The following is a 72,089-nucleotide window of genomic DNA, read 5'->3' on the forward strand; positions in this document are numbered from 1 at the left end:
TCAGGATGATATTTTCCAGTTCCAACCATTTGCCTACGAATTTCATAAACTCGTTGTTTTTGATAGCTGAGTAATATTCCATTGTGTAGATGTACCACATTTTCTGTATCCATTCCCCTGTTGAAGGGCATCTGGGTTCTTTCCATTTTCTGGCTATTATAAATAAGGCTGCGATGAACATAGTGGAGCACGTGTCTCTTTTATATGTTGAGGCATCTTTTGGGTATATGCCCAAGAGAGGTATAGCTGGATCCTCAGGCAGTTCAATGTCCAATTTTCTGAGGAACCTCCAGACTGATTTCCAGAATGGTTTTACCAGTCTGCAATCCCACCAACAATGGAGGAGTGTTCCTCTTTCTCCACATCCTCGCCAGCATCTACTGTCACCTGAGTTTTTGATCTTAGCCAATCGCACTGGTGTGTGGTGAAATCTCAGGGTTGTTTTGATTTGCATTTCCCTTATGACTAAAGATGTTGAACATTTCTTTAGGTGTTTCTCAGCCATTCGGCATTCCTCAGCTGTGAATTCTTTGTTTAGCTCTGAACCCCATTTTTTAATAGGGTTATTTGTTTCCCTGCGGTCTAACTTCTTGAGTTCTTTGTATATTTTGGATATAAGGCCTCTATCTGTTGTAGGATTGGTAAAGATCTTTTCCCAATCTGTTGGTTGCCGTTTTGTCCTAACCACAGTGTCCTTTGCCTTACAGAAGCTTTGCAGTTTTATGAGATCCCATTTGTTGATTCTTGATCTTAGAGCATAAGCCATTGGTGTTTTGTTCAGGAAATTTTTTCCAGTGCCCATGTGTTCCAGATGCTTCCCTAGTTTTTCTTCTATTAGTTTGAGTGTGTCTGGTTTGATGTGGAGGTCCTTGATCCACTTGGACTTAAGCTTTGTACAGGGTGATAAGCATGGATCGATCTGCATTCTTCTACATGTTGCCCTCCAGTTGAACCAGCACCATTTGCTGAAAATGCTATCTTTTTTCCATTTGATGGTTTTGGCTCCTTTGTCAAAAATCAAGTGACCATAGGTGTGTGGGTTCATTTCTGGGTCTTCAATTCTATTCCATTGGTCTATCTGTCTGTCTCTGTACCAATACCATGCAGTTTTTATCAGTATTGCTCTGTAATACTGCTTGAGTTCAGGGATAGTGATTCCCCCTGAAGTCCTTTTATTGTTGAGGATAGCTTTAGCTATCCTGGGTTTTTTGTTATTCCAGATGAATTTGCAAATTGTTCTGTCTAACTCTTTGAAGAATTGGATTGGTATTTTGATGGGGATTGCATTGAATCTGTAGATTGCTTTTGGTAAAATGGCCATTTTTACTATATTAATCCTGCCAATCCATGAGCATGGGAGATCTTTCCATCTTCTGAGGTCTTCTTCAATTTCTTTCCTCAGTGTCTTGAAGTTCTTATTGTACAGATCTTTTACTTGCTTGGTTAAAGTCACACCGAGGTACTTTATATTATTTGGGTCTATTATGAAGGGTGTCGTTTCCCTAATTTCTTTCTCGGCTTGTTTCTCTTTTGTATAGAGGAAGGCAACTGATTTATTTGAGTTAATTTTATACCCAGCCACTTTGCTGAAGTTGTTTATCAGCTTTAGTAGTTCTCTGGTGGAACTTTTGGGATCACTTAAATATACTATCATGTCATCTGCAAATAGTGATATTTTGACCTCTTCTTTTCCGATCTGTATCCCTTTGATCTCTTTTTGTTGTCTGATTGCTCTGGCTAGAACTTCAAGAACTATATTGAATAAGTAGGGAGAGAGTGGGCAGCCTTGTCTAGTCCCTGATTTTAGTGGGATTGCTTCAAGTTTCTCTCCATTTAGTTTAATGTTAGCAACTGGTTTGCTGTATATGGCTTTTACTATGTTTAGGTATGGGCCTTGAATTCCTATTCTTTCCAGGACTTTTATCATGAAGGGGTGTTGAATTTTGTCAAATGCTTTCTCAGCATCTAATGAAATGATCATGTGGTTTTCTTCATTCAGTTTGTTTATATAATGGATCACGTTGATGGTTTTCCGTATATTAAACCATCCCTGCATGCCTGGGATGAAGCCTACTTGATCATGGTGGATGATTGTTTTGATGTGCTCTTGAATTCGGTTTGCCAGAATTTTATTGAGTATTTTTGCGTCGATATTCATAAGGGAAATTGGTCTGAAGTTCTCTTTCTTTGTTGTGTCTTTGTGTGGTTTAGGTATAAGAGTAATTGTGGCTTCGTAGAAGGAATTCGGTAGGGCTCCATCTGTTTCAATTTTGTGGAATAGTTTGGATAATATTGGTATGAGGTCTTCTATGAAGGTTTGATAGAATTCTGCACTAAACCCGTCTGGACCTGGGCTCTTTTTGGTTGGGAGACCTTTAATGACTGCTTCTATTTCCTTAGGAGTTATGGGGTTGTTTAACTGGTTTATCTGTTCCTGATTTAACTTCGATACCTGGTATCTGTCTAGGAAATTGTCCATTTCCTGAAGATTTTCAAATTTTGTTGAATATAGGTTTTTATAGTAAGATCTGATGATTTTTGAATTTCCTCCGAATCTGTAGTTATGTCTCCCTTTTCATTTCTGATTTTGTTAATTTGGACACACTCTCTGTGTCCTCTCGTTAGTCTGGCTAAGGGTTTATCTATCTTGTTGATTTTCTCAAAGAACCAACTTTTGGTTCTGTTGATTCTTTCTATGGTCCTTTTTGTTTCTACTTGGTTGATTTCAGCTCTGAGTTTGATTATTTCCTGCCTTCTACTCCTCTTGGGTGTATTTGCTTCTTTTTGTTCTAGAGCTTTTAGGTGTGCTGTCAAGCTGCTGACATATGCTCTTTCCTGTTTCTTTCTGCAGGCACTCAGCGCTATGAGTTTTCCTCTTAACACAGCTTTCATTGTGTCCCATAAGTTTGAGTATGTTGTATCTTCATTTTCATTAAATTCTAAAAAGTTTTTAATTTCTTTCTTTATTTCTTCCTTGACCAGGTTATCATTGAGTAGAGCATTGTTCAATTTCCACGTATATGTGGGCATTCTTCCCTTATTGTTATTGAAGACCAGTTTTAGGCCGTGGTGATCCGATAGCACGCATGGGATTATTTCTATCTTTCTGTACCTGTTGAGGCCCGTTTTTTCACCAATTATATGGTCAATTTTGGAGAAAGTACCATGAGGAGCTGAGAAGAAGGTATATCCTTTTGCTTTAGGATAGAATGTTCTATAAATATCCGTTAAGTCCATTTGGCTCATGACTTCTCTTAGTCTGTCTACATCACTGTTTAATTTCTGTTTCCATGATCTGTCCATTGATGAGAGTGGGGTGTTGAAATCTCCCACTATTATTGTGTGAGGTGCAATGTGTGTTTTGAGCTTTAGTAAGGTTTCTTTTACGTATGTAGGTGCCCTTGTATTTGGGGCATAGATATTTAGGATTGAGAGTTCATTTTGGTGGATTTTTCCTTTGATGAATATGAAGTGTCCTTCCTTATCTTTTTTGAAGACTTTTAGTTGGAAATTGATTTTATTTGATATTAGAATGGCTACTCCAGCTTGCTTCTTCTGACCATTTGCTTGGAAAGTTGTTTTCCAGCCTTTCACTCTGAGGTAGTGTCTGTCTTTGTCTCTGAGGTGTGTTTCCTGTAGGCAGCAGAATGCAGGGTCCTCGTTGCGTATCCAGTTTGTTAATCTATGTCTTTTTATTGGGGAGTTGAGGCCATTGATATTGAGAGATATTAAGGAATAGTGATTATTGTTTCCCTTTATATTCATATTTGGATGTGAGGTTATGTTTGTGTGCTTTCATTCTCTTTGTTTTGTTGCCAAGACGATTAGTTTCTTGCTTCTTCTAGGGTATAGCTTGCCTCCTTATGTTGGGCTTTACCATTTATTATCCTTTGTAGTGCTGGATTTGTAGAAAGATATTGTGTAAATTTGTTTTTGTCATGGAATATCTTGGTTTCTCCATCAATGTTAATTGAGAGTTTTGCTGGATACAGTAACCTGGGCTGGCATTTGTGTTCTCTTAGTGTCTGTATGACATCAGTCCAGGATCTTCTGGCCTTCATAGTTTCTGGCGAGAAGTCTGGTGTGATTCTGATAGGTCTGCCTTTATATGTTACTTGACCTTTTTCCCTTACTGCTTTTAATATTCTTTCTTTATTTTGTGCGTTTGGTGTTTTGACAATTATGTGACGGGAGGTGTTTCTTTTCTGGTCCAATCTATTTGGAGTTCTGTAGGCTTCTTGTATGTCTATGGGTATCTCTTTTTTTAGGTTAGGGAAGTTTTCTTCTATGATTTTGTTGAAGATATTTACTGGTCCTTTGAGCTGGGAGTCTTCACTCTCTTCTATACCTATTATCCTTATGTTTGATCTTCTCATTGAGTCCTGGATTTCCTGTATGTTTTGGACCAGTAGCTTTTTCCGCTTTACATTATCTTTGACAGTTGAGTCAATGATTTCTATGGAATCTTCTGCTCCTGAGATTCTCTCTTCCATCTCTTGTATTCTGTTGGTGAAGCTTGTATCTACAGCTCCTTGTCTCTTCTTTTGGTTTTCTATATCCAGGGTTGTTTCCATGTGTTCTTTCTTGATTGCTTCTATTTCCATTTTTAATTCCTTCAACTGTTTGATTGTGTTTTCCTCGAATTCTTTCAGGGATTTTTGCGATTCCTCTCTGTAGGCTTTTACTTGTTTATTAATGTTTTCCTGTGCTTCCCTAAGTGTGTTCATGTCTTTCTTGAAGTCCTCCAGCATCATGATCAAATATGATTTTGAAACTAGATCTTGCTTTTCTGGTGTGTTTGGATATTCCATGTTTGTTTTGGTGGGAGAATTGGGCTCCGATGATGGCATGTAGTCTTGGTTTCTGTTGCTTGGGTTCCTGCGCTTGCCTCTCGCCATCAGATTATCTCTAGTGTTACTTTGTTCCGCTGTTTCTGACAGTGGCTAGACTGTCCTATAAGCCTGTGTGTCAGGAGTGCTGTAGACCTGTTTTCCTCTCTTTCAGTCAGTTATGGGGACAGAGTGTTCTGCTTTCGGGCGTGTGGTTTTTCCTCTCTACAGGTCTTCAGCTGTTCCTGTGGGCCTGTGTCTTGAGTTCACCAGGCAGCTTTCTTGCAGCAGAAAAGTTGGTCTTACCTGTGGTCCCGAGGCTCAAGTTAGCTCGTGGGGTGCTGCCCAGGGGCTCTCTGCAGCGGCAGCAACCAGGAAGACCTGTGCCGCCCCTTCCGGGAGCTTCAGTGCACCAGGGTTCCAGATGGTCTTTGGCTTTTTCCTCTGGCGTCCGAGATGTGTGTGCAGGGAGCAGTCTCTTCTGGTTTCCCAGGCTTGTCCGCCTCTCTGAAGGTTTAGCTCTCCCTCCCACGGGATTTGGGTGCAGAGAACTGTTTATCCGGTCTGTTTCCTTCAGGGTCCGGCGGTGTCCTGCCGCTCCTGGGCCCTCCCCCACGGGAGCCCAGAGGCCTTATACAGTTTCCTCTTGGGCCAGGGATGTGGGCAGGGGTGAGCAGTGTTGGTGGTCTCTTCTGCTCTGCAGCCTCAGGAGTGCCCACCTGACCAGGTGGTTGGGTTTCTCTCTCACCGGGTCTGGGAGCAGAGAGCTGCTGCGGGCCGGGATCCGCTGGTGGGGGACTTCCGGTAAACACAGAACGTGCTGGGTCCTAGAGAAATTCTGCTTCCGTGTGTCCCAAGCTCACCAGGCAGCTTTCTTGCAGCAGAAAATTTGGTCTTACCTGTAGTCCCGAGGCTCAGGTTTGCTCGTGGGGTGCTGCCCAGGGGCTCTCTGTTAGCGGCAGCAACCAGGAAGACCTGTGCCGCCCCTTCCGGGAGCTTCAGTGCACCAGGGTTCCAGATGGTCTTTGGCTTTTTCCTCTGGCGTCCGAGATGTGTGTGCAGGGAGCAGTCTCTTCTGGTTTCCCAGGCTTGTCCGCCTCTCTGAAGGTTTAGCTCTCCCTCCCACGGGATTTGGGTGCAGAGAACTGTTTATCCGGTCTGTTTCCTTCAGGGTCCGGCGGGGTCCTGCCGCTCCTGGGCCCTCCCCCACGGGAGCCCAGAGGCCTTATACAGTTTCCTCTTGGGCCAGGGATGTGGGCAGGGGTGAGCAGTGTTGGTGGTCTCTTCCGCTCTGCAGCCTCAGGAGTGCCCACCTGACCAGGTGGTTGGGTTTCTCTCTCACCGGGTCTGGGAGCAGAGAGCTGCTGCGGGCCGGGATCCGCGGGTCGTCTCTGTATTATCTTTATGCTGATTCTGTCCCATTTCCCGCTGAAAATTATAGAAGATGCCGTAATTCTTAATAATCTTGTATGGCATAAGGCGTAGCTTATGGTAGATATCCTGATATCAAACATTCCTAATTCTTTATTTTCTGATCTCCTGTCCTGCTTCTCAGGAACCTGTCACTGGAAGAATCATGAAACACCCACTGCTCCAGGACACTTAGTGATTTTTCCCCATCGTTTGCTGCTTCAGGTCATTTAGTGACTTTTCCCCTTCTACATTTTTGATTTTGTTTCTACTTCTTTGTATTTATTGCACCTTTCCTTTTTAATGGTACAAATAACAGTTAAATTCTTTAATAGTTCCTCTGTTTTGATTTATTAATGTGTACATATGTGTGCTTCTGAGTCTTCCTCATGAATGTATGCCACCTGAAGATGCTAGAAGAAAGTGTCAGACACCATGAACTGCTGGCTATGTTCTGTGAACCAAACTGTGGTCCTCTGGAAAAGTGCTAGTCACTTGTAACAATTAAAATATCTCTCAGGCCCCTAAGACTTACTCTTGGATGTTCAATTGCAAGCATTAACTGAATTGTAGTTTGTTCAGTTTTCATGTCTAATCTGTACAGAACAATCATCTTGCAGAAAATTACTTTTAAGCACCTGGATATTTCTTATTCTCTTTGTTACTTTTTCGCAAAAGTTTAATTTTTTATTAATCTTAACATATAAGCCATAGAGTAGCAGAACATCTAATTTTAGAATATCATTAGCTAAATTTAATGAGCTTTTAAAATAGATTTTTATGCTTTTCTTTGTTTATCTTGTTTTAATCCTATTTATTCATGGATTTGTAATAATCCTCATTTCTTCACAATGAAAGGACATGCTATTATTCATGTATCACTGTTTACTATAGCATTTAAATGTGTATTTATAGTTGTATTTATAAATATATTTAAATACTAATTTATAAACCTAAGCAAAATGGAATCTAAGCAAAAATAATTCATAAACACAAACAAGTTTTTCCAAGGACAATTTTGATAACAAATATTTAATTTAAAGGTTTAGGTAACCTGTGTATGTATGACTAGTTTCTAAAATACAGTTTACATTTTCAAAATACATAGTTCACATGCTATACTGTTTTATATATTTATAAATTTGTTTTAATTGTTAGAGACAAAAAGGTAGCGAATAGTCCTAACTGGGACTCTAGAAAATTAAGTATTCTTGTGATCAGTACTGTATGTAAAGCTTCCTTAGGCCTTATTCCCAGTTAAACATATTATCAAGCTTGTACATAAGCGATCTCAGTTTTAAAAACTCAGTTCTGGGTGAAAAGAAAAAAATATTGAAAAGGAGTTGTATTTTCAGAGTTAATTCAACTCCTTACTGAGTCAGATAAGCAATTTTCTTTTATGTTCTCACACAGCAAGGCTTATATTGCTTTCATCCTTCTTTAAAATAGCAGACAAGGTTTTCATAGATTTTTATTGAGTTTTGTTTATGCCAAAACAAGATAGGAAGCCATCAACCCACTTAGACATAGTGTCTTTATGTTTTATTCAAAATCCCAATTTGTATTTAGATGCATCATCAGTTGTTTCCAATTACATTTAGTGACTATTTGACTATTTTATATAAAGAGCATTGAAGAATATTGACTGGGTTTTTTTAATTTATTTTAATTTATTTTATGTATATGATTATTCTTCCTTAATGTATGTTCATTGTGTGGATGTCTAATGTTTGTAGAGGTCAGAAGAAGGTATCAGACTTCCTGGTATTAGAGTTCTAAACCACCAGGTTTTAAGCCAAAGAGCAGGTGTTCTTAAGCACTAAGCCATCTCTCTAGACATTTCTTGGGCTATAGTGTACAACACTATGGTCAAACAATTTTTGATATATTTTCAGATCCTCACAAAAACATAGTACAATCTTATTCTGGTTTTAATTATCATATACAAGGTAAATCTTGACCATGAAAATGTTTGTGAATATAAGCATGTAAGAAAGTAGGAGGTGATTTAGATTCTGAAAGCTGAAAATCAAATTTCCATAATTGTTTTCAAATTGGAAATTGAGCCTACTTTCTAGCAAAGTGATAGTTTATGCTACTCAGCTACTCAGAAATAAAATGCAACGACTTCTTGTGCAATTGTTCACAACATAATGGCTCTTGTATCTTCTTGATAGACAATATGGTAAACAGATGGTGCTCCGTGAAGACAGATTGGTTTTTTCCAAATGTCAATAGACCCTTAAGGGTCCATATTTTCCCAAACATGAAGCCAAACCTGACATACCACAGAGTGTAAAAGTCTAAAAATGCCTGCTGAACAGTAAATACACAGGTTTTCAAACATTTTAGGATGATTATGGATAAGTCTGAATTAAGAATCTTAAGGTTTATGTATGTTTTCTATATGCACATAGCAATTACAATATCCCATCATTCGTTGGCTTGTCTTTCAGTTTGCTTAGAGATCCCATTTTTGTTTTGTCAAATCACAGTGTAGAATAGTACCATTGACATAATGTATTTTTCACATCAGTATGGAAAACTAGAGGCAGTTTAAAGATTTGGATTGGCAATCAGATTTTGTTGAGTAATATTTTATAGTTTGTGCCATAGTACTGAAAATGGAATAGAATATAAATCTTAGCTTTTCATTTATAGTTATAGAAAACTTTTCTACATATCAATTAAAAGTCAGGATACTACAAACTCTGTCTAACAGATGACAATTTTATTTCTCAATAACGGCAATATTTACTTTTACCAGATATTTTGTCCCATGATAATTAAATTATTAGTGTTTATTCATTTTATTAGTTTTTGAGGTCAGAGCAGAGGAGGCATCATATTGTGCTGCAAGTGCACAATAAGAAGTTGGAGGATAAGTTTACAGATGTCAGTTCTTTTTGTTGATAATGTGGACTCTGGAGAATTGAACTTATGATGTGACCAGGCCTGGGAGCAAAACCTTTGCCTATTGGCACATTGACACTCTCAATACCATTTTCAAAAAATCATATAGTTTCTTTTTGCATGTAATATACACAGACATTTCAAAAACAGTGTATACTCATCCTGAGTAGTAAACTTGATACACACACCCACACACACACACATACACACACACACACACACACACATCACATGACACACACATAACACTGAAAATAATTCTAAAGTATTCATTCCTGTACAGTATAACCTACTGTACAGAGAAACACTGGATATATTTGATATATTCAATCATATTAGTCCAACATCCTTTTAATCATTAACTCCTAAAATTTAGTGCCATAACAAAAGATTAAATTTTCGCCTGTTTTTATAATAGTTCAATGTGAGTTGGTTGGAGGCTTCACTTCATCATTCTACCAACTCCTGGAGACTCCTTGATTCCATTCAATCCTTGGCATTTAACATGAAACCTGGAGAGCATGTGAGGGGGTGGGCATGAAAGACGATTATCTTTTGACAACATTGTCTCAGAACTGACTTAATGTTCTGATCAAATTTCAGGATATCTAAATTCTTTGGAAAACAAAGAATTTATAATCTGGAAAAAAACTAGAATGGGACAAAAACCAGAGTTGAGGAGACTATGTAAGGAAATTCTTCAATTCCATGACTTTCTCAGCATACATTTCTGTTAATATTTTAAAGTAATTATATTTGTAGTCTATAAACACGGTAATTTAAAAACTATAGCATAGGCATTATATGTATTAGTATATAAGTATTTATTATCTACTTATTTATTTATAGACATCAGAGGATAGTAATGAAAGCAAAAGTAAAATTTCCAAACTGTTAAACAGTTGCTTGCATTCAAGATCAAGGCAGGTGTCTTTGAGTCGAGGAAACAGCAGTTATAACTGAAGAAGTACGTGAATGCATCAAAAATTATATGCCCTCTAAATAATGGAAATTTTGAGTAAGGACTCAGTTACAGACTCCTTTATCTCAAAGGGTTTGAGCAATACAATGTGAATTAGCCTTCCGTGAACCCATGTCCTCTTACTGATATTAGATTTAGTAGTTAGAAAATACTTAGAAACCCATGAAACAGACATGCTCACACACATAGCATTGAATTAGTTGTTAATTAGGAACAAACACAACCACATGAGATCTCTATTCTTGCTTTCCATCTGTTCTCAACAGTGGAGGTGGCAGACACAGTGGCACTATCTGAAATCATTCACTTAATTATTTATCTGCTCTGAGATTTGGAAAACAACTTTTACTCAAGGAACAACTGTTAAAAGAGGAAAGAATATTTTTCCCAATGATCCCAGTCTGATATATCAAAGGTGGCTTGTAATCATTTGCCAGGTTCCCACTTAAATATTTTAGAATCTCCAGGTAATTCAAAGAAATTCTCTATGTCTTCAATACTGAAAGATTAGTAAAGTCCTGTATGGGGAATGTATATGAATCTCATATCTGTCCATTCATCTGACCTTAGTCACTGCCCCAGCTGTCTAAAGGAATCTCCTAACTTGTTTTCTAAGTCTTGTAGCAGTGTCTCCCATTGGAACATTGTAGTCCAAAGTAAAATAGGAAAGGTGATGCTGAGAAATGCAACTCTGGTTTATTTTCTAAAGCAGGAAAAGATCATTGAAAGAGGCATTGTTAGTATCAGATTGGAAAGAGGCTACTGTGGTGGTTTGAATGGAAATGGCCCCTATAGATCTATAAGCATTATTGGAGATATGGTCTTGTTGGAATAGGTGTGGTTTTGTTGGAAGAAATGAGCTTTCTTCTTTCAAGGGGTTTTGTCTGGCTTGTGTTTGTGCAGTTCTCATGAATGCTGTCAGAATCTCTGTGAGTTCCTATTTGCATCAGCTCTGTTATGTTTGGAAGATGCTATTTCCTTGGAGTCATCTACCATCTCCAGCCATTAAAATCTTTTAGTTTCCTTGTCCACATAGATCTCTGAGCCATGAAGTTGAGTGAGATAAAATAACCCATATAGGATTGAGTTCTTCAAAGTCTCCTACTTTCTGCACCTTGTCTACTTGTGAGTCCTTGTTAAATATCGCTTACTACAAGAAAAACTTTCTCTGGTTAGGGTTGAGAAATATACTAGACAAAGAAATATGTCATTACAAGTTGTTATACCACTGGTGATTTAGCAGAACATTAGCAGGACATTTTTCTGTAAGGAACATGATCAATCAGTCCCAGGTATTTGACCTCATTAATAGTGTCAGATGTGGATTCCACCTCATGGAGTCGGCCTTAAATCCAATCAGAAAGTGGTTGATTACATTCATAATATTTGTGCCACTATTGTACTGGTATATATTGCAGGCACGTCATTGTGGTAAGTCACAGAGTTCATAGACTAGAGATAATGATAATTACTTTTCTTCTCTTGTCACTTCTGTAATACTATCACTGTGAATGCTGGTCAATAGGACTGAAGCTTCTAGTTGAACACCAGCTAGAATTTTTCATAATAAATAACAGAAAGTAAGTTTTGCTATTAGAAATAGCTCCTTATCATTAGGTTGTGAAGTATAATCAATTCTACTGGCAAAACCTTCATGTTTGGGGTGGAGGGTAATATAGAACCCTTCTTAGAAAACAAATTGTAACCTACTTATGGTACAGGGCATTATAATTGGTAGCATATCATATAGATAATTATAGCATTGTCTACCCTAATATATGATAACTAGATTTAAATGCCTTTTCCACATTTTAGGAATATTGTAAAGTAGTGGCTATCTATATAGCTTTTCAAAAGGCCTTTAAATGTGTGAGCTATCCTTCTCCATATTCCCTTTTACCTTACTCTCCCATTCATCATTTCATTTATTCTTACTATTCTCTATCCTTTAATTACACGGTGATACCTTTACCTTGTATTAGAAGATCCCCTCATAATGTCCTGATCTTTTATGATCTTTCCAACCTGTGTGAATATTTTAGATAAAAGACACAACCCTGAGATTCCACCTCACACCAATCAGAATGGATAAGACCAAAACCTTACGTGACAGTAGATGCTGGAGAGTTTGTGGAGAAAGAGGAACACTCCTCCATTGCTGGTGGAATTGCAAGCTGGTATAACTACTCTGGAAATTAGTCTGGAGGTTTCTCAGAAAAATGGACATAGTGCTATCTGAGGACCCAGCTATAGCACTCCTGGGCATATACCCAAAAGATGCTCCAACATATAGCAAGGAAACATGTTCCATTATGTTCATAGCAGCTTTATTTATAATAGCCAGAAGCTAGAAAAAAACATAGATGGCCCTCAATAGAGGAATGGATACAAAAAAATGTGGTATATTTACACAAAGGAATACTACTCAGCTCGTAAAAACAATGACTTCATCAAATTCTTTTTTTTTTCACAAGAATAAAATATACTTTATTTCATGCCTTTTGTCTGTTCCTTTTCTTTTGTTGGATATTTTCTTTATTTGCATTTCGAATGTTATCCCCTTTTCCAGTTTCCCCTCTGAAACCCTCCCCTCCCAATTCCATCCCCATCCCCTGCCAACCACCTACCCACTCCCTCCTGCCTCCCTGCCCTGGCATTTTCCTAAACTGAGCAACACAGTCACAAAAGAACACACATGGTATGTATTCACTGATAAGTGGGTAATATGGAAAAATCTCAAAAGAACCAAGATACAACTCACAGACCATATGAAGCCCAAGAAGAAGGAAGACTAATTGAAATACACATGGAGGGACCCATGGCTCCAGCTGTAAATATACTGGAGGGTGGCCTTATTTGGCATCAATAGAAGGGTAGACCCTTGGTACTGTGAAGGCTTGTGATGTCTCAAAATAGGGAATGCTAGGAAAGCGAAGCAGGCCTGGGTAGGTGGGTGAGGGAGGGGGATGGGATAGGAAGTTTGTGAGGAGGAAACTGGGAAGGGCGATAAAATTTGAAATGTAAATAAATAAAAAAGAAAGACACACTCCTAAAGCTTAACATCTAACATTCATATTTAAGAGGAAACAGAGGGGCTGGGGATTTAGCTCAGTGGTAGAGCGCTTACCTAGGAAACGCAAGGCCCTGGGTTTGGTCCCCAGCTCCAAAAAAAAAAAAAAAAAAAAAAAAGAGGAAACAGAGTCCTTGTCCTTCTGAGTCTTGGTTATGTCTCTTAGGTTGACTGTTTCTAGCCCTGTCTATTTATCTGAAAATTTCATCTGTTCTAACAACTGACTAATATTCCATTGTATAGATTAAACATAATTTCATTATCCACTCATTGATTGACATCTTGGCTATTTCCAATTTCTAGCTTTTATCAATAACAGGGACAGCAGTAGCATGAATGAAAATGTGTGAGTGTAGTAAGATATATAGTTGTCCAAGCATGTGCCTAAGAGTGGTATATTCAGATCTGGTAGATTTATTTTTGCCTTTGGAGAAACCTCCACATTCATTTCTATAGTGACTGCACTTGTTTATACACTTACTGGCAATGAATAACTTTTCATATCTCCACTAGCATTTACTCTTATTGTTTTGTAGATTTGGACCACTATAACTGATATAAGATGAAAATTTAAATTACTTTTAATTTGTATTTCCCCATTGGCCGAACAGTTTTTAAAGGTTTGTTGCAGAAATTAGTATCCCATCTTTTGAGAATTTTCTACCTTTACGTACGTATCACACTTTAAAATTGGGTTCTTTTCTTGATATACTATAATTTTACTTTGTATATTCTAAATACTAAAGTTCTGTCAGATGTATAATTTATCTGTATTCTTTCCCTTCCATACACTACTCCCTTGCTTGGATTATGGTGCTCTTTGCCATACAGAATATTTCTTATCTTCATAAGTCCTATTTATTACTAGTTAGTTTTTGTTACTTCATCAGTTAATCTTTTAATATTTATGATCTGCAACATTACTCAATGACTATTTACAGTTTTTCAAAAGTATAAATTTCTATTCTTTTTTTCTTTTTTTTTATTAGATAGTTTTCTATCCACATTCCAAATGCCATCCCACTTTGGTTCCTGTCTACAAACAAACCCATTGCAGACCCCTTCTCCCCTCCCCCATGAGGGTGTTTCCCCATACAACCACGCATCCCTTCCCAGTTCCTTGCCCCTACACTCTCCCACACTGAGGGTCCATCCTTGGCAGGAACAGGGCTTCTCCTCCCACTGGTGACCAACAAGGCCATCCTCACTACACATGTAAATGGAGGATGGATCTGTCCATGTGTACTCCCTGGAGGGCTGTCTAGTCCCTGGCAGCTCTGGTTGGTTGGCATTGTTGCTCACCTGGAGTTGCAAACACCCTCAGCTCCTTCAATCCCCCCTTCAACTCCTCCAATGGAGACCCCGTTCTCAGTTTTATGGTTGGCTATGAGCATTCACCTCTGTATTTGCCATGCTCTGGCAGAACCTCTCAGGATACAGCTATATCAGGCTCTTGTTAGCCTGCACTTCTTGACATCTGCAATGTTGACTGCGTTTGGTGGCTGTATGTGTATGGGCTAGATCCCCAGGTGGGCTGGGGACTACGGACTGAATGACCATTCATTCAGTCTTTGCACCAAATATTGTCTCCATATGTCCTTCTATGAATATTTTTGTTCCCCTTTTTAAGCAGGACTGAAGCAACTGCACTTTGGTCATCCTTCTTGAACTTCCTGTGGTATGTGGATTGTGTCAGGTACTTCGAGATTTGGGGCTAATATCCACTTATCAGTGAGCACATACCATGCATATTCTTTTGTGATTGGGTTACTGTACTCAAGATCATAGTTTCTAGTTCCATCTATTTGCCTATGAATTTTAAGAAGTCATTTTTAATAGCTGAGTATTATTCCATTGTGTAGATGTACCACAGTTTCTGTATCCATTCCTCTGTTGAAGGACATCTAGGTTTATTATAAGTAAGGTTCCTGTGACCATAGAGGAGCATGTGTACTTGTTATATGTTGGAGCATCTTTTGGGTATATGCCCAGGAATACTATAGCTGGGTTCTCAGTTAGTACTATGTCCAGTTATCTGGGGGAACTGCCAGACTGATTTCCAAAGTGGTTGTACAAGCTTGCATCTCACCAACAATGGAGGAGTGTTCCTCTTTCTCCACATCCTTGCCAGCATCTGTTGTCACCTGAGTTTTTTTATCTTAGCCATTCTGACTGGTGTGAGGTGGAATCTCTGGGTTGTTTGGTTTTGCATTTCTCTGATGACTCAGAATTTTGAACATTTCTTTAGGTACTTCTCAGTCATTTGAAATTCCTTAGCTGAGAATTCTTTGTTTAGCTATGTACCCCATTTTTTAAAAGGGTTATTTGATTCTCTGGAGTCTAACTTCTTCAGTTCTTTGTATGTATTGGATCTTAGCCCTTTATCGAATGTAGGATTGGTAAAGATCTTTTCCCAATCTGTTGGTTGCTGTTTTGTCCTAATGACTGTGTTCTTTACCAACATCATTTGTTGAAAATGATGTCTTTTATCCACTGGATGGTTTTAACTTCTTTGTCAAAGATCAAGTGACCATAGGTGTGTGGGTTTATTTCTGGGTTTTAAATTCTATTCCATTGATCTACCTGCCTGTCTCTGTACCAATACCATACAGATTGATCATGATTGCTCTGTGATACAGCTTGAGGTTAAGGATGGTGATTACCCCAGAAATTCTTTTATTTTTGACGATAGTTTTTGCAATCCTTGGATTTTTGTTATTCCAAATGAATTTGCAAATTGCTTCTTCTAAATCTATGAAGAATTGAGTCAGAATTTTGATGGGGATTGCATTAAATCTTTAGATTGCTTTTGGCAAAATGGTCATTTTTACTATATTAATCTTGCCAACCCATAAACATGGGAGATCCTTTCATCTTCTCACAGCATCAATTTCATTTTGTAGAGATTGAAGTTCTTGTTGTACAGATCCTTCACTTGCTTGGTTAAAGTTACACTGACATATTTTATAATGTTTGTGACTATTTTGAAGGGTATGGATTCCCTAATTTCTTTCTCAGCCTATTTATCCTTTGAGTAGAGGAAGTCTACTGATTTGTTTGAATTAATTTTATATCCAGCCACTTTGCTGAAGTTGTTTAGCAGGCTTAGTAGTTCTCTGGTGGAACTTTTGGGGTCACTTAAATATACTGTCATATCATATCTGTAAATAGTGATATTTTGACTTCTTCCTTTCCAATTTGTATCCCTTTGAACTCTTTTTGTTCTTTAATTTCTCTGATTAGGACTTTGAGTACTATATTGAATAAATAGAGAGAGAGAGTAGGCAGCCTTGTCTAGTACCCGATTTTAGTGGGATTGCTTCAAGTTTCTTTCGATTTAGTTTAATATTGGCTACTGGATTCCTCTATATTGCTTTTATTCTGGTTAGGTATGGGCCTGGAATTTCTGACCTTTCCAGGACTTTTATCATGAAGGGGTGTTGAATTTTGTCAAATGCTTTCTCAGCATCTAGTGAGATGTTCATGTGGTATTTTTCTTTGACTTTATTTATATAGTAGATTATGTTGATGGATTTCCATATATCAAACCATCCCTGCACCCCTGGGATGAAGCCTACTTGATCATGATGTATGATTGTTTTGATGTGTTATTGAATTTGGATTGCAAGAATCTTATCATGTATTTTTGCATCGATATTCAAAAGGGAAATTGGTCTGAAGTTCTCTTTCTTTATTGGGTCATTGTGTGGTTTAGGCATAAGCATAATTGTGGCTTCATGGAAGAAATTGGTTAGTGTTCCTTTGTTTCTATTCTGTGTAAAAGTTTGGAGAGAATTAGTATTAGATCTTTTATGAAGATCTCATAGATTCTGCAGTAAAGCCATCTGGTTCTGGGATTTTTTTTTTTTTTGGTTGGGAGACTTTTAATAACTGCTTCTATTTCTTTAGGAGTACTGTTTAAATGATTTCTGTGATCCTGATTTAACTTTGGTACCTGGTATTATCTAGAAAATTGTCCATTTCATCCAGATTTTCTAGTTTGTTGAATATAGGCTTTTGTAGTTTGATTTGATGACTTTTTGAATTTCCTCAGATTCTGTTGTTATGTCTACCTTTTCATTCCTGATTTTGTTAGTTTGGATACTCTCTCTGTGTCCTCTGATTAGTCTGGCTAGGGGTTTATCTATCTTGTTGATTTTCTCAAGGAGCCAGCTCCTGGTTTTCTTAATTCTTTGTATAGTTCTTTTTGTTTCTATTTGGTTGACTTTCACCCTGAGTCTCATTATTGCCTACTGTCTACTTCTTTTGAGTGTATTTCCTTCTTTTTGTTCTAGAACTTTTAGGTGTGCTGTCAAGCTGCTAATATATGAATGTATGCTCTCTCCAATTACTTTTTAGAAGCACTGAGAGCTATGTGTTTTCCTCTTAGCACTGCTTTCATTTTGTCCCATATGTTTTGGTATGTTATGCTTTCATTTTCACTAAATTCTAAAAAACCTTTGATTTCTTTCTTTATTTCTTCCTTGGCCAAGTTATTATTGAGTAGAGCGTTGTTTACTTTCTATGTGTATGTGAACTTTCTGTCATTTTGTTGTTATTGAAGACAAGCCTTAGTGCATGGTGATCTGATAGAATGCATGGGATTATTTTAAACTTCTTGTATCTATCTGTTGAGGCCAGTGACTGATTTTGGAGAAGGTCAGTTTTGGAGAAGGTACTATGAGGTGCTCTGAAGAAGGTATATTCTTTTGTTTTAGGATGAAATCTATTATGGATACCTGTCAAATGCATTTGGTTCCTAAATTCTGTTAGTTTCTCTATGTCTCTGTTTATTTTCTGTTTCTGTTCATGATCTGTCCATCGATGAAAGCAGAATGTTGAAGTTCCCCACTATTATTGTTTGAGGTGCAATGTGTGTTTTGAACTTTAGTAAGGTTTCTTTTATGAATATATGTGCCCTTGCACTTGTAGAATAGATATTTAGGACTGAGAGCTCATCTTGGTGGATTTTTCATTTTATCAATATGAATTGTCCTTCTTTACCTTTTTTTGGTAACTTTTGTTGGAAAGTTGATATTATTCGACATTAGAATGGCTACTCTAGCTTGTTTCTTGGGACCATTTTTGAAAATTGTTTTCTAGCCTATTACTCTGAACTAATATTCGTCTTTGTCACTGAGGTATGTTTCCTGCATGCAGCAAAATATTGGGTCCTCCTTTAATATCCAGTCTGTTAGTCTAGTCTTTTTATTCAGGAATTGAATCCATTGATGTTAAGAGATATTAAGGAATAGTGATTGTAGTTTCCTGTTATTTTGGTTGTTAGAGGTAGAATTATGTTTGTGTGGCTCTCTTCTTTTGGGTTTGTTGCAAGAAGATTATGTTCCTGCTTTTTCTACAGTGTAATTTCCCTCCTTGAATAGGAATTTTCCATCTATTATTCTTTGTAGGGCTGGATTTGTGAAAGATACTGCATAAATTTTGCTTTGTTGTCAAATATTTTGGACTGAAGGAGGTGAAGGGGTTTTCAGGCACATTAGGAAAAACAACAATTTCAACCAACAAGACCCTCCAGAGCTCCCAGAGACTAAACCACCAACCAAAGAGTATACTTGGAGCCACCCAGGGCTCTACCCACATATGTAGCAGAGGATGACTTTGTCCAGAATGAATGGGAGAAGAGGTCCTTGGTGAAGGCCTGGATGCCTCATTGTAGTGGAATGGTAGGGCCCAGAGGCATAGGTAATGTGTCTGTTTGTGGGGTAGCACCCTCACAGAAACTGGTGGAGGGGGATGTGTTAGGAGATTTCTGGAGGGGAAACTGGGAAAGGCAATGACATTTTAAATGTAAATAGAAAAGATTTTCAACAAAAGAAAGGACAAGAAGTAAATGCAATCTCTAATAAATAAAAGACGATTTCTTTTATATTTATTGTTATAAGATTAGATGCAGGTCCTTGGCAAATTCCAAGATTCTTTACTGAACTGACTGGGCATATGAGGGGCATATCACAACATAATAAGGCAATGTATAGTAATCTAAACCCAACATCATTCTAAATGTTATGAAACTTAAACATTTCCACTACAGTCAGAAATCATACAAAGATGTTCATTTTCTCCATACTTAATGTTGTACTTGAAGTTTTAGAAAAAAATACAAATTAGAGCAATGTGATACAAATGGGAAGTAAGTCACATCATCTTTATCTGAAGACAATATAATTTTATGCATAAAGACTGATGATTTTACTGGAAAGCTTTTGTAGATTCAGCCAAGTAGCAGAATCAAAATTAACATACATATCTTTAGCATATATATATATATATATATATATATATATATTGAACATTATGAGAAAGAAAACAGTGAAATAGTACCTCTCACAATCACCTCAAAAATTGCATTAGAATAATTCTAGCCAAACAATTGAAACCATTATGCAATAAGTAATTAAAGATGTTGAAGAAAATAATTGAAAAGTCGTAGTAACATGGGAAGACCCTTCCAGATCCCGGTTCATGAACCAGGAGGATTAACATTGTGAAAAATGATCACCCTACTAAAGCAATTTAGAGATTCATTGCAATTCCCACCAAAATTCCAACATAATTCCTTATAGAAATTGAAGAAAAAACCTGTAAGTTTGCAATGGAGACATGAAACAGGATAGTTAAAACAGATTGAATAATAAAAGAACTGCTGGGAGATATCATCAACCAAGGTTTCCCATTCAATTACAAAGCTATCCTAATAATAACAGCATGATGTTTGGCATAAAAACAGACGTGTTGGTCAATGAATGGAATGTAATTAAAGACCCCGATGTAACTCCACATACCTACCAAACTACAGTTACCCAATTGTACATGTACCATGTATGTACACTGTATTTTCTACAATAAAGAAAGATAATCTGCACACTGGAGAAAGGACACCATCAGCAACAAATTGTGCTGGTCCAATTGGATGGCTATATGTATAAAAATGAACATAGATCCATATATATTCCCTCCAAAATCTCAACTCCAAATGGATCAAGGACCTCAGCATATGACCCTTACTAGTTTAATCAATATCATGTGACTCCTGTCTTCCTTCCCCACAAATGTCACTGAGCAATTAGAAATAGACAATGGAGTCTATTGGTATAGTTCCTGAATTGTGAAGTTTGTCGCCTCATCAGACAGACAAAATGGTAATTGAAATGAGATAAACAAGAATATATTATGTAGAACTTACTTTTATTTCTTGCTTAATGTAATTTGAACTTATTTAAAATAAGAGCATTAGGTGCCTGTGTGCATTATTCAGGAAACAATACATTTTTATTCACAGTGATAGTTTAAACTGTGATAACCAGTTTTCCTTCTTTATTAGCTACACCAATCACCCTCATTACTATTATTTTGTTTTCAGATCATGTTTTCAACCCATAGTTTTCTAAAGATTTTTCCCTTTTTTAATGGCTTCTTAATAAATTATTTCCCATCTGGTTTTATTAACTTCATTCAAAGTGTGTAGTGTTTTGCCTTTTTATAAGTCTAATGGGCCCCATTTGTTAATTTATTAGAATGATACTTTATTTCCATTTCCCACAACTTTAAAGCTGTTATTTATTATTTTTGCCCCCACATCCAGGATACTAAGGCCATTTGTATTTTATATGGTTATATTTATGGCTCACATTATTTGTTCTCGAGTCAGTTGATGTTATTGTGTACTTCAGTAGAACTTTTCCCCCAGAAGCCACACTAGAATAATTCTAAGGAAACAAGATGAATAAAGATAAGAATGAGAGATGAGCAAATAATTAGAATTTTCTCTGAAGGTCATGTCAGTAGTCTACTCTTTGGTTATTTTGTTATAAGCAAAAATAACGCATACTTAATCACTCATAGAAAATACTTCTTTGTAATTGGTAAAAAAATTATTAACTGATAATTTCTGTAAATATTGCTTCTCTTCACTTGAATTTTTCCTCTGAAGATAAATTAATATTCAATTCTCAGTATTATGATGATTTATAATGCATATGTTTAATTTTATTGATATGTTTGAATACAATACTCTGATTTCAGAATATTTTATTATGTAGAAAATATTTCTAATTGTTATAGGAGTAACTCTGCTTCATTATTTCTATATTATTTTTCTCATTTCAAATTGTTTTATTGCTTCTCTGTACACTTTATGTGTCTCACATGTTCTTCTTAATTGCTAATTTGATTTTATATAATATCCAATTTGTTAGAGGTAAACTTCAGAGACCATAGTTTAGAAAATAGATATATTTATTAATTATTTATTTTAATTTGCCACTTTACTGATGATTTATTCATATTTATATGTGTAGTGAGTCTATAAAAAAGACAAAATTTAAAGCATATTTTTCTATTTACTCTATTTCAAAAAGGAACATCTGACAATTCTTACCAAAATGAAGATTATCTTCCCTGGGATCAGAATGTCTATTTGGCCTGTAGTTCCATTTTTGCTGAATTTTTTTTCTGATTTGTCATAGTTTATTACAATTAGTATACACACAAAATCATGTATACTCTATAATGTATATGGTTTAACCTCCAGTATAACCAGCAGATACTCTGCCACGAGCTTTCAGCATCCTATTTTAACATATAATTCATAGAAAATGACAGTCACACAAATAGGATTATAATACAATTTGTAAGGAAAGGAATTTTTTGGTTTTGGTCCATGATTTCTTTTAATAACAAGACACAAACATTTTCTTCTTTGGCAAAAAGAGATTATATCCCACTCAGTTCATTCACAAAGTAAACTCAGGAAGAAACAATTTGAATCATGAGGTAGAGCTGAGATTGGGGCTCCTCAGGGTTAAACTGCTCTTTAAATCACCAGGGCAGTTACTAGCTCTCTACTTAAAAAACTCTGCTTCGACAGGGGCCAGAACACATTTCTAAGAGCACTTGTTTTCCAGGGACAATGAAAGTCACTGACATGCATTACTATTGGAGAAAGTTGTAGGAAGTAGGGCTTCTGGACTCAGCTCTATTCATAATCTGAGGTGTAGAAATACTTGATATTCCTACCTTGAGCTACAAGTCCTGCACCTCCTTCATTACATGATGTTGATGGACAGTGTGGTTGATTGCCTTGAGTCTCAGCACCCTGAAAAGGCAGATTTGCTAAAGAACATTGTGCAGTAGGCTAGGTCCTATCCTTAGACAATGTGGTCCCTTGGGGTGCAACTTGTACCCACACAGTCCCCCATGACACTAGGCTGCCCTACTCCTCTCAAGGGAAATCTAAGAAAGCAGGCTGCAGCTGCAGAAGTGGTATTCTTGTTTGCATACATGGGCTGCCATTGCTGGCCATCACCCACCCCCAGTGTGCTTTACATGCTTCAAGTAATTTCACTTCTTCCAGGAAAAATAATGGTAAAAATGCTTTCACTTTATCAAAAAGAAAATGAGCCACCACAACCCACGAGGATTTTAAACAGACCTGCTGCTTACAGTGTCGATAATCAAACACACTGAGAAATATGAACACAGGCTATACATCTCTGTGAATCCTGTGTTTCCTCCTTAAGTCCTGTGTAGAAAACAAGCACCACAAACCTTGTTGCATTAATTCGTGTTAAATGTAACTGTACACATTGCACATTTTATAGCACAGCATCACAGTTAGACAAATAAGACTCCTTGTTCTAGCACAGCAGAAACCAATCTGCTCTGCTGCAAAGGTCGGAACAAAACCAGCTGCGTAGTTCTGTAAACAGGAAGTGAGATTGTTCCTAGGATCCTGGTGAGTCACACATGCATGTCTGCACACTTTTTCCAGTGACTCTCAGTAACAGGTTTCTTTCACATTGGGTTCACGAAGAGCAGTCACGGCCATCTGGTTGAGGGGCGCAAGACCATTTCTGGGTGCTGAATAACCATTATTCCCCCTGGAAGTCATCTATGATTGAGAGGATGGGTCTCTGATGTACAAGATCCTGACAGCAGGCCTCTCAGAGCCACTACCCATAGGCTTGGGGCTTGTTGGCCTCTGATAGCTTTCAATCTGTGTGACTCCTGCAGCTGGAGGAAAGCCTCCCGAGGAAAGGGAGTGTTTGTGAGTGGGCCTGTATTTGGGGACTTGGTAGCTTCTCTGTGTGGAGAAGGTGTGAGTTTGCAGCAGGTGCCGCTCCACAAAGGTGTGGCATTCTCAGATTCCAAGTGCATCAAGTGCAGTGCGTACTCATGGCACCCCGGCAGTGAGGACAGTTATAGTGGCCGCTGGCCTCAGTGTTCACTCTGGCCTCCTCACGGTCTGTGTCCATGGACTGGAGGGTAGAACTCTTTCTCGTGACTGTCCCTGTGCCAATCATGAAAGGCTGCTGATAATCTGCCATATCACTAATGATGAAAGCCAACTTTTGTGTCATCTCTTTTTCATTGTCATAGCTGATGGTAAATTCTGTCTACGGATGCCTGGCAAAGGGATCTTTAATCGGATTCCAACAGCCTGTTCTCTGAGCCTCAACTGATACACGTGGATTCCCTTTCTTTTTCCTCTTTCTACAGATTGCAAAGATCCCCATTCCAGTAAGAAGGAGGGACTGTTGTTATAGTCATTCCTGGGGATGTAAACAGAAATCACTTTCTGACAGAGAACCATGTTGGGAGAGCACACCATTGGCCAGGATTCCCTCAGAGTGACTTAACCCTTTGCACTGAAGCTCTGAAGCAGGTTGTCGTAGCCACCTAGTTCATTTGAGATGATCCCTGCATGGATGTCAGCTTTGCACAATAAAGCGCTATCTCAGTAGCCATCTTTTGTATTCCCAGAAATGTCCCTTGCTATGTCTCTACAACCAACTGGGCAGAACTGGCTGTATTTTTCCTTGGAATAATGACTGCCTCATTCCAAACAGGTTATTAAATCTGGATGATCATTGCTAGAATAGGCTAGCAGAAAGCCCCGGCCAGGAATGTGAGATCCACTCTGGAAGCCAACAGTCGCTTCCTTTGAGTTCAGCCAGAGTTCTCTGGAAACAGCCCAACTCCCACAGTAGGGTCATACTGATCCGTTGCACTGCTGAAGAGGAGATAGTCGGAAGCACAGGTCTTGGAATCAGTGTTCAAATCTCAACCTCAGAATAAGTCTCTTCCCTTTCGGGACTGTGATGACCTTTCCCACACACAGTGTAATTGGGGCAAGTTCCTGGATAATTCTTAGATGTCATTGTGCCAATGTCCTGAGAGGTCACTATGCCATAGCCATCGCAGTGGGCAAGAGTTTGAGGAGTGCTGAGAACGGGAATCTAGAAGAAACACCTCCGGGTTCACATAGCCACACAGGGAAGACAGGAGGAGACAAAACAGTGGAGGTCATGAATCCAAGTGACATGAAGGCTGAGGCAGCCAGGACCACAACGTATCAGTTTGGTGGTCAGCTTTGGAGTGATGGCTAAATTATCTGGGCTCTTGAGTAGCCCATTGCATTACAGGTTTCATGAACTTGAATATGAAATTTGTGCTGGATATAGTTTTATATCTATTTGACACAAGCTGAAGTCATCTGAGAGGAGGGAACCTTAATTAAGAAAAGTACTTAATTAAGAAAAGTAAGGGTTTTAGGCAAAAAAGGGTACTTAATTAAGAAAAGTAAGGGTTTTAGGCAAGTCTGTAAGGCAATTTCTTAGTGATCAGTGGGGGAGAACCTAGCCCATTGTGGGTGGGTCTATCACAGGGCTGGTGGTCTTCTTTCTTCTTTCTTCTGGGTTCCATAGAAAGCAGGCTGAGCAAGTCATGAGGCGTAAGGCAGCAAATAGCAGCCGTCCATGGCATCTGCATCAGCTCCTGTCTTCAGTTTCCAGATCTATGTGAGTATCTGTCCTGATTTCCTTCAATGATGAACAGTGATATGAAAGAATAAACCCAATATACCCCTTCCTCCTTAATTTGCTTTTTGGTTATGGTGTATATCACAGCAATAGAAACCTTGACTAAGACAAAATTCTATCGTACTCCTACCTCTTCAGTGTTTCCAACCCCCCTGAAAACCGGAAGCTTAAATAGGTCCCTACCTTTTCTGTTCAGGACTGTGTGTGTGTGTGTGTGTGTGTGTGTGTGTGTGTGTGGGTGTGTTAACCGACTTGTTCTTTTTCCTGAGTCAATGTGAAAATATCCAATAAGTTTGATCCACAAAATTATTTACATGGGTGCATCTTTACAAATTTTAATGCAATATTAAAATTAAAAATGATCAATTCATTATTATGCAATCAGTAATATCTCAAAGATTCTGAAATCGCTAGTTTAGACTAAAGCATGGCATTAATTTTAAACTACTGACAGGGGTGAGGAGGTTGAATCAACGGGGATGACCTTAGCTGTGACTCCCAACATAGGGGATATGGAACCTGAAGAGCCACCTCCTGTACTCAGGCAGGAACTCTAGTGGAGCGATAAAGAAAAAAACACACCCACGAAACTTTCAATGAAATTTTATCCTGCCTACAAGAAATGCAGGCATGGGGATGAAGCAGAGACTGATGGAAATGGCCAACCAATACTGGTCCAATTAGAGACCCATCCCAAGGGCAAGTACCAATCCCTGACATTATTAATGACACTGTTAAACTTGCAGACAGGAGTTCTAGCATGGCTGTTCTCTGAGAGGCTCCAATAAGGAGCTGACTCAGACAGATGCAGAGACCCACAGCCAAACAATGGATGGCTCTTGGGGACTCTTATTGAAGAATAGGAGGAAGGATTGCAGGGTCTGTGAGTTGGGTAGGAACTCCACAGGAAGACCAACAGAGTCAACTAACCTGTATCCTGGGGCCTCTTAGAGTCTGAACCACCAACTAAAGAAAATATATACTAAAGAAAATAAAGGCCTCCCTGCATATATGTAGCAGGTGTGTAGCTTGGTCTTCATGTGGGTAAGAAATTGGTGCACAGGCTATCCCAAAAGCTGTTGCCTGTATTTAGAATATGTTCTTTTAGTTAGGTTGTTTTGTCTGGCCTCATTGGGAGAGGAAGCGCCGAGCCTCACAAACACTTGAAGTGTCAGAGTGGGGGAATAGCTAGGGGCCCTCTATTCATTCTGAGCTCTGAAGGAAGCAAAACATTAGTTTCTAGATTTTTCCAATAATCGAGTTCAATAATAAAAAGAGCATATACTTCAACACTAAGTAGTTGTTAAAACTTTAAATTCTAGAGAGAAATTATCCTTTTCTCGGTAAGTATGTACATTTTTAAAAGATATAATGCATTATATTTTAGCCTTATAAATTAGTTTTAGAAGAAAACAACACACATTATACTATTACAACAAGGAAATTTATTGAAAATCTGTAAGTTCATAGTTCCTAGATCAAACCCCCTTAGTTAATTATCTCTATATGTTTTACTATTTTTTTCTGAGGTGACACTCATCAAAATCACATTGAAATCAATGTGACTCATTGAATGTCAGTTTCATGCCATCGTCTTTTGAAAAATTTTTTTATCATGATTATTTTGTAGCATTTATCATTACACTGGTATATATTTCATATATACCTTTTATAGGCTGTGAATAGAAGGCAGTCTATCATCAAACAACAGGATATAAATACTAGAAGAGGTGAAATTTTAGAGGTATGAGTATATACAGCATTTACTCAACAACACAACTGGGTTCACATTTTTTCTTTATCTGCCTATCAACATCGTGGCTTAACATAAAAACCTGTGACTGGCATGCAGAAGGGAAAATCCTTATATTATAATTAAAACAAAAGTAAAACTATGCTCCATTTCCCATTTACCCAATGGGAAAACCTGAAATGTGATAATGAGGTGAGGAAAAGTATAATTCAACGTTCTTGACAGAGCTGAACATGAGTTCTATTTGTAATGTTATATGACCATGTATTCAGAACAAATGACACAGACCCTTTGGAGCAGCTCTTCTGTGTCTGGGGCTCGGTCTTTTACAGACAAAAAGAAAGTTGCTTTAAGACTGAATCATGCTTTCAGTGAGAAAAACTAGACATAAAAATATTCCCATGGGCTAAACTGGATAATGGTTAATAAATCTCAACATATCATTTGAATTTATTTAGTTATTAAAGAGTTCAGTTACATTTGGTTTGAAAAAGTTAGAATAGTATATAAAACAAAGCCTGCCTAGGGTCACAGACAGAAGCAGGCTTTTCCACATTAAAAAAAATTCCCCAGAGCACCTCATCCCTCTGAACTATCACCTCTTCTAGCATTTATATCCTTTGTAATTGATGATAGACTGCCTTCTATTTGTAGCAAGCTAGGTTCATGTGGTTAACTTGTCCTCTTAGCCCCTTCTTCACAATTTTGTTTTATTCTTTGTGAAGAAGATTCAGACTGGACAATCTTTCTGATTATTTTCATTCCTCTTTTCTTTCTAGACAGGATCTCATGTAGGAGATCATGCTGAGTTTTAATCTTGAGTCAACTTGGTTAATAGGCAGAAACCTCTCCGTAAGTCTGTTCTGTCCGTATGAACTTACACTATAACATTTTATTCAGTTTTTCAACCATTTCACTGAAAACTTACAGTTTTTTGTTACAGAACATAATGAAAATGTAAAGTGACTGTCATTAATAAATGAAAAAAACAATGCTTTGTTTTCCAGCAGCAAGCCAAGTGTGAGTGTTTGTGTTGTTCAAGATGAGCTAAATCGTTCCCGACAAGGAAAATTATGCTGCAGCTTATGTGATTAGATCAAAACAACAGTTCTTTTTCCCACCAATGACTCCCATTAAATGAATTGTATGCTAAATGCTTCCAATAATGAGTTAGGTTTAATAAATTATGTACTCTTCACAACTTTTTTATATGTATTCTCTCAAGACTTGCCTGTCCCCATAAGGGAATTCATCAAACAGGCTCTGCATATCAGAAACAAAAGCAAAATGAATGATATTGGAGTGACTGAAGCATAACTACTGGTAATGGGATTGGTTTTGCTTCACTCTCTCTCTCTCTCTCTCACTCATCAGACATGAGAAATCTTCCCTTAGTGGCTCACTGTTGTCTTATTCAGTTTTTGTTTCTCCCATAAGTATTATATATTGACTACTGAGACCTGCATCATGTTTGTGACTGATCTCTGATTTGTTCTGATGCATTGCAAAGTTTATTTCCAAAATATACTAAGCAAAATGAACACACAGACACAGACACAGACACACACGCGCGCATGCACACACACACACACACACACACAGAGAAAGAGAGAGAGAGAGAGAGAGAGAGAGAGAGAGAGAGAGAGAGAGAGAGAGAGAGAGAGGTGGGGGAGGAGACAGAGAGAGAAACATAATATATTCAACAATTTTCATAATGTTAATACTTGCAAATACGAAACAGAGGGACAGATACAGTGATATTATGGGAGTTGTGGTTCAGCACTGAGGCAGCTCCCACTCAACCCACTTTGGTGGATCATGCATAGGGCCATGCTAGGGTATATGTGATTGCATGGTGTTGGAGCCATTGATGACCAACACACAAATCAGAGCCTGACTACTAGTATTTTAGCCATATAAAGTAAAAGATCATAACAAACTGCTTCTATAAAAGCACTGTGGTGTAGCAGTAAATTAGTCAAACCATTTTGGCTCCTAGCAAGTCGCTCATGCTGTCCCCACCCAACAGCTCTCTGGAATGGTGAATGGAAGACACGTGCCAGATAATTATGCTATGCCTTTGCTAGCGTAATGGCTGCACACTCCTAATCCCTCTAGGATTCCTGTCTCAACACCTTCTAAATCTATACTTTATCTTTGTTGCCCTGTTACCTTTTGGGCACTCTCCACCGCATAGGGCAGCATTCCCTTTCTCTTCTGCAGCTCTTAAATCTGATCTCTCTACCTCCAATTCATGGTATTCCTCTCTTCTCCCATCTCTGTAGGTCTCTTGCCCATGCTATATAAAAGTCCTGCCATCTCCTTGCCCAGCCATGGACTCTATGGCAATTCTTTATTGTCAATTAAACCCAGCTAGGGGAAGGAACCCTCAGGTCTGGAAGCATGGCTTTTGGGAATCAAAATGAAACAAAGCATTAGAACTCTCAACACTGTGACATTGATTACTCCTATCTGCTTGTTAGCTCCCAAGGAAACTGACATACCTAGCACAGGCATTTGGGTTCAATCAAGACATGCTGATAGAAGTGGCTGTTTCACTTTATTTTATGATAAATCAAAATTATAGGAAGATACAACATTTAAAACATCTACAAGCAGCGTCTATAGCACTTATTAAACTTTTTCTATAGGATACACATTGATATTTTCTTAAAAAATTACCAAATAAATTTCCTCCTATTAATTGGACCTACGAGATGACATTCTGTTTTAGAAACTTTTTTTAGAGTTTTAAGCAATGTTTTTAATTTTCTAAATAAGTTCATCCAGATATGTAATTATTTGATCCAGATCACCCTATTATAATTTCCTTTCCTCCTTTCTTCAACAAAACTCTACAACTTTTGCCTACTTTTAAGTGTCTTTTTACATTATTATTTATTTAAATGTATTTACCTATATGTTCTTTTGGGGGTTTAATTAAAATTTATTGTAAAGGAATAGTGGATCTATTTACTAAAGAATGGGCAATTATCACCAAATAAAATGAAGTTATTTAACTTCTTAACTGTTAATAACCCCATTAACTCTTCTTGGAGTGGGACTTCATGTATTCCCCAATTCCTGATGAAATACTGGGAGAGTTAAGAATATTTATGAAAGAAGGAGTTCAAGTGATCAATAATGTATATATATATATTACTAGTATATATATATATACATATATATATATATATATACTAGTTTATTAGCATCGCAAACAAAGAGAAGTATTCATTTTGCTCATGTATATTATTTAATATGTACTGGTTGAAGGGCAGTTCCAGGATTGGCAACCTAGGCTGTTTATGTATAGACTATGAAGAGATATTCAATATAAACATTTTTGAGGTTCTTTAATTTATTTAATCTTTTATAGGGCTGTAGCTATGTGATAGGGGCCTGATGGCCTGGGAGATTAGAAAGTTTCTACCATTCCTTAGGGTCCCCAGGGCTTTGACCTTTCTAGACCAGGAATCAGGATACCTTTCACAGCCTGCTGCCCCCCCCCATTTAAAGGGAGGGATTGAGTAGAGATGTCCAAATTAATTTCTTCCCCCTTCTGCCTGTGTATCTCTCTCTGTCTCTCTTTTGTCTCTGTCTCTTTCTGTGTCTCTGTTTCTGTTTCTGTCTCTGTCTCTCTGTCTCAGTCTCTGTCTCTGAATATCTCCCCATATTTTCTGGCTGTGGATCTCTGTACCTGACCACATCCCTCCTATCTGCTATGGGAGGAAGTCTTTCTAATGACAATTGGACAAGGCACCAATCTGTGAGCAAATCAGAATAAGTTTGGGCATATTTTTAAAAACTCTTGTATGTGGACAGAAGAAATTATTTAAAATGTTCTTACTGAAAAGCTGGAATGATGGATACATTTGCTCAGTTTGGGTTATGACTTTCTCAACAACTAAGTCTATTTTTATTGTATGACTGAAATGATCTTAGAGGTCAGGAAGATAGAGATGTTGAGCACAACTCCATACATCACTGACAAGAAACCTGGATTCAGGAATGATTAAATGAATTTTACCAGACCATATAAAACACCAGTTCTGGAAAGTCAGGAACCAGGATAAAAATTTTAGCCATTGCTAGAGCTCTTCAAGAAGCTATATCACACTTATGAATGTATAAACATCAGGGAAATGAAAGGATTTTACCTTCCATACATGTATAAAGCTATACCACAAAATTCTGAATATAACTTCTTAAAATTTACTGAATGTTTTTCCTGGGGTTTCCACTAAGCTATGTGTATCACATTGGCTTATCTTCTTGTCAGAGTAATTCTAGGAAAACATATATATATATATATATATATATATATATATATATATATACATATATATATATTTGTATTGATAAAACTAGATTTTATAGGAATTAATCCTACTTTGACATCTAAGATTATCTCCTGTGCCCTTTTAATTGTGTCCCTTGGGCTTGACTGAAAGAAAACAAAGTTTACTTAGACATCGTGATTTCTCTCTCTCTCTCTCTCTCTCTCTCTCTCTCTCTCTCTCTCTCTTTCATTTTTACCTTTTTACTTTGTGAAGATTAATAGCCAACGTGAGATAGGTAGTCCCTTAACTCCTTAACTGGCATTGACCTTAATAATGTATATTTTGCATAGAATCTCTCATGAGATAATTTTATTATGGAAAATTACAAAATCTCTCAATGTGATTTCTCTTTTTTCTCCTTGAAATTTACTGGAGGACATGTTTCACAGGGTTTCATAATTAATCAGTTTGATATTACAGTCTTTGAATTTTGGATGGCAAGTACCCTTTCATCCTTTGTCTGTGGGTTCTTGAAATTTTGAATCATCAACATCTATCTTATAACTGAAGACAGTAGGATTTGCATTCGTCTTCTGTCTTGAGTGGCAATACTGATCATGTGAGAGTACCTCTCAAATTTCTACCAAGGCCAAGAATTTACATAATTAAAGAGAACAATATAGGGAGAGAATCTATTCACTAAAATCTTCTGAGAAGAAACATCTATGTGGAATGATTGGTAGAACTATAGTGAATAGAAAAATTAAATTCCGGTTGGGGATTTAGCTCAGTAGTAGAGCACTTGCCTAGCCAGTGCAAGGCCCTGGGTTCGGTCCCCAGCTCCGAAAAAAAGAAAAAAAGAAAAAGAAAAAAGAAAAATTAAATTCCTTAAATATGATTTTATTCTGTGTTTATCAAGTTTGCTTCATATTCTTAATAAAAGATTCATGGTAAAAGATATTTCAGTGAAGTTGAAATTTTCATTACATTCTAAGACCAATTCCCCTTCCCTTTTTAAATTGCAGTGATACATCTTCAATTTAAACACACACATATTTGCAAACACACATGCTCATGCACCTGCCTTGCATCCAAGAAAAACAATAACACTTATTCCTAGTAGACAATAATGTCCCACATCTAAGAAATATCTGTTGTTGGACAAGTGGACTGCATGGGCTTCTTCACATTAGTAGAACAGGTTATTTTTTTAACAACTTTTTTCTTTTTTCTTTTTTTCGGAGCTGGGGACTGAACCCAGGGCCTTGTGCTTGCTAGGCAAGCGCTCTACCACTGAGCTAAATCCCCAACCCAGTAGAACAGGTTTTATTATAGCATTGTTTTCTTTGTGAGATTGAGTCGTTTTGCTTCTGGCCTAGACATGCTACATAACTGTGACAAGTTTAAATCCCTCTAATAGTATAAGGATGACAATATTACTTCTGAGTGCTTTTAGTAAAATTACATCAGCACTATCAAATGTAAAGTTCTTAGAAAAATGAATTGTGTATGTTTTGACTTAAGGCCTGACTATCCATAAGACAATATATAGAATATAAGTCATAAGAGAGTGCAGCAGATATCACTTAGAACTCTAAAGGTAGATCTACCATGGACTTTTGAAGAAATACTAAAGCCTTGAGTATGGCAAAACATCCATAAATAGTATTGCTGCATTCCAGAGCCATCCTCCTTTGTGTTTTAATCCAAGATTTACCATCTTTAAAAAAAAATCTGTATTTAGCCTCAGTGCTTATAGTTTCCAGACTGGAGATGTTAGTGTGATAATTTCTACTTCTGCACTCCAATCTCTGTTCCTTCAAATCCACCCAAATAGTCTCTATATTTCACTTATGCTTATCTTGTCTCATTTCTACTGCAGTTCCAAGTTCCTTGCTATTGCAGTAAACAAAAAGGGTTTCAGGAAACTGTGACATTTTAATTATGTTTTGAAGAACCACTGAGAATCGAATTTTCTTTTAAGTCTTGGTACTATACCAAGCTTTTCAGCAAGCCTACGCAGGTGGCTAGTCCTCAAGAATGGAAATGAGAGTACAGTTGTGATGCCATGGCTGCCACTTTCCGTAATGGCAGATATTCTGACACAGAGCTTCAGTGATGGCCACTTGAAAGAGCAGAGCAGGGGATAAGCAGTTTTGATCTTTATCCTTGAACACAGTTTATGGTTCCACAAGGGGTGCTTCCTTTGATATCACATTAACAAAAAAATCACATTTAACATAGACATTAGCATGTTGTTTTGCTCTGGGAAAGAAATATACTGGACATTTTCATTATTGTAAGTGTAGCATTATGTTTATCTCTCCATTCCCCGGTATTTAGAAAAATCATTTGGCTCACTTTATAGTTCTCATTCCAATTATCAATTTCTCTTTTGCTTTTGATCAGTCTGAGGAATGTATAACATATACCATACTCCTGATATGATACACACTCTTGTCACCATGTTTACAAAGCTATGTGCCTTAGAATTATTTTATGAGCCAAAACCTTCCTCCATTGAAAGTGAACCATGCCAGTGATTTGAAAGACGTGTGCATTATTAGTAGAGTGGTCTGATCTCCAAGTGGTCAACAAAATCTCTCTTCCACAGAATTTTTCTTCATTAAGGAAACTGATAGAAGTACTGTTTGTAAAGAATGGGTAGACACTGATAGTACTGTGGTCCAACATGAGGCTTTAAATCCTATGCTATGTAATTAACAGGAGATTATTGCTGACAGAGTAGACATCTGCTTAAGTGTAAGCTGAAATAACAAACAGCTCAATGAGAATCTCAAAAGCAGAATGGTGACTTGAGGTTCATTCACGGTCATTGGAATTAGTAATACCCAGGTTATTTCTCAGTCACTGGAGAGTTTGCTTCTCTCTAGATCTAATTTGGTAGTTTTAGAAATTTTTTTCTTATTGTTTAATAGATAATTCGATATCTTCAATATTTTGGCATAAATATAATTTTTCTTTCATATTAATTATACATGCAAATCATATCACAGGCATGCAGATTCTTAGTATTTTCTACTTTTTTTGTAAAGGAACTGGTATTATATAGAATTTTAATATAGCAGTTCATATTAAATTAGGTAATTTTTCAAAATCTTGAAGTAAAGGTGGTTTTCTTGGGTTAGCTTGATTATGATTTGTAGGAGGCTGATTTAAAATATATTTTAGCTAATAATCCATTACTCAAACTGACACAAAATCACTGGGAAATTTTAAATAATGATGCAAATAGACAGTGATAGCAAATCCACCAAACCAGTGAGAACATGCAGCTAGGTTTTGGGAGAAATATGTATTCATATGGCATTTATGGAAGAAGATTTACAAAGACAAATATTAACTAGGAACATATGTGTAAATTTTTAATATAGCATAAAATATGATGTTGTACTCGATAGCATATTTTCAAGTATTTCATCAGTATAGACCACAATATAGCACTGTAGACCTGCAAAATTTTGATATGTAAAAAATTTAAAGAACATTAGATTAAAGTTTTAACATTGTATTAAAGTTTTTGTAAATCCAACTGTAGTCTAGAGATTCAATAAGCAATTTCAAGTAGGTTTCAGAAAATACACACACAAAAATCAAGAACAAGATGTTAATTTCATTTTCAGGAAAAACTTTGGAATGAATTGTTTAGATGAAGCTATCAATCCCATATATGTGTATTTAATTTTAGAAAACAAGAAATAGAGATGAGTTACCAAAAAGATACTGATATGTTGTTGGATTTTCCAGTCTCTGTTTTAAAATTTACTGTTCATATGTCATTTTACTGTACCAAAGTAATACTTTAAGGTGAGATAAATGTAGATATGTTTAATAAAATAGTTCCATTTTCTCTTTTTCAAGGTTCTTTTTTCACTTGATTTTATGGTTTATGAGCAATCACTTATCTAATTCATTTTCCTATCCTTAACAAAATAAATACTGAGAAATATGAATTTTAATTCTGCAAATTCTTGTTTCCTAAGTTAGAACACTTAGACAGTTTTACAACTTGTATGCTACTTTTCTCTTTTTAATTTATTCATTAAATCATATGCTTTTAATATAAAGAGATGTATTTGTTTACCCATTTATCTTTTGATTGTATGTAATGTTTTTCTAATCTCTCTTTTCTTAATCTAATAGTTATATTTCACATTCCTTATAAGAATATTATGTAGTGTAAAAGCTGTTTTTTTATTTGTAAAGTTAATTTTCTTTAAGCTTTTTGTGCCTAGGTTATAATCTACATAATCCAATAGTATCTGTTGTTACCTAATGAAGTGAAGGGTTGTTTTTAACAAGTTTGTGTCAGTCCTATGCACTCATGCAAACTCAGACAATTAAATACAGTGCAATGGGATGAAATGTGTGTATGAAGAATGACATTTATTGTTGCAAGTAATGAGAAAATAACGTGGTAGGAACTGAATTAGTTTCACTAGAAAGCAGATAGGTATAAATTGTTAAAGAATTGTGCGGTATTTGAAAATTCCGGGAAAGAGAAAAGGTACAAGAAATTTGATGTCGTGGTTAGTTTATAATGTCTCCACATTGTTATTATCTAAAGGTAATTTAAACAACAAATTGGAGTTGACATTTTTTTATACAATATTGAACTGTTCAGTCAATATTCCAGTTTATCTGTGGCCAAGTTTCAAATTGTTAAACGAGTGTCTATATTTTAAATCAGAATATATATTCTGCACAGGCCATGTGTCTTGGTGAATTCTCCTTAGAATTCACCGTTATTTGTTTAGGCAACATCCTGAAATTTTGACTGTGGTGTTAGAAAACTTAAACTACCCATCAATTCCTATCTTTCTTCCCCATGTAATTGAAAGTAAGTGACCGAGGTCATTATCAGAATATTCGCAATTTTGACATCACACCTTACAATAGAACATATTCAGGTTTTGTACTATTTTAAGACTATTCAAAAATACCTACTTCCAAATAAAATGTATTAAATTTTAACATCGGACTGCCCATTATTTACCATGGAAGATATTAAAAACCTTCCTAAGATGTGAGTGAATAAAAGATTTGTCATTTCTTCTTATTTTTAGGGATCTCCTAAATTTTAGGATCTGGTTTTGTATTCTCAGCATATTACAATAGTCTCATTGATTATTTTTGAATATGTTCATTATATTTTGAATATATTCATTATAATATCATTATGAGAGTAAACTGTTCGTATTTGGATTAACTTGCCAAGCAGAATTTATTCTTCAGGTGAAATCAGGTGCAGGTTTATGAAGGTTTACTTCCTCCAAAACTACTGAAAATTATGTAATTATTAGCCACGTGTGAGATTCTTGGTGATGATTTTTCTGCATGTGCCTTGTATCTATGACTTTTCTTTATTTCTTGATTGTTCTTTGTTCTGCTTTTCTGCATCTTTACAAAAGTTTTTGCACATTTTGTCTTATACCGATTTCTTATGATTTGTTTGTTCATTTCCTGTTAATTAGTTCTGTTGTTCTAGAATAATGAGTTTTTCATTACATTGAGTTTGTATGTAGGAAAATACTTCTAATTTAAATCAGATGTATAAATTGATTCTGTTAGACAGGACTGTGGAAAGGTTTCCTTGTTCTACAAAATTGAACAAGACTTCATGCAGTCATCACAGAGTTTTACTGTTTAATCTTTTCATGCTCACTGTTGTGAAGACCATAAAAACACTCCCTTTCCTAGTTTCACTGGGAAGTTTAGACCTCTTAAAGTTTATATTCTCTCTCTCTGTCTGTCTCTCTCTCTCTGTCTCCCTGTCTCTCTCTCTGTCTCTCTCTGTCTCTCTCTGTCTCTGTCTCTCTCTCTCTCTCTCTCTCTCTCTCTCTCTCTCTCTCTCTCTCTCTCTCTCAGCTATTCAGAGTTAAGTGCTGTGTTGTTTAGGCATCATTAGCCAAGCATGTCCTTTGTGTATGAAGCACAGAAGGGATATGACTAGTTGAAGACTTCCCACAGAATACAAATTCAGTGGTTTGACAACTAAAGGATGACAATATTCCTTTTTGTATAAACATGACCAGAATTTGTTAGTTATTCTGCAGAGGTACCAAAATGAGCTATAGCTTCTGAATATATTATGATTTCTCATTATAGTTTAGAAAAAGTTCTGTGTACATGTAAATGATAGTTTAGTATAATAAACCAACATTTAAATAGCTCATTAACCTATGGTTGACAATTTTAACTTGTATTTTTGTTTCTGATTTTACATAATTTTAGTAATGTTTTTATTTATTCTTTGAGAATTTTATGTATTGAAATTTCATACTATTCATCTCCCTACACTAACTCCTGCTACATAACCCTGTCCTTCACTATTCACTCCTTTTGGTTTTTGTTTGTTTTGTTTTCTCTTATCCATCAAATTTAATTTGTGCTGGCATATTAGTGTGGGCATGAGATATGACCTGGAGAGTAAGTGATATATTAGTTATCAAACTACTAATGAGAATTGCCATATTTTTCTACCCAAACAATCAAAACTCAAAGTTTTTTAGCAAATGGTGGCACTTCATGGTCATCACTGCTTCTTCATGCTGGAATTTTGTCTGGCTTGAGTGTGAGTGGTTCTTGTGCATGCTTTCACATTAATTATGACTTCATATGTGCATCTTTCTTGTTCTGTCCAGAAACCCTGTATTCTTGAAGTCATGCATTGCTTTAGAGTCTTTGAAAGCTTTCTTATTTTTCTTCTACATATAGGCCCAAACCTTTAGGGTGAGACTATGATAAAAGCATTACAATCACAACTGACAACTGAAGTCTTCTATTCTCTGTATGCTGACTACCTGTGAGTTCTACATTCATTGTCAATTACTTCCAGAATTTTCACTTTTGAGGGTTTCAAAATGAAGTTATCTATGCATATATCATCTATGCTTTACTAGCGATCATTAGAATTCTACTCATGTTTTGTTGAAAAATAGTAGCAGGTTTTAGGTGGAGCCTTATTTAGTCACAAGTTCTACAAGGGACTGGCTTTAAATCTGATCATTGGTTGTTTTTCCTTGACATTTGTACCAGTGCAGCACCGGTGAGCACATCTTTACAGGGAGGTAATTTATTATAACTTTTAGGGATCACAACTGGTTGAGATTTTTTTTATTTATTTTTTTTATTAACTTGAGTATTTCTTATCTACATTTCGAGTGTTATTCCCTTACCCGGTTTCCAGGCAAAAATCCCCCTAATCCCTCCCCCTCCCCTTCTTTATGGATGTTCCCCTCCCCATCCTACCCCCATTGCGGCCCTCCCCCCAACAATCTAGTTCACTGGGGGTTCAGTCTTAGCAAGACCCAAGGCTTCCCCTTCCACTGGTGACCAATGAGGTCAGAGTCCAGGGTCAGTCCATGTACAGTCTTTAGGTAGTGGCTTAGTCCCTGGAAGCTCTGGTTGCTTGGCATTGTTGTTCATAGGGGGTCTCGAGCCCCTTCGAGCTCTTCCAGTTCTTTATCTGATTTCTTCAACGGGGGTCCTATTCTCAGTTCAGTGGTTTGCTGCTGGCATTCGCCTCTGTATTTGCTGTATTCTGGCTGTGTCTCTCAGGGGAGATCTACATCCGGCTCCTGTCGGTCTGCACTTCTTTGCTTCATCCATCTTGTCTAATTGGGTGGCTGTATATGTATGAGCCACATGTGGGGCAGGCTCTGAATGGGTGTTCCTTCTGTTTCTGTTTTAATCTTTGCCTCTCTATTCCCTGCCTATTCTCTTGTTCCCCTTTTAAAACAGGAGTGAAGCATTCACATTTTGATCATCCGTCTTGAGTTTCATTTGTTCTAGGCATCTAGGGTATTCAAGCATTTGGGCTAATAGCCACTTATCAATGAGTGCATACCATGTGTGTTTTTCTGTGATTGGGTTACCTCACTCAGGATGATATTTTCCAGTTCCGTCCTTTTGCCTATAAATTTCATAAAGGCATTGTTTTTGATAGTTGAGTAATATTCCATTGTGTAGATGTACCACATTTTCTGTATCCATTCCTCTGTTGAAGGGCATCTGGGTTCTTTCCAGCTTCTGGCTATTATAAATATGGCTGCGATGAACATAGTGGAGTACGTGTCTTTTTTATATGTTGGGGCATCTTTTGGGTATATGCCCAAGAGAGGTATAGCTGGATCCTCAGGCAGTTCAATGTCCAATTTTCTGAGGATCCTCCAGACTGATTTCCAGAATGGTTGTACCAGTATGCAATCCCACCAACAATGGAGGAGTGTTCCTCTTTCTCCACATCCTCGCCAGCATCTGTTGTCCCCTGAGTTTTTGATCTTAGCCATTCTCACTGGTGTGAGGTGAAATCTCAGGGTTGTTTTGATTTGCATTTCCCTTATGACTAAAGATGTTGAACATTTCTTTAGGTGTTTCTCAGCCATTCGGCATTCCTCAGCTGTGAATTCTTTGTTTAGCTCTGAACCCCATTTTTAATAGGGTTATTTGTCTCCCTGCGGTCTAACTTCTTGACTTCTTTGTATATTTTGGATATAAGGCCTCTATCTGTTGTAGGATTGGTAAAGATCTTTTCCCAATCTGTTGATTGCCGTTTTATCCTAACCACAGTGTCCTTTGCCTTACAGAAGCTTTGCAGTTTTATGAGATCCCATTTGTCGATTCTTGATCTAAGAGCATAAGCCATTGGTGTTTTGTTCAGGAAATTTTTTCCAGTGCCCATGTGTTCGAGATACTGCCCTAGTTTTCTTCTATTAGTTTGAGTGTATCTGGTTTGATGTGGAGGTCCTTGATCCACTTGGACTTAAGCTTTGTACAGGATGATAAGCATGGATCGATCTGCATTCTTCTACATGTTGACCTCCAGTTGAACCATTTGCTGAAAATGCTATTTTTTTTCCATTTGATGGTTTTGGCTCCTTCGTCCAAAATCAAGTGGCCATAGGTGTGTGGGTTCATTTCTGGGTCTTCCATTCTGTTCCATTGGTCTATCTGTCTGTCTCTGTACCTATACCATGCAGTTTTTTATCAATATTGCTCTGTAATACTGCTTGAGTTCAGGGATAGTGATTCCCCCTGAAGTCCTTATATTGTTGAGGATAGTTTTAGTTATCCTGGGTTTTGTGTGATTCCAGATGAATTTGTAAATTGTTCTGTCTAACTCTTTGAAGAAATGGATTGGTATTTTGATGGGGATTGCATTGAATCTGTAGCTTGGTTTTGGTAAAATGGCCATTTTTACTATATTAATCGTGCCAATCCATGAGCATGGGAGATCTTTCCATCTTCTGAAGTCTTCTTCAATTTCTTTCTTCAGAGTCTTGAAGTTCTTATTGTACAGATCTTTTACTTGCTCGGTTAAAGTCACACAGAGGTACTTTATATTATTTGGGTCTACTATGAAGGGTGTCGTTTCCCTAATTTCTTTCTCGGCTTGTTTCTCTTTTGTGTAGAGGAAGGCTACTGATTTATTTGAGTTAAATTTATACCCAGCGACTTCTCTGAAGTTGTTTATCAGCTTTAGTATTTCTCTGGTGGAACTTTTGGGATCACTTAAATATACTATCATATCATCTGCAAATAGTGATATTTTGACCTCTTCTTTTCCAATCTGTATCCCCTTGATCTCCTTTTGTTGTCTGATTGCTCTGGCTAGAACTTCAAGAACTATATTGAATAAGCAGGGAGAGAGTGGGCAGTCTTGTCTAGTCCCTGATTTTAGTGGGATTGCTTCAAGTTTCTCTCCATTTAGTTTAATGTTAGCAACTGGTTTGCTATATATGACTTTTACTATGTTTAGGTATGGGCCTTGAATTCCTATTCTTTCCAGGACTTTTATCATGAAGGGGTGTTGAATTTTGTCAAATGCTTTCTCAGCATCTAATGAAATGATCATGTCGTTTTGTTCTTTCAGTTTGTTTATATAATGGATCACGTTGATGGTTTTCCATATATTAAACCATCCCTGCATGCCTGCGATGAAGCCTACTTGATCATGGTGGATGATTGTTTTGATGTGCTCTTGGAATCAGATTGCCAGAATTTTATTGAGTATTTTTGCGTCGATATTCATAAGGGAAATTGGTCTGAAGTTCTCTTCCTTTTTATGGGTCTTTGTGTGGTTAGGTATAAGAGTAATTGTGGCTTCATAGAAGGAATTCGGTAGTGATCCATCTGTTTCAATTTTGTGGAATAGTTTGGATAGTATTTGTATGAGGTCTTCTATGAAGGTCTGATAGAATTCTGCACTAAACCCGTCTGGACCTGGACTCTTTTTGGTTGGAAGACCTTTAATGGGTGCTTCTATTTCCTTTGGAGTTATGGGGTTGCTTAACTGGTTTATCTGTTCCTGATTTAACTTTGGTACCTGGTATCTGTCTAGGAAATTGTCCATTTCCTGCAGATTTTCAAGTTTTGTTGAATATAGACTTTTACAGTAAGATCTGATGATTTTTTGAATTTCCTCTGATTCTGTAGTTATGTCTCCCTTTTCATTTCTGATTTTGTTAATTTGGACGCACTCTCTGTGTCCTCTCGTTAGTCTGGCTAAGGGTTTATCTATCTTGTTGATTTTCTCAAAGAACCAACTTTTGCTTCTGCTGATTCTATGGTCCTTTTTGTTTCTACTTGGCTGATTTCAGCTCTGAGTTTGATTATTTCCTGCCTTCTACTCCTCCTGGGTGTATTTGCTTCTTTTTGTTCTAGAGCTTTTAGGTGTGTTGTCAAGCTGGTGACATATGCTGTTTCCTGTTTCTTTCTGCAGGCTCTCAGAGCTTTGAGTTTTCCTCTTAGTACAGCTGTCATTGTGTCCCAAATGTTTGGGTATGTTGTACCTTAATTTTCATTAAATTCTAAGAAGTCTTTAATTTCCTTCTTTATTTCTTCCTTGACCAGGTTATTGTTGAGTAGAACATTGTTCAACTTCCACGTATATGTGGGCGTTCTTCACTTATTGTTATTGAAGACCAGTTTTAGCCCGTGGTGGTCTGATAGTACGCATGGAATTATTTCTATCTTTCTGTACCTGTTAAGGCCCGTTTTTGACCAATTACATGGTCAATTTTGGAGAAAGTACCATGAGGAGCTGAGAAGAATGTATATCCTTTTGTTTTAGGATAGAAAATTCTATAAATATCTGTTAAGTCCATTTGGTTCATGACTTCTCTTAGTCTGTCTACGTCTCCGTTTAATTTCTGTTTCCATGATCTGTCCTTTGATGAGAGTGGGGTGTTGAAATCTCCTACTATTATTGTGTGAGGTGCAGTGTGTGTTTTGAGCTTTAGTAAAGTTTCCTTTACGTATGTAGGTGCCCTTGTATTTGGGGGATAGATATTTAGGATTGAGAGTTCATCTTGGTGGATTTTTCTTTGATGAATATGAAGTGTCCTTTCTTGTCTTTTTTGATGACTTTTAGTTAAAAATTGATTTTATTTGATATTAGAATGGCTACTCCAGCTTGCTTCTTCCAACCTTTTGCTTCGAAAGTTGTTTTCCAGCCTTTCACTCTGAGGTAGTGTCTGTCTTTGTCTCTGAGGTGTGTTTCCTGTAGGCAGCAGAATGCAGCGTCCTCGTTGCGTATCCAGTTTGTTAATCTATGTCTTTTTATTGGGGAGTTGAGGCCATTGATGTTGAGAGATATTAAGGAATAGTGATTATTACTTCCTGTTATATTCATATTTGGATGTGAGGTTATGTTTGTGTGCTTTTCTTCTCTTTCTTTGTTTGCTTCTTCTAGGGTGTAGCTTGCCTCCTTATGTTGGTCTTTACCATTTATTATCCTTTGTAGTGCTGGATTTGTAGAAAGATATTGTGTAAATTTGGTTTTGTCATGGAATATCTTGGTTTCTTCATCTATGTTAATTGAGAGTTTTGCAGGATATAGTAACCTGGGCTGGCATTTGTGTTCTTTTATGGTCTGTATGACATCTGTCCAGGATCTTCTGTCTTTCATAGTCTCTGGAGAAAAGTCTGGTGTGATTCTGATAGGTCTGCCTTTATATGTTACTTGACCTTTTTTCCTTACTGCTTTTAATATTCTTTATTTTGTGTGTTTGGTGTTTTGACTATTATGTGATGGGAGGAATTTCTTTTCTGGTCCAATCTACTTGGAGTTCTGTATGCTCTTGTATGCTTATGGGTATCTCTTTCTTTAGGTTAGGGAAGTTTTCTTCTATGATTTTGTTGAAGATGTTTACTGGTCCTTTGAGCTGGGAGTCTTCACTCTCTTCTATACATATTACCCTTAGGTTTGATCTTATCATTGAGTCCTGGATTTCCTGTATGTTTTGGACCAGTAGCTTTTTCCGATTTACATTATCTTTGACAGTTGAGTTGATGATTTCTATGGAATCTTCTGCTCCTGAGATTCTCTCTTCTATCTCTTGTATTCTGTTGGTGAAGCTTGTATCTACAACTCCTTGTCTCTTCTTTTGGTTTTCTATATCCAGTGTTGTTTCCATGTGTTCTTTCTTGATTGCTTCTTTTTCCACTTTTAATTCCTTCAACTGTTTGACTGTGTTTTCCTGGAATTCTTTCAGGGATTTTTGTGATTCCTCTCTGTAGGCGTCTACTTGTTTATTTATGTTTTCCTGTGTTTCTCTAAGGGAGTTCTTCATGTCTCTCATGAAGTCCTCCAGCATCATGATCAAATATGATTTTGAAACTAGATCTTGCTTTTCTGGTGTGTTTGGATCTTCCGTGTTTGCTTTGGTGGGAGAATTGGGCTCTGATGATGCAATGTAGTCTTGGTTTCTGCTGCTTGTGTTCCTGCGCTTGCCTCTCGCCATCAGATTATCTCTAGTGTTACTTTGTTCTATTTCTGACAGTGGCTAGACTGTCCTATAAGCCTGTGTGTCAGGAGTGCTGTAGATCTGTTTTCCTGTTTTCTTTCTGCCAGTTATGGGAACAGAGTGTTCTGCTTTCGGGCGTGTAGTTTTTCCTATCTACAGGTCTTCAGCTCTTCATGTGGGCTTGTGTCTTGAGTTCACCAGGCAGGTCGCTTGGAGCAGGAAGGTTTGTCATACCTGTGGTCCAGAGGCCCAAGTTTGCTCGTGGGGTGTTGCTTTTGAGCTCTCTGTGGTGGCAGCAACCAGGAAGATCTCCGCTGCCCTTATGGGGTGCTTCCGTGCACCAGGGTTCCAGATGGCGTTTAGTGTTTTCCTCTGGAATCATTAATGTATGCAGAGTGTAGTCTTTTCTGGTTTCCCAGTTGTGTCTGCCTCTCTGAAGGTTTAGCTCTTCCTCCCAAGAGATTTGGGTGCAGAGAACTGTTTATCTGGTCAGTCCCTTCAGGTTCACGTGGTGTCTCAGAGGCAGGGGACCTGCTGCTCCTGGCCCTTATCTCCAGGAACCCAGAGGCAGTATACAGTTTCCTCCTGGGCCAGGGATGTGAGCAGGGGTGGGCAGTGTTGGTGGTCTCTTCTGCTCTGCAGTCTCAGGAGTGCCCACCTGTCAGGGCGGTTAACTCTCTCTGCCATGGTGTTTGGGAGCAGTGAGCTGCTGCGGACAGGGCACTTCATTTATTGTTTTGAGACACAGTCTTTCATTGAAGTCAGAGTTCAGCAATTATACTAGGATGGCTGGCTGATGATCTCCAGGAATGGGCCTGCCTCTACTTACTGCCACCCCTTTTCAGTCCTGAGTTTGCAAGTGGGCCTGACATTTTATGTGGCTGCTAGGAAACCGACATCATGTTTCTATGCTTGTTCAGCAGGCAGTCACCAAATGAAATGTTTTTCAGGACAATGGACTGAAAATATTCTACGTCCCATCACTGAACTTCATGGAGTATACATAGAATTTATTTGTTAATTCTCAAATCTAAAGATCTATAGCTGGAGCAGAACTCTTGGTTTTCATTATAAATCTTTTCTCAGTTTATTTTGTCTGGAGAAGTAACTGACAAGCTACTACCCACACATTTGTTCTTGCCAATTAAAGCTGTTTTATTCAATAGGTATCTATTAGTTAACTGTGTTTAAGATTAAAACTAACTACAATAAAATAGAGTTGAAAATTTACATTCTCTGATGCTTGACAGCTACATATGACTTGCTAATTATTATATCTAGCAGTTTACAGAGAACTAAAGCCACAATTTTGCCCACTCTCCTCACTACTTGTTCTCTCTTTCCATGTCAGGCATTATTTACTTGAGTAAAAACTTGCACCTATTTCAAGGAATAAAATAATATTAAGTTTTTTAAAATATAATATTTACTTTTTTGACAGGAAGCATCATGATGAGTCCTGACAGAGTTTACTTACCTTTCAGTTTGTGGCCTTAAAACTGTTTATTTGCAGACCAGATATCTGAATCTACTAAAAATGTAAATTCATCAGGTTACTTACTTTAAACAAAAATCCTTTATGACTTTCCACTGCTCGTAATGCAAAGTTCGCATATTTCATCCTGGTCTGAGTGTTCAGGGTAAAGTGTCTGCTGCCTGACTACTGCTGTCATTTAAGTGTGCTAGCATACACTGTGAGTTTTTTTCAGATTTATTCTCTTGCTTTTTATTTTATACTCTCATACATTATACCCAAACCACAATTTCGCGTCTCTCTGCTCCTCTCAGCTCCTTCACATGCACCAACTCACTTCCTTTTCCCTGTTCCATTTCCTTAAAAACTAGACTAAACTAAACTAATAAAATAAAATAAAACCATGTCTCCTAGAGATTTCAACCAAATAACCGTAAAATCTTACAATAAGACTTGTCACACACCCTCATATCAAGGCTGGATGAGACAGCCCAGGAGGAGGAAACCTATGTGCAAACAAAAGAGTAAGAAACAGTCCCCTTGTACTTACGTGCACACACACACACACACACACACACACACACACACACACACACACTGAGCAATACACACTTAGCAATTAACAAGTCATTCTTTCACTTTTCTATCATCAATCCCTAGAATTTTTATTGTGCACATTTAAAAGTGATAGCAAGTGTCACAAAGTGACACTGAATGCATCACCCACCATTCAGGAAATATTCTGAGACTGTGGTAAATTGGTTAAGTGGGGCCTTAGTTTTGATAACCAGGCACTATGTTATTTAAAAAAAATTACACACACACACACACACACACACACAGAGAGAGAGAGAGAGAGAGAGAGAGAGAGAGAGAGAGAGAGAGAGAGAAATGGAGAGAGAGAGAAAGGGAGAGTGATGTCTGTAATTCTAGAGCTGGGAAGGCAAGGATAAGAGGGTCTCTGGAATTGATGGACAGCTAATTCATCCAATTGGTAAAGTCCAGGTTCAAAGATATCATGTCATTAAACAAAAGTGAAAAATATGATTAAGAAGATACTCAATATTGATCTCTGGCCACTATAAAAACATGTACATATTCTCCCAATATAGATATATGCATACACATGGACAGATATACACACAAAACATTAAATTTATATATTTCATATTTCTCGGCTGTGCAATGCTACTTAGATATTTTTTCTCATGGTACTGATTTCTAATAGGGGATTGGTCTAGATCTCCTTCCCCTACCTGGACCTCTGGTTGGGCTTCAGTGGGAGAGGGGGTGTTTAGTCCTCCTAGGACTAGATGTTTCAGGATGGGGTCATACCGAAAGGGCTCTTGACAAGAAAGGGAAGGGGTAATGGAAGGAAGGATTTATAAGGATGGGACTGAGGGGAGAGGTGGGGAGCTGTGATTGGGATGTAATGTGAATAAAAAATATAAACTAAGAAGAGAGAGATAGAGAGAAAGAGAGACAGAGACAGAGACAGGTAGACACACACAGAGACAGAGACAGAGAGACAGAGAGAGACAGAGACAGAGAGATACAGAGATGCAGAGAGAGAGACAGACAGACAGACACACACACACACACACACACACACACACACACACACACACCCTTATTTCATAGGGTGAATCTATGTCTCTTGCAAACTCAATCAAAGTTTACCAACATCTTCCTTTAGAGATGAAGACTGACAAATGTGTGGAATCAGAGAAAATTAGCCACACTATCAACGAAGGAGGTAAACATAGGTTGTTATTTAATCACCATTTCATTTCTTCTCTTACATTTTAATACCTAATATATTAGGTATGATGAGATTACCTAACTGTGTGTGTGTGTGTGCATGTGTATGTGTGTGTGTGTGTGTGTCCGTGTGTGCATGTGTTTGCCTATCTCTCTCTGTCTCTCTTTCTTTCTATCTCTCTCTTCCTAGTTCATATTTTTTATTCACATTACATCCCAACCACAGCTCCCCTTCTCTTCCCTTAGTCCCATCGTTATAAATCCTTCCTTCCATTATTCCTCATCATATTTTAAGTATATTTATTAAACTATTTTATCATTTTTGGTTCAGTTTGGACACTGTTGTTTCCAGTTAATAGATTTCCCTTAGGAATGAAATAGTCATGGAATACAGATAGACAGAAAGAACTGGGTAGGAGAGGGGAGAGGGAAGTGGATTGGTGGGTTGGGATAAGGTGTGGGGAGGGGCAAGGGGGAAGGCCAGATGACCCTGAAAATGTCAGTATGTGGAGGTAGGGGTCATCTCCAGGAAGAGACAGAGATCTGGAATGGCTAGGAGCCCAAGAATCAGTGGTGTGATTTTAGATATGACTTACAGAGTTCAGAATATGGATCTTGGAGAGATTACCTCCCATGAACCCTAGTGGAGAAATAGGGACAACTAACATATCTGCAAACCTTTCAACCAAAACTTATCTAGTCTTCAGTAAATAGAGGGATTGGGGATAGAGCAATTGGGAAAGTACCAATCCCTGACACTATTAACAATACTCTGTTAGGCTTGCAGACAGGAGTCTAGCATGGCCATGATCTGAGGAGCCTGACCCAACATCTGGTCAGACAGAGGCATACACCACAGTTTGAGGGTGGATGGAGCTTGGGGACTCTTATGGAAGAATAGAAAGAATTGCAGCCCCTAAAGGGATAGGCACTCCAAAGGAGGATCAACAGAATCAAATTACCATGACCATTAACTCCATGACTGAAATACCAACCTAAGAACATATGCAGGCTGAATTTAGGTCTCCTACCACATCCATATATGTAACAGATGTGCAGCTTGGTCTTCATGTGTGTCCCAAACAATTGGAGTGCTGGCAATCCCCAAAACTCTTGCCTGTATTTTGGGAAATCTTTTTCTTTTTCTTTTTTTAAGTTTTTATTAGATATATTTCTTTATATACATTTCAAATGTTATTCCCTTTCCTGGTTTTCTGTCCATAAGCACCCATCTCCTCCCCTCTCCCTCCCCCATATGTGTATTCCCCACATACATCCCCCTTACTGAACCCCCCATATTCCGCTACACTGGGGGTCCAACCTCGGCAGGACCAAGGACTTCCCCTTCCACTGTTGCCCCAACAAGTCTATTCTCTGCTACACATGCATTTGGAGCCCTGGGTCAGTCCATGTATAAACTTTTGGTAGTGGTTTACTCCCTGGAAGCCCTGGTTGGTTAGCATTGCTGTTCTTATGGTGTTGCAAGCACCTTCAACTCTTTCAGTACTTCCTCTAATTCCCCCCAAAGGGGTCCTATTCTCAGCTCAGTGGTTTGCTGCTAGCATTGACCTCTGTATTGGACATGTTCTGGATGTGTCTCTCAGGAGAGATCTATGTCTAGTGCCTTTCAGCATGCAATCTTTAGATTTATCCACCTTACCTAGTTTTGGTGGCTGTATATATATGGACCACATGTGGTTCACGCTCTGAATGGCCATTCCTTGAGTTGCTGCTCTAAACTTTGCTTCCATATCCCCTCCTATGGATATTTTTCCCCCTTTTTAAGAAGGAGGGGGCGTTTTGGTCATCCTTATTCTTGAGCTTCCTGTGGTCTGTGGAATGCATCTTGGGTAATTCGAACTTTTTGGCTAATATCCACATATCAATGAGAGCATACCAAGTTTGTTTTTCTGTGATTGAGTTACCTCACTCAGGATGATATTTTTCTAGCTAATTCCATTAACCTATGAATTTCATGAAATCATTGTTTTTGATAACTGATTAGTACTTCATTGTGTAGATGTACCACATTTTTTAAATCCATTCCTCTGTTGAAGGACATCTGGGTTCTTTCTAGCTTCTGGCTATTATAAATAAGGCTGCTATGAACATAGTGGAACATGTATCTTTGTTGTATTTTGGAGCATCTTTTGGGTATATGCCCAGGAGAGGTATAGCTGGGTCCTGAGGTAGTGGATTGTCCAAATTTCTGAGGAACCTCCAGACTGATTTCCAGAGTGGTTGTACCAGTCTGCAATCCCACCAACAATGGAGGAGTGTTCCTCTTTCTCCACATCCTCAACAGCATCTGCTGTCACCTGAGTTTTTAATTTTTGTGATTCTGACTGTTGTGACGTGGAACCTCAGGGTTATTTTGATTGCATTTTCCTGATGACTAAGGATGTTGAACATTTCTTTAGGTGCATTTTGTCCATTTGATAAACCTCAGCTGTGAATTATTTGTTTATCTCTGAACCCCATTTTTAATAGGGTTCTTTGTCTCCCTGCAGTCTAACTTCATGAGTTCCTTGTATATTTTGGATATAAGCTCTCTATCAGTTGTAGGATTGGTCAGGATCTTTTCCCAATCTGTTGGTTGCCATTTTGTTCTAAGGACAGTGTCCTTTGCCTTACAGAATCTTTGTAGTTTTATGAGATCCCTTTTGTCGTTTCTTGATCTTAGAGCATAAGCCACTGGTGTTTTCTTCAGGAAATTTTCTGCAGTGCCCATATGTTTGAGATTCTTCCCCACGTTTTCTTCTATTAGTTTGTGTGCATATGGAGGAATGATTAATAATAATAATAATAATAATAATAATAATAATAATAATAATAGACAGTAGTTCATCCTAATTTTGAGGCACAAGAGATTTTTGTGAAGGACTTTAGAGACTGGTGGGCTCATCTATGGAAGTAGCAGGAAAATGCAGTGATAGGGACATATTTGCTCATGATGACTTAGTGAAAAGATAACCTGTACTGGGGACAGAATACAGACTCTTCTGTTGTTGAACCAAGACACAGTCTTTTGCTTGGAGCTCTTGAAATCCATCCTCAACATTTTAGTCTGATAACAGTAAACATAATCCTAGCTTTAAAAAAAAGTTATGTAAATCTTAAAAAATATGCTTTCCCAAAATAAAATTGTAAAATTCAAGAATAAATAGTATGTCATGTATATTCAAGAAAGTTAAAAAATTCAATACATTCCCCCTGTTATGTGATAAGATCTTTATTTCTCAATGAACAAATTCTAGAAACACATATTTTTGAAATAACCAAATGCTCCACCAGACAGTGACTGAACTCAGGCAGCTTCCACCAAAGTAGAAATGTTTCCCTGTGCAGTTAAATGTTGCTATTCACTTTTCTAAAATTCAGGTCCTAAATGTCATGATTTTGCCTTCCTTTCTAAAAAAGACCTTGTCTGTAGCATGATCTCTATGAGTGAAAAAATATTGGAGCCTAGTACTTGTATCTAGAAGAATATTCAAATTACACATGATAATACAGTAGCATTGAGACCTCTTTGAAGAATTTTCTGTCCTGCTCTCCAATGTCATTGGCAAAGGAGGGAACTGAAAATTACACGTTCTATTCCTAGACTCTTACAACAAGAGCCACAGGCTGCAGTTATAATAGGTATTCTGTATCAACAATATAAAAATCTGCTTGAATATCCTTCTCTAAGATGATCAATAAAATACAAATAGTTTAAGATATAAAATTTTAATGTAATTTAAAATTTAAAGTTTATCTTGTCATTCTAAATTAAACAAAGTTTATTTTGTACCAAGTTAGAATGAGAAGTGTATAGGTATTTTTTTGGAGACTTCAGAAAATAATACATTACAGAAATGAGTGGTTGAAAACAATATGCCTTTTTTCTGAGAAAATATATATTGTTTTAATTTAAAATTTATTATATATGCATGTCGTTTACACTTAGATATTATCTGAGTTTTGTAAAATTTTAACAAATATGTAGAATGCATGAACAACCATGAGCTGAAATTAGATATACAAACATTCAAAATTGACTTCATGAGAAATATAAAGGGAGAAAAAAAGTCTACTTTATGGTTTGTCAAAAGTGCAGTGAATGATTTTATAACATCAGAAATACAAAATGAAGGGAAAAGAATTAAAAAAGAAAACAACATTAAGACAGGAGTTAATGCACTTCTTTTCAGGCAGAGAGAGGGTAACAAAACATCCCCCACATTCTGGAACATCTGGTCATTGAATCAAGAATGGACTTTAATTGGAGACAGACAGATGGCACAAACACTATTAGCAGAAGGAAAGCTGTTGTGTAGACATAGAGATCTCGGGTAATGGCTTTGGCAGGACTGCTCTTATATCACATTGCCAGTGATGTTATTCAGATTGAATGGAATATCATGGTGGTTGACCTGCATCCATAACATTCCTCTAGGCATATTTGTAGTGTTTGAATAGGCAGACAATTACATGTTTTCAGGTAATTAAAAAAAGATTGGACATCTCTATTTAAGGTATTTTGCCCACATAGAAACATATGCTGTGGAAAAAGAATATTGCCATATTAACGTTTTGTTTCCTTTTGCAAAATGTTAGTTCAGAGTGAGAATTTTTGCAAGTATATTTATTATAAGAAAAAGAGTTATGTCATGGTTCTCCATGTTGGAAATAAATAGCCCCAGGGATAATCTTAAAAATCTTTTTATGATGACTATTTTCACAAGATAAGAAAGATGAATACAGTAACATAAGCAAAACTATTTCTCTGTGCATGTTCTTGAACTAATATGTACAAGTTAAGAGTGTTTATGTAATTTATAACTCAATGGATCCATATGTTTTGCAAATCTAACCTGTGATTCCTTCTCAAAAATGATTTAATAATAGTAAAAAGTGACTTCAGAAAATCACTTTTATTTAAGTACTTAAAAAGAGTATTTGTCTTCATAGACTGGTTTTCCCTCTAGTAAATGTGGCCATAGAAAGATTAATATTTCAGTCAGAGGTGCTTGGATTTTAGAACTGATCTTTATTTGGGAACTAGATAAACTTTGAAAATATGCACAGAAATTTTTGTATATATTCAGATAGTTATGTTCTAAAACTGTACTCAGAGCACATAAATCCTAAGCAAAGATTTTCTGGTTTCTATTAGGTCTAAACACAACATGTGCACTCCTTTAAAAACAGGAACAAGCATAAGGGCAGAGGAATGATGGAAAGTGGAGTGTCTACTTACAGTTGTATACTACTTTACTGATGATACATTTTCAACTTCTAATTCATCTAACTTTCTCTTTCTGTTGTCCATCTAATTGTTCTAATTTCTAAAATAATGAGATTTGTCTTTCTCTGACTTGCATTAATTACTTTGGATTATTTCATTTTGACTAATACAGAACAATTTTCTCTTTCACCTTTCATAACTTACCTTTACATTTTTCATCCTTTTAGAATATTAAATAAAAATATAACATTATATGCCCTTTTAGGCTAATTCTTTCAGTTTATACATGGTAAAAATGGGGGCCAATAGTAAGTAAAGCTGTCTATCATGTCTGTGCACAATATCTTATTAGGATGATCCGGCATTCACACATGAGAGAAAGATATTTGCTTAATTGATCTGGGTCCCCTTCCTCCTCCCCTCCCTCTGTCCTTCCCTCCCTCCCTTCCTTTTTTCCTTTCTTTCTAATTTAGTTAGGGGTTTATTTCTGTGAAGAAACACCATGAGCATGGCAACAATTAGAAAGAAAAACATTTAATTGGGGCTGGCTTCCAGTTGCAAAGATTTAGTCCATTATCATCATAGCTAAAACGATGGAAGCAGCCAGGCAAATGTACTACAAGAAGAGCCAAGAATTCTATATCTTGATCTACTGACAGCCAGAAGCCTGTGTGTACCACACTGGACATAGCTTGAGAACATGTAAGATCTCAAAGACCACCTCCACAGTGACACACTTGAAAATAAGGACACTTCTATTCCAATAAAGTCACATCTCCTAAGGGTCAAGTATTCAAACAAACCACTGTTTTCTCTCTCTCTCTCTCTCTCTCTCTCTCTCTCTCTCTCTCTCTCTCTCTCTCTCTCTCTCTCTCTCTCTGACACAGTTTCACTTGTAGTTCAAGTGAATCTCAAACTGATAGCCATCCTCTGGCTTCAGCTTCTGAAAGAGGAAGATTACTGGCAAGAACCACGTACCCAGCTCATTTTATACTTGTAAGCCACATTTCAAAATAAGTACAACATTGGACATGCTAGTGTGGATTAGAAAAAAAATACTAAGCCTCAATTGTACACAAAGGAGTACAGACAACAGGGATATCTAAAGTGGGAGAAACAGTCTTCTCTAGGAAAAATCACACCAGTTGTTTATATAATACCAAATGGTTACCTTAGAAACATACACCCAATCATCATGTGGAATGAGCAGGCTGTGTTTATTTTTCATGGAAAGATATGTATATTCATATATACATATTCATGTAGCAACAATTAATGACAAAGAAAGCCATTGAATTGAAAGAGAATCAGGACTGTCATATAGGAGCATTTGTGAGAGAAAATGCTGTGATTATATTATAGTTCCACAAAAAGCAGAATTATTTTCAAAAAACCTCACATTGCCTGTATATCGAGGATTTGAATATAATTGCCTACCAATTGAAAAGTTGTATATGTATAAAGAGACAAATCTATCACAAAGGCTAGAAAAAGGTAGAAAAGCACAGCCATTCAATAGTATTTGGTCGTGCCTATTAAATTTCACCATGCTTCAGGAACAGAATTGAGTCGACCAAATGAGAAACTTTGCGGCCATTCCAGAAATGTTGAACACTAGTTGTTATGTGGAACTACTGTTAATGCATATGACATGTAAATTAGAAAAACAAATGTTCAGACATGTGAAGTCCATGTAGTTTGAAGTGTGAATCCTAGAATTAATCTCACAATATTCTTCAGATATTTTAAATGTGAGTCACTACATGATAAATACTTTTTTGATACACTTAATGCTAAATTGATACATGTAAGCAATTTCCTAAAAATATACTGACAAAATAATATCAAGTAAAAACTGAAAACTTAAAAAAATGCATGCCAAAGAAAAGTATCTACCTTTTATCTGGTATTAGTACAAACTTTATATCTTTTCAGATGCATCCCCAGGTAAAATAAATTTTAAATTTCAGGTAATATTAAAATGGTACTTGTGCTAAAAACTGAATTTTAAGGTAACTTACAGAATGAATTTCTGCCATGAATGGACATACTTGAGCAAGTATTTTCTTAGAATAAGTCACAGATAGTCATGTTAACACCTGCTTTTCTATTGTTTATATTGTATAATGTCATATCTGGATTAGACAATATGACATCATAAAGTTTCATAATCAATGCATCTAATATTTTCAATTTTCACTGAATATAATATGTAAAATCTCAGAATCCTGCACACTGCATATTATTACTATGATCAAGTAAATCACACGTAGGTTAATCTAGCATCTACTTAATGACATACATAATTGCTGTTGTGCTACATGGTAATTAACCTGAATAGAAAACAGATGATCGTAATTCCATATCGCCAAGCTAAAACTTTATAGCTCTTTTCTTTGTTATTTTTTCAACACTTCTGTAGCTGGTGGTGTTGAAAATTTTATCTGATCCCATGTAAAATTTAAGAGATTCTCCCCTCCCCTTTCTCTTTCTCTCCATATAACTACTGTCTGTGCTGCTAATTATACACTGATTCCTCTACTAATGAAGTTCTGACTGTACATTTTTTCTTCTTTTTTTCTCTGCAATATATATACTGGATTTAATAGTTATTTTGTAATTAAATATTATTCTCCTACCTAACATGATAATAAAGTATGGTTTCAGTGAAAGGATCCACCCAAATAAGACAGAGAAAGGAAGAAAGATAACTGTCAATTGCTAGCCCCATACCCACATACACATGTACTCACCTATATGTGAACACACATGTGTTCATAGCCCATTTATATGAAAACAATTTTTAAAATAACCAGGTTTAGATTACAAATGTACACAGTGCAATGATTTGAATAGGAATGGCTTCCATAAAGGCATATGGTAGGGAGTGGCACTGCTTGATAGGAAATATGGTTTTGTTGGAAGAGGTGTGGCCTTGTTGCAGTAAGGCCTTTAGAATTGTAAATGCTCAAGCCAGGTTCTCTCTCTCTCTCTCTCTCTCTCTCTCTCTCTCTCTCTCTCTCTCTCTCTCTCCCCCCTCCCCTTTCTTCCCTCCCTCCCTCCCTCCCCCCTCTCAACTTTCTCTCTCTCTCTCTCTCTCTCCCTCCTTCTCCCCTCCCTCCTTCTCTCCCTTCTCCCTCCCCCTCTTTCTCTGCCTAATGCCCATGGATGCAGATTTAGAAATCCGGCTCCTTCTCCAATGCCAGGTCTGTCTGCATGCCGCCATCCTTCTTGGCATGATAATAATGGACCAAACCTCTGAACCTATAAACCAGCCCTTATCAAATGTTTTCCTTTATAAAAGTTGCTGAGGTCATGATATCTCTTTACAGCAGTATAAATCTTAGTGGAGACACACAGGAATGATAATATTATTATCAGGACAGTAGAAAAACGTTCTTAAAAATATTACCTGCTTGGTCTTTGGAAGAGAAAAAAAATAACTCTGTAGCATTTTTATATGTAAATTCATGATGAAAATGACCAGGAATAACATACAGTGAAATTATTTAAAATGTTATATGTAGTATCAGGAGATATGAATGAATTCAGATCTTTTCTTATACAGGGCTGGTAGTTAAAAAGCGAAGCAGGCCTGCACATGTGATTTAGGTTGGAGTCGTTAAGAGCTGAAGAGTTTTCAGAAAATTATAAATAAAATACAGACTTCAAAGTTATCCATTTTTAAAAATGTAATTAAAATATAATTTCTCTTTCACTTTCTTTTTCCTGTCCTGCCAACTTCCACTCTACCCCTTCTCCCCAAATTCAAGGACTCCTTTTCTTTAATCATTGTTATTACGTATTAGATGAATAAACATATAAATACAAACTGTTGAGTCTCTTCATTCTAGGGCTGACCACTTGGTGTTAGATAACCAATTAGGAATTCATCTTTGGGCATGATTAACTCTCCCTCTCTCAGCTTGTAGCTTTTCATTTAGGGATGGGACCATTAAGAATCTATCCACAGACACTGAGATGTTAACTGGTCTTCTCATAATTCAGGTCTTGTTTAGGTATCTATGTTCTTGAATTTTAATGGGCATAGCTTCCCTCTCAAAGCTAGAAGGCACAATATCACAGCAGAGTTCCTGGACACCTAACTCTTATAATCTTTCTGAATCCTCATCTGTAATGCCAGAACCTTAGGTAAGAGAGTTGTGTATTGAAGTATAATTTGGGGTTAGATACCCAAATGTCAGTTGTCCTTTACATTTTGATTACTTGTGGTTGTCTATAATCGTCTGTTGTAAGGCTTCTTTGATGAGGGCTGAGAGCTGCACTTTTCTTTGTCCACGGAATAAGCATTTAGAATGAACTTAGGGATTACATTGGTTTCAGAAAGTTGTGGTATTAGCTTTGCCTCTAAAATCCATGACTTCAGTAGCCAAGTGTAATTGGCCAGCTTTACCACAAACATAATTTCCCTTTACCTTCATTTCAAGGGACATTGACTCCAACAAGAAAGATATTGGTAACTATCAAATTATAAGTGCTACTATTAAACATTTAGAGATACCTTGTCATGGAGGTCATTGCTGTGGTTTATAGCTTTAATAGCTGACTATTGATTGTTTTCCTATCTTAGGCATTCTACATATCACCTTTAGATTCTATAAAAACTAGTCTTTAAGCAGGAAGTTTTTAGGTAAAGATTGAATGGTCTGAGCCCTATATTCAAAATATGTGGTGTCTTCTGCAACAGAGGCTTACTATCAACTTTTGGAAGAAAACCAAAAGCAATAGCAACAGATTATATTGTTTTGGGTCCTCTTTGTTATAGGGAGGACTATCACAATAAGTGGTGGAATTTCATTTAAAAGACACACACACACATAAACACACACACACAATTTTTTATGTATCAAATAAAATTTCAGGTAAATATAAAATAATTATTTCCATTTCTTTTGAAAATATTATTTATTACTCTTTTCCCCTTTCTTATGTATTCTCCTCCCCTACTAAAGCATCCTTTTCTATCCCCTCATCCTTTACAAGACATTTTGCAAGAATTCCATACTATTGTGTAGTTTAGAAAAAGAAACATTTAGTTATGTGGTTGTGAAAAAGCAATTGACAGAGAGAATAGAACAGTAATGTTAATTGTCTGGATTTTTTGACCTAATGTAAACCATAAACACTGTAAGTTTAGATGCACTTACTCATGATTAGCAGAGGTAAACGAACAATTGAGAGATTTCATAGCGTTACTGTATTCCCACAAGTTACTATGAAACAAATTACTCAGGCTGCATATTAATGACAAAGGCATGGTGGACTGTAATAAGTTCTGGATGTAAAAGTTCATGATAGTGTGGTAGTATGCACATGCATGGCCATCAAAAGGTCAAGCAGGATGGAGTCCCAGCTCTGAGAAGAGGAAGTATACAAGAGATATCAGTCCTAACTAGTTAGCTACTTATAATCAACATCCACTTAGAAAAGAAATGTTAGTTTTCCACAGTGAAATCTCACTTAAGGACAGACCCCATACCCAGCAAGAGATGGCCAATAAAAAAAAAATCACCTTAATCGTGTTTTTGTACACTTTTGCCTCATGTGACTTTGTTTGGATGTTTTAGACTTACTGGCCTTCTGCTGGTATATTACAGTTTCTCAGTTCATGCTTTATGAGTGTTGATCTAAGCATGTGATTTTTGTGCTATTTCTTTGTGTTTTCTAAAACTTTTATTTAGTTCTGCTTTGTCTGTTTTCTAAAGAAAGAGAGAATGAAACAAAGTATGTGGAATTGGGTGGGCATAGATATCAGGAGGTTATGGTAATTTTTGGAGGAGGGGAACAGTGATCTTAATATATTGTATAAACATTTCTTTATGTATTATCTTTCTAATACATATTAGAAATGCTTATATAATATATAAATATGAATATATTATGTGCCCACTGAAAGAGAGAAGGTTCTAATAACTGGATTTTGTAGATTCTCTGGTCATATTTTTAGAATCATGTTCTTTGTATGCACAAACACTTTTAGCTATTATACTTAAAATTGCTACATTCCATAATTGCTAGCTAGAGTCAAATCATATCACTGGGAACCTACTTTGTATGAAGGTATAAATGGTCTTAGCATAGATGGTATTGAAACACTGAAGCTCTTTTTTTTTTACATTTTATTTATTTATTTTTTTTATTAACTTGAGTATTTCTTATATACATTTCGAGTGTTATTCCATTTCCCGGAATCCGGGCAAACATCCCCCTCCCCCTCCCCTTCCTTATGGGTGTTCCCCTCCCAACCCTTCCCCCATTGCCGCCCTCCCCCCACCAGTCTAGTTCACTGGGGGTTCAGTCTTAGCAGGACCCAGGGCTTCCCCTTCCACTGGTGCTCTTACTAGGATATTCATTGCTACCTATGAGGTCAGAGTCCAGGGTCAGTCCATGTATAGTCTTTAGGTAGTGGCTTAGTCCATGGAAGCTCTGCTTGCTTGGCATTGTTGTACATATGGGGTCTCAAGCCCCTTCAAGCTCTTCCAGTTCTTTCTCTGATTCCTTCAATGGGGGTCCTATTCTCAGTTCAGTGGTTTGCTGCTGGCATTCGCCTCTGTATTTGCTGTATTCTGGCTGTGTCTCTCAGGAGCGATCTACATCCGGCTCCTGTTGGTCTGCACTTCTTTGCTTCATCCATCTTGTCTAATTGGGTGGCTGTGTATGTATGGGCCACATGTGGGGCAGGCTCTGAATGGGTGTTCCTTCAGTCTCTGTTTTAATCTTTGCCTCTCTCTTCCCTGCCAAGGGTATTCTTGTTCCCCTTTTAAAGAAGGAGTGAAGCATTCACATTTTGATCATCTGTCTTGAGTTTCATTTGTTCTAAGCATCTAGGGTAATTCAAGCATTTGGGCTAATAGCCACTTATCAATGAGTGCATACCATGTATGTCTTTCTGTGATTGGGTTAGCTCACTCAGGATGATATTTTCCAGTTCCAACCATTTGCCTACGAATTTCATAAACTCGTTGTTTTTGATAGCTGAGTAATATTCCATTGTGTAGATGTACCACATTTTCTGTATCCATTCCTCTGTTGAAGGGCATCTGGGTTCTTTCCAGCTTCTGGCTATTATAAATAAGGCTGCAATGAACATAGTGGAGCACGTGTCTTTTTTATATGTTGGGGCATCTTTTGGGTATATGCCCAAGAGAGGTATAGCTGGATCCTCAGGCAGTTCAATGTCCAATTTTCTGAGGATCCTCCAGACTGATTTCCAGAATGGTTGTACCAGTATGCAATCCCACCAACAATGGAGGAGTGTCCCTCTTTCTCCACATCCTCGTCAGCATCTGTTGTCCCCTGAGTTTTTGATCTTAGCCATTCTCACTGGTGTGAGGTGAAATCTCAGGGTTGTTTTGATTTGCATTTCCCTTATGACTAAAGATGTTGAACATTTCTTTAGGTGTTTCTCAGCCATTCAGCATTCCTCAGCTGTGAATTCTTTGTTTAGCTCTGAACCCCATTTTTTAATAGGGTTATTTGTTTCTCTGCGGTCTAACTTCTTGAGTTCTTTGTATATTTTGGATATAAGGCCTCTATCTGTTGTAGGATTGTTAAAGATCTTTTCCCAATCTGTTGGTTGCCGTTTTGTCCTAACCACAGTGTCCTTTGCCTTACAGAAGCTTTGTGGTTTTATTAGATCCCATTTGTCGATTCTTGATCTTAGAGTATAAGCCATTGGTGTTTTGTTCAGGAAATTTTCTCCAGTGCCCATGTGTTTGAGATGCTTCCCCACTTTTTCTTCTATTAGTTTGAGTGTGTCTGGTTTGATGTGGAGGTCCTTGATACACTTGGACTTAAGCTTTGTACAGGGTGATTAGCATGGATCGATCTGTATTCTTCTACATGTTGACCTCCAGTTGAACCAGCACCATTTGCTGAAAATGCTATCTTTTTTCCATTGGATGGTTTTGGCTCCTTTGTCAAAAATCAAGTGACCATAGGTGTGTGGGTTCATTTCTGGGTCTTCAATTCTATTCCATTGGTCTATCTGTCTGTCTCTGTACCAATACCATGCAGTTTTTATCACTATTGCTCTGTAATACTGCTTGAGTTCAGGGATAGTGATTCCCCCTGAAGTCCTTTTATTGTTGAGGATAGCTTTAGCTCTCATGGGTTTTTTTTGTTATTCCAGATGAATTTGCAAATTGTTCTGTCTAACTCTTTGAAGAATTGTATTGGTATTTTGATGGGGATTGCATTGAATCTGTAGATTGCTTTTGGTAAAATGGCCATTTTTACTATATTAATCCTGCCAATCCATGAGCATGGGAGATCTTTCCATCTTCTGAGGTCTTCTTCAATTTCCTTCTTCAGTGTCTTGAAGTTCTTATTGTACAGATCTTTTATTTGCTTTGTTAAAGTCACACCGAGGTATTTTATATTATTTGGGTCTATTATGAAGGGTGTCGTTTCCCTAATTTCTTTCTCGGCTTGTTTCTCTTTTGTATAGAGGAAGGCAACTGATTTATTTGAGTTAATTTTATACCCAGCCACTTTGCTGAAGTTGTTTATCAGCTTTAGTAGTTCTCTGGTGGAACTTTTGGGATCACTTAAATATACTATCATATCATCTGCAAATAGTGATATTTTGACTTCTTCTTTTCCGATCTGTATCCCCTTGACCTCCTTTTGTTGTCTGATTGCTCTGGCTAGAACTTCAAGAACTATATTGAATAAGTAGGGAGAGAGTGGGCAGCCTTGTCTAGTCCCTGATTTTAGTGGGATTGCTTCAAGTTTCTCTCCATTAAGTTTAATGTTAGCAACTGGTTTGCTGTATATGGCTTTTACTATGTTCAGTTATGGGCCTTGAATTCCTATTCTTTCCAGGACTTTTATCATGAAGGGGGAAACACTGAAGCTCTTATTTGAGAGGAAAATATTCACTAAACACAGCTGAGTCAGTTCAGGATTGCTAGGCTTTAAAGATGTCTACTTACCAATGACTGAGTAATAGAGCAGTATAATTCATAGTTTCATCTACTTAGTATACCTTTTTAAATTTTTATTTTTCTTTAAGAATGGGGTTTGAATACATCATGTTAGCTGCCCTAGTCTCACTACGTGTACCAGGAAGGCTTCAAACTCAGAGAAATCTGCCTGTTTCTTTCTCCTGAGTACTAGGATTAAAGGTGAACACTAGCATTCTCAAACTAATATATGATAACATTCTTAACCTATATAATTTTATATGTTATTTATTTCCTTATCATAATTTTTATTTTGAAATTAAACATAATTTCATCATTTTTTTCTTTTCTTTTTGCTCTCTAAACACTCCTAGATACATATACATTTTTTCAAATTTATGATCTCTTCGTTTTATTAATTTTTGTTACACACAGACAAAAGACTAATATTACTAAATAAAAATTTTCCAGTTAATTATAATGTGTCATATTTATGTTTATCGGAATGACCATTGAGCAGAACAGCAGTAGACATGTCACAATGGACATGGGAAAGTCCACAAGTTCTCAACGCTACACAAAAAAGCTATAGGCGTGTAAGGAATGCTGAGTATAGAAGAAATAACTTCTATGGAATAGAAAAAACAATGTGTACTCAAAAAATCAGCAAACTATATGCACAAATAAATTTATTATTGAAATCATATATAATTTTTCATTTACTAGGTGGTGTATTCATCTTAAAACTAATTATTTCTTTTATCTTATGTTTGTTGAAATAATAATAATAATAATAATAATAATAATACAAGCTTAAATGAAGTATACACCATTTTAAATGAAATGTAATATTTCAAATAATTTATCAATTCTTTGCGAATTTCATGAATGTTCGCAATGTATATTCGTCATATTCTACATCAACTTCACTTCTCCCCAAATCATTCTCATTCACCTCCTACTCTTCTTTTATTTTTTCATCCTTTATTAACTTGAGTATTTCTTCTTTACATTTCGATTGTTATTCCCCTTCCCGGTTTCTGGGCCAACATCCCCCAACCCCTCCCCCTTCACTTCTATACAGGCTGCCTCTCCCCATCCTCCCCCCATTACCACCCTCCCCCCAACAATCATGTTCACTGGGGGTTCAGTCTTGGCAGGACCAAGGGCTTCCCCTTCCACTGGTCCTCTTACTAGGCTATTATTCACTGCTACCTATGAGGTTGGAGCCCGGGTCAGTCCATGTATAGTCTTTGGGTAGTGGCTTAGTCCCTGGAATTTCTGGTTGGTTGGCATTGTTGTTCATATGGGGTCTCAAGCCCCTTCAAGCTCTTCCAGTCCTTTCTCTGATTCCTTCAACGGGGGTCCCGTTCTCAGTTCAGTGGTTTGCTGCTGGCATTCGCCTATGTATTTGCTGTATTCTGGGTGTGTCTTTCAGGAGAGAACTACATCCGGCTCCTGTTGGCCTGCACTTCTTTGCTTCATCCATCTTATCTAGTTTGGTGGCTGTATATGTATGGGCCACATGTGCGGCAGGCTCTTCATGGACGTTCTTTCAGACTCTGTCCTAAATGTTGCCTCTGTATCCCCTCCCAAGGGTTTTTTCTTTCCCTTTTAAAGGAGTGAAGCATTCGCATTTTGATCATCCTTCTTGAGTTTCATGTGTTCTGTGCATCTAGGGTAATTCGAGCATTTGGGCTAATATCCACTTATCAAGGAGTGCATACCATGTGTGTTTTTCTGTGATTGGATTACCTCACTCAGGATGATATATTCCAGTTCCATCCATTTGCCTATGGATTTCATAAAGCCATTGTTTTTGATAGCTGAGAAATATTCCATTGTGTAGATGTACCACATTTTCTATATCCATTCCTCTGTTGAAGGGCATCTGGGTTCTTTCCAGTTTCTGACTATTATAAATAAGGCTGTTATAAGCATAGTTGAGCACGTATACCAAGAGAGGTATAGCTGGGTCCTCAGGTAGTTCAATGTCCAATTTTCTGAGGAACCTCCAGACTGATTTCCAGAATGGTTGTACCAGTCTGCAATCCTACCAACAATGGAGGAGTGTTCATCTTTCTCCACATCCTCTCCAGCATTTGCTGTCACCTGAGTTTTTGATCTTAGCCATTCTCACTGGTGTGAGCTGAAATCTCAGGGTTGTTTTGATTTGCATTTCCCTTATGAATAAAGATGTTGAACATTTCTTTAGGTGTTTCTCAACCATTCGGTATTTCTCAGCTGTGAATTATTTTTTTAGCTCTGAACCCCATTTTTTAATAGGGTTATTTGTCTCCCTGTGGTCTAACTTCTTGAGTTGGGTCTTAAAATCCTTTCACTTCTTTGATGTTTCCTGAACTTTTAGAGTGGACAAATTTTAAGTTTGGAGTCTAACGTGCAAAGAAACTTCTTTGATTAGGTCTGAGAACTGCTCTAATTTTTGTAGTGTAGATGTAGATTTATAAAGTGGTTTCACGGAATGTGTATAGAATAAACTATTTTCAGTGAAGTATAATTTAGAGGCTCAAATAAATTTGAAGATACTTACAACAAGATATGATCCACACAAATGTTTGTATATGTTTGTAAATTGCAGGAATGGATAAGAGGTTGATAACGAGGGTATAAGATGACAGACAACAGCTTCAACATTAAAAGTGGAATTGTCTTTTAGGAGTATCTAAAGACCAAGAAAAGCATTTAGTATTTAATGCTTCTTATTTATGAGGTAGATAGTTAAATTAGAAATGTTTATTATTTTTTAGTTTTTCATTTCTCTTAAATTATTTTTTACTTTTTGTCTTAAAGTTTATTAAATCAGTATAGCAAAGCAAATGATATCCAGATATCTTCACAATCTTTCTTAATAGTCTCACTGAGATAATTAGACACCAGTGACTTGACTGATATTAATATTTATGTATTTTTAAATGCTTTATTTTATTTTTTACTTTTTCTCTGTTTTCAAAAAGGTTATTTTCCATCTTTAATTAAATTGGGTATTTCTTATTTACATTTCAAATGTTATTCCCTGTCAAGGTTTCCATGCCAACATCTCCCTAACCCCTAACCCCTCCCATTCTATATGGGTGCTCCTCTCCCAATCCTCCCAGCATTACTACCCTACCCCCAAGCATCCCACTCACTGGGGGCCAATCTTGGCAGGACCAAGGACTTCCCCTTCCACTGGTGCCCTTACTACGCTATTTAAAGCCACCTATGCATTTGGAGCCCAGGGTCAGTCCATGTACAGTCTTTGGGTAGTGGCTTAGTCTCTGGAAGATCTGGTTGGTTGGCATTGTTGTTCAGATGGTATCTCAAGTCCCTTCAGCTCTATCAGTCCTTTTTCTGATTCCTTCACTGGGGGTCCTGTTCTCAGTTCAGTGGATTGCTGCTGGCATTCGCCTATGTATTTGCTGTATTCTGGGTGTTTCTCTCAGGAAAGATCTACATCTGGTTCCCATTAGCCTGCACTTCTTTGCTTCATCCATCTTATCTAGTTTGGTGGCTGTATATGTATGGGCCACATGTGCGGCAGGCTCTTCATGGACGTTCCTTCAGACTCTGTCCTAAATGTTGCCTCTGTATCCCCTCCCAAGGGTTTTCTTCTTTCCCTTTTAAAGGAGTGAAGCATTCGCATTTTGGTCATCCTTCTTGAGTTTCATGTGTTCTGTGCATCTAGGGTAATTCGAGCATTTGGGCTCATATCCACTTATCAATGAGTGTATACCATGTGTGTTTTTCTGTGATTGGGTTACCTCACTCAGGATGATATTTTCCAGTTCCAACCATTTGCCTATGGATTTCATGAAGTCATTGTTTTTGATAGCTGAGTAATATTCCATTGTGTAGATGTACCACATTTTCTGTATCCATTCCTCTGTTGAAGGGCATCTGGGTTCTTTCCAGTTTCTGGCTATTATAAATAAAGCTGCTATGAACATAGTGGAGCATGTGTCTTTGTTATATGTTGGGGCATCTTTTGGGTATATGCCCAAGAGTGATATAGCTGAGTCCTCAGGTAGTGCAATGTACAATTTTTGAGGAACCTCCAGACTGATTTCCAGAATGGTTGTACCAGTCTGCAATCCCACCAACAATGGAGGAGTGTTCATCTTTCTGCACATCCTCTCCAGTATCTGCTGTCACCAGAGATTTCGATCTTAGCCATTCTCACTGGTGTGAAATGGAATCTCAGCGTTGTTTGATTTGCATTTCCCTTATGACTAAAGATGTTGAACATTTCCTTAGGTACTTCTCAGCTATTTCACATTCCTCAGCTGTGAATTCTTTGTTTAGCTCTGAAACCAGATGCTCTACAACAGAGGACTGGATACTGAAAATGTGGTACATCTTCACAATGGAATACTGCACCACTATCAAAAACAATGACTTTATGAAATTCGTAGGCAAATGGATGGAACTGGAAAATATCATCCTGAGTGAGGTAACCCAATCACAGAAAAACACACATAGTATGCACTCATTGATAAGTGGATATTAGACCAAATGCTCAAATTACCTTAAATGCATAGAACCCATGAAACACAAGAAGGATGACCAAAATGTGAATGCTTCATTCCTTCTTTAAAAGGGGAAAATGAACCACATTTTTTAATAGGGGTATTAGTGTCCCTGCAGTCTACCTTTGTGAGTTCTTTGTATATTTTGGATATAAGCCCTCTATCAGTGTAGGATTGGTAAATATCTTTTCCCAATCTGTTGGTTGCCATTTTGTTCTAACAACAGTATCCTTTGCCTTACAGAAGCTTTGTAGTTTCATGAGATCCCATTTGTCGATTCTTGATCTTAGAGTATAAGTCCTTGGTGTTTTGTTGAGGAAATTTTCTTCAGTTCGGATGTGTTTGAGATTCTACCCACTTTTTCTTCTATTAGTTTGAGTGTATCTGGTTTGGTGTGGTGGTCCTTGATCCACTTGGACTTAAACTTTGTACAGGGAGATAAGAATGGATCCATCTGGGGGTTGGGGATTTAGCTCAGTGATAGAGCGCTTGCCTAGGAAGCGCAAGGCCCTTGGTTCTGTCCCCAGCTCCGAAAAAAAGAAAAGAAAAAAAAAAGAATGGATCCATCTACATTCTTCTGTATGCTGACCTCCAGTTGAACCTGCACCATCTGCTGAAAATGCTTTTTTCCCCCCTTTGGATGGTTTTGGCTCCTTTGTCAAAAATCAAGTGGCCATAAGTGTATGGGTTCATTTCTGGGTCTTCAATTCTGTTGCACTGGTCTATCTTCTGTCTCTGTACCAGTATCATACAGTTTTTATACTATTGTTCTGTAATACTGATTGAGTTAAGGGATAGTGATTCCCTTTCATTGTTGAGGATAGTTTTAGCTATCCTGTTTTTTTTTTGTTATTCCAGATGAATTTGTGAATTATTCTGTCTAACTCTATGAAGAATTAGATTGGAATTTTGATCGGGATTTCATTGAGTCTCTAGGTCACTTTTGGTAATGTGGCCATTTTTACTATATTAATCCTGCCAATCCATGAGCATGCGAGATCTCTCCATCTTTTGAGATCTTCTTCAATTCCTTTCTTCACAGACTTGAAGTTTTTATCATACAAATCGTTCACTTGCTTGGTTGAAATCACACCGAGTTATTCTATATTATTTGGGAGTATTATGAAGGGTGTCGTTTCCCTAATTTCTTTCTCAGCTTGTATCTCTTTTGTGTAGAGGAAGGCTACTGATTTATTTGAGATAATTTTGTACCCAGCCACTTTGCTGAAGGAGTTTATCAGATTTAGTAGTTCTCTGGTGGAAATTTTGGGATCACTTAAATATACTATCATATCATCTGCAAATAGTGATATTTTGACTTCTTCTTTTCCAATCTGTATCCCTTTGATCTCTTTTTGTTGTCTGATTGCTCTGGCTAGGACTTCGAGAACTATACTGAATAAATAGGGAGAGAGTGGGCAGCCTTGCCTAGTCCCTGATTTTAGTGAGATTGCTTCACGTTTCTTTCCATTTAGTTTAATGTTAGTTACTGGTTTGCAGTATATGGCTTTTACTGTGTTTAGGTATGGACCTTGAATTCCTGTTCTTTCCAGGACTTTTATCATGAAGGGATGTTGAATTATGCCAAATGCTTTCTGAAGACTAATAAAATGAACATGTGGTTTTATCTTTCAGTTTTTTAATATAGTTGATTACGTTGTTGGTTTTCCATATGTTAAACCAATCCTGCATCCCTGGAATAAAGCTTACTTGATCATGATAAATGATTGTTTTGATCTGTTCTTGGATTTGTTTTGCAAGAATTTTATTGAGAAGGGGCTGGGGATTTAGCTCAGCGGTAGAGCGCTTACCTAGGAAGCGCAAGGCCCTGGGTTCGGGCCCCAGCTCTGAAAAAAAAAGAACCAAAAAAAAAAAAAGAATTTTATTGAGTATTTTTGTATTGATATTCATAAGGGAAATTGGTCTGAATTTCTCTTTCTTTGTTGGATCTTTGTGTGGTTTAGGTATAAGAGTAATTGTGGCTTCATGGAAGAAATTCAGTAGTGCTCTGTTGGTTTCAATTTTGTGGAATAGTTTGGATAGTACTGGTATGAGTTCTTCTATGAAGGTCTGATAGAATTCTCAATGGAACCCATCTAGACCTTGTCTCCTTTTGGTTGCGAGACTTTTAATGACTTCTTCTATTTTCTTAGGAGTTATGGGGTTGTTTAAATGGTTTATGTGTTCCTCATTTAACTTTGGTACTTGGTATCTGTCTAGGAAATTGTCCATTTCCTCCGGATTTTCAAGTTTTGTTGAATATAGGCTTTTGTAGTAGGATCTGATAATTTTTTGAATTTCCTCTGAGTCTGTTGTTATATCTCCCTTTTCATTTCTGATTTTGTTAATTTGGGCAGACTCTCTGTGTCCTCTGGTTAGTCTGGCTAAGGGTTTATCTATCTTGTTGATTTGCTCAAAGAACCAACTTTTGGTTCTGTTGATTCTTTGTATAGTCCTTTTTGTTTCTACTTGGTTGATTTCAGCTCTGAGTTTGATTATTTCCTGCCTTCTACTCCTTCTGAGTGTATTTGCATCTTTTTGATCTAGAGCTTTTAGGTGTGCTGTCAAGGTATGCTCTCTCCTGTTTCTTTCTGCAGGCACTCAGAGCTTTGAGTTTTTCTCTTAGCACAGCTTTCATTGTGTCCCATAAGTTTGGGTATGTTGTACCTTCATTTTCATTAAATTCTAAGAAGTCTTTTATTTCTTTATTTCTTCCTTGACCAGATTATCATTGAGTAGAGCAATGTTCAACTTCCATGTATATGTGCGTGTTCTATCCTTATTGTTATTGAAGACCAGCTTTAGCCCGAGGTGGTCTGATAGGACAGATGTATTTATTTCTATTTTTCTTTATCTGTTGAGGCGTGCTTTGTGCCTGATTATATGGTCAATGTTGGAGAAACTACCATGAGGTGGTTAGAAGAAGAAGGTATATCCTTTTGTTTTAAGATACAGTGTTCTATAAGTATCTGCTAAGTCCATTTGTTTCATGACTTTTGTTAGTCTGTCTATTTCTCTGTTTTATTTCTGTTTCCATTATCTGTTCATTGATGAGAGTGGGGTGTTGAAATCTCCTACTATTATTATGTGAGGTGCAGTGGGTGCTTTGAGCTTTAGTAAGATTTCTTTTACGTATATATGTGTCCTTGTATTTGGATCATAGATATTTGTTACTGAGAGTTCATCTTGGTGGATTTTTCCTTTGAAGAATATGATCTGTCCTTCCTTACCTTTTTTGATGACTTTTGGTTGAAACTCCATTTTATTCGATATGAGAATGGCTACTCCAGCTTGTTTCTTCAGACCATTTGCTTGGAAAGTTGTTTTCCAGCCTTTATTCTGAGGTAGTGTCTGTCTTTGACTCTGAGATGTGTTTCCTGTGGACAACAAAATCCTGGGTCCTCATTACTTATCCAATTTGTTAATCTGTGTCTTCTCATTGGGGAATTAAGTCCATTGATGTTGAGAGATATTAAGGAATAGTGATTGTTGCTTCCTGTTATATTCGTATTTGGATTTGAGATTATGTTTGTGTGCTTGTCTTCTCTTTGTTTTCTTGCAAAATGATTAGTTTCTTGCTTTTTCTAGGGTGTTGCTTGCCTCCTTGTATTATGCTTTACCCTTTATTTTCTTTTGTTTGGCTGGATTTGTAAAAAGATATTGTGTAAATTTGGTTTCATCATGGAATTTCTTGGTTTCTCCATCTATGTTAATTGAGGGTTTTGCTGGATACAGTAACCTGGGCTGGCATTTGTGTTCTCTTTGGGTCTGTATGACATCTGTCCAGGATCTTCTGGCTGTCCTAGTCTCTGGTGAGAAGTCTGGTGTAACTGTGATATGTCTGTCTTTATATCTTACTTGATATTTTTCTCCTTACTACTTTTAATATTCTTTCTTTTTTTGTGCATTTGGTGTTTTGACTATTATGTGACAGGAGGAGTTTCTTTTCTGGTCTAATTTATTTGGAGTTCTGTAGGTTTCTTGTATGTTCATGAGCATCTCTTTCTTTAGGTTAGGGAGGTTTTCTTTTATGACTTTGTTGAAGATATTTACTGGTCCTTGGACCTGGGAGTCTTCACTCTCTTCTATACCTATTATCCTTAATTTTGATCTCCTCGTTGAGTCCTGCATTTCCTGTATGTTTTGGGCCAGTAGTTTTTTCTGTTTTAACTTATCCTTGACAGTTGTGTCAATGATTTCTATGGAATCTTCTGCTCTTGAGATTCTCTCTTCTATCTCTTGTATTCTGTTGGTGATGCTTTTATCCACAGCTCCTTGTCTCTTCCTTTGGTTTTATATATCCAGGGTTGTCTCCCTTTGTGCTTTCTATATTGCTTCTATTTCCATTCTTAATTCCTTCACCTGTTTGATTGTGTTTTCTTGTAATTCTTTCAGGGATTTTTGTGATTCTTCTCTATAGGCTTCTACTTGTTTATTTGTCTTTTCCTGCATTTCTCGAAGGGAGTTCTTTATGTCTTTTTTAAAGTCCTTCATCATCATGTTCAAATGTGATTTTGAATTTATATCTAGCTTTTCTGGTATGTTTAGATATTCAGTGTTTGCTTTGGTGGGAGAATTGGCCTCCGATGATGCCATGTAGTCTTGGTTTCTGTTTCTTGGGTTCTTGTGCTTGCCTCTCGCCATCAGGTTGTCTCTGGTGTTATTTGTTCAGCTATTTCTGGCAGTTGCTTTACCGTCCTATAGGCATGTGTATCAGGAGTGATGTAGATCTGTTTTCCTCTTTTCTTTCAGCCAGTTATGGGAACAGAGTGTTCTACTTCCAGGCATGTAGTCATTCCTGTCTACTGGTTTTCAGCTGTTCCTGTGGGCCTGTGTCCTGAGTCCACCGAGAAGGATACTTGAAGCAGAAAAGTTAGTCTTACCTCTCGTCTCGGGCCTGAAGTCACTCCTCAGGACTGGGTTTCAGTTCTTCATGAGTGTAGCAACCAGACGGGTCTGCTCCTACTTCTGGGTCCCTGTGTTCAGGGGGCCGTGATGGTGCTAGGTGTTTTCCTCTAGAGTCAGAAATGTGGGCAGAGATTAGTCTCCTCTGGTTTCCCAGGCGTGTCTCCCCCTCTGAATGTCTAACTCTCCCTACCACAGGGTTGGGAGCAGGGAGTTGTGGGCCAGGATCAGCAAGGTTCAGGTCCAGCTAGAAACTGGAAGTGTCCAGTCCCAGAGGAATTTTGCTTTTGTGTGTCCTGGGTCCACCTGGCAAGTCACTTGGAGCAGAAAATTTTGTCTTACTTCTGGTCTCAGGCCTGGAGTTGCTCCTTGGTGCTGGTTTTCAGCTCTCTGTGAGGACAACAACCAGAAGGGCCTGCCCTTCCTTCTCCGGGGTCCCTGTGCACAGTGGGCCCAGATGGTGCTAGGCATTTTCCTTTAGAGTCATACATGTTGGCAGAGAGGGGTCTCCTCTGGTTTCCCAGGCGTATCTGCTCCTCTGAAGGTCTAGCTCTCCTTCCACGGGATTTGAGTGTAGTGAGCTGTTTGTCTGGGTCCCTTCAGATCCAGGCACTGTCTGGACTGCAGGGCTCCTGCTGCTTGAGTGCCCCTATCTTCTTGTTCCCAGAAGTCCTATACAGTTTCCTCTTGGGCCAGGGATCTGGGTAAAGGTGGGTAGAAGTGGTTGTCTCTTCTGCCCTGCAGTCTCTGTAGTGCCCACATGTCTGGGTGATGAGCTCTCTGTCCCACGGGGTTTGGGAGCAGGGAACTATGGGCTGGGATAAGCAAGGTTCCGAAAAATTGTTTTTTATATAATATAGTCTAATCACAATTGCCTCTCTGTAATTTCTTCCAGATTCTTCTATCTCCTTACCCATCCAATTCCACACCATTTCTGTTTCTAAAACAGGCCACAAAATAAGAAACAGCTATTTTTTTAAATAAAGAAAAAAACATAAGATAGATTTGCAAGCAAAAAAGCACTCGGGCGTGAGCAGGCACATGTACACCATAAAACCATAAATGTGAAAACAATGGTATACACAAAGGACAAGTAAGCAAAAAGAAAAAAAAAAACCTCCGAACAACACGATACAATTTTGAATGTCTAGAAAAACACCCTTGAGTTTGTTTTCTTGTTGTTCCTTCTATTATTGAACATGGAGATTTTTTTAAGTCAATTATACCAATGTTGTACAACCAAGATATCAAGTAAAATTCGATTGGAGCAAACTATTTTTCCCTTGTAAGTTGGTGCCAATTCCAGATAGCCATATTATGACAATTTTCAGGAAAAAAGCATCTTGCAATATAAGATAGTCTCCAAGCACGTCACTTGAATTGTCTCTCTGTGATTTATGGTATTCTTAGTTGCAG

At 37.4% G+C, this 72,089-nt stretch overlaps 1 pseudogene; it reads right to left on the bottom strand.

Annotated features, from left to right (window-relative positions):
- Nucleotides 1-23,000: 23,000 nt before the first annotated feature.
- On the bottom strand, nt 23,001-52,534 carry LOC148006631 (discoidin, CUB and LCCL domain-containing protein 1 pseudogene; annotated as a pseudogene).
- Between the last annotated feature and the right edge of the window lie 19,555 nt (nt 52,535-72,089).

The sequence above is a fragment of the Rattus norvegicus genome, chromosome 2 (assembly GCF_021556685.1).
Source record: "Rattus norvegicus strain SHRSP/BbbUtx chromosome 2, alternate assembly SHRSP_T2T, whole genome shotgun sequence".
Taxonomy (NCBI): domain Eukaryota; kingdom Metazoa; phylum Chordata; class Mammalia; order Rodentia; family Muridae; genus Rattus; species Rattus norvegicus.